The sequence below is a fragment of the Micromesistius poutassou genome (genome assembly GCF_964030765.1).
Source record: "Micromesistius poutassou genome assembly, chromosome: 9".
Classification (NCBI taxonomy): domain Eukaryota; kingdom Metazoa; phylum Chordata; class Actinopteri; order Gadiformes; family Gadidae; genus Micromesistius; species Micromesistius poutassou.
In genome coordinates, this window is record NC_140279.1 from 14,637,454 (window position 1) to 14,709,542 (window position 72,089).

The 72,089-nt window shown below is 43.0% G+C and overlaps 2 protein-coding genes across 3 annotated transcripts; both read right to left on the reverse strand.

Moving 5' to 3' along the window:
* Positions 1-9,088: 9,088 nt before the first annotated feature.
* vtg3 (vitellogenin 3, phosvitinless) lies at positions 9,089-23,622 on the reverse strand. The gene is made up of 27 exons (XM_084472718.1): positions 23,576-23,622; positions 23,230-23,250; positions 22,986-23,137; positions 21,904-22,155; positions 21,577-21,735; positions 20,898-21,046; positions 20,645-20,795; positions 20,204-20,361; positions 19,501-19,666; positions 19,020-19,145; positions 18,251-18,469; positions 16,600-16,817; positions 16,240-16,337; positions 15,723-15,847; positions 15,480-15,581; positions 15,205-15,324; positions 14,923-15,112; positions 14,443-14,530; positions 14,039-14,224; positions 13,284-13,419; positions 12,479-12,647; positions 12,054-12,163; positions 11,854-11,937; positions 11,264-11,470; positions 10,836-10,981; positions 9,606-9,744; positions 9,089-9,477 (listed from the first exon to the last, which is right to left on the reverse strand). Exons 1-27 carry the CDS (start codon positions 23,613-23,615, stop codon positions 9,379-9,381), a joined length of 3,810 nt encoding a protein of 1,269 aa, XP_084328844.1. The 5' UTR covers positions 23,616-23,622; the 3' UTR covers positions 9,089-9,378.
* Positions 23,623-24,489: 867 nt separating this feature from the next.
* On the reverse strand, positions 24,490-38,663 carry adgrl4 (adhesion G protein-coupled receptor L4). Of its 2 annotated transcripts, none has more exons than XM_084473405.1 (16): positions 38,604-38,663; positions 37,863-38,009; positions 34,283-34,432; positions 33,616-33,765; positions 32,819-32,889; positions 32,099-32,272; positions 31,356-31,539; positions 30,836-30,949; positions 30,301-30,500; positions 29,196-29,375; positions 27,567-27,770; positions 26,717-26,937; positions 26,315-26,381; positions 26,110-26,201; positions 25,417-25,585; positions 24,490-24,841 (listed from the first exon to the last, which is right to left on the reverse strand). In XM_084473405.1, exons 1-16 carry the CDS (start codon positions 38,647-38,649, stop codon positions 24,779-24,781), a joined length of 2,232 nt encoding a protein of 743 aa, XP_084329531.1. In that variant the 5' UTR covers positions 38,650-38,663; the 3' UTR covers positions 24,490-24,778. The 2 variants fall into 2 exon arrangements, with proteins under 2 accessions (XP_084329531.1, XP_084329530.1); XM_084473404.1 differs by lacking the exon at positions 38,604-38,663 and adding an exon at positions 38,099-38,515.
* Positions 38,664-72,089: the final 33,426 nt, after the last annotated feature.

Below are 72,089 nucleotides of genomic sequence, written 5' to 3' on the forward strand. Positions count from 1 at the left end.
GGGGGCCGCTGACACATGAGCACCACTCACAAGGGACCCAGGGGACTCATAAAGGGGAGGAGCCCCTCTTGTCTGGATCATTTCTCAAGGTTTGCTCCTTCTCCCCACTGGGGGTTTGGTTGTGAGCGCTTCACACACTGTGGTCATAACTCTGGATCGATCCTCCACCTGCCTCTGCTCTGTTGTGTTATCTGGCTGCCGGGCCGGGGAGTTCGAAACTTCTCATCTCAATCAGATATGATGAGATTTGGAAATCCCTTTTTTTTATTATCCAGGATCAGATAGACCAGCCGTGGTGATCCAAATCAGCCTTTTCAAGAGGACCAGATCCTGATTATCAATGATTGAAGCCTACATAGCTCCGCCTGCTGGGTTTATAAAACAACAGACTGAGCTTATCTTACCTTTTATATCTCATTTATATACAGATTTATAAGAAATTGTATTTTGTTCCGGTAAATACTGAAATAAGGGTAATATAGATTTGGGCTCAAAATCAAAGATCCAAACCATCCCAATCCGATATTGGGAATGTTCTTACACGTTTGGATGATTTGATCCATATTAGCATTGGATTAGCTCATGGGATCTGATCCAAAGTGACCTCATGTGTAGCAGAATTGCTAGCAGACCACAGCCCCCCTCAGAATTAAGCACCTTAAGAGATGTGGCTTGTGTCCCTGGTAGATCATTGACAGAGTAAATCAACAGTGAATAAACAGTTAAATTAAACATTGGCTCATCTTGGTAGGGGCGTAGAGTTCCCAGAAAAGTCTGAGCGGTTGGCCAACAGCAAGTGACCGGGTGGGACAAAAGTCAGTGTCCTCAGGGAACTAGGACACTATTTGGAAAAACAAAATAAAATAACTATAGGGTCCCTTTAATGTCCATAAATCCAAGATAAAGAATATAATCCAAAGGGCCTTGCAACCAAAGAGTTCCCAGAATAATCCAATAAAATGTCCGATAGTAATTGGATTGTTGTTCTTATTTTATATTGCATTCTATGCAGTATAAAAGCAATTGCAAGAAAAGAAGCAAGAACATCGGCGAACTGTATAGCCTATTTTGGGCAGGAAGGTTCGCTCAGGAAGCTCTGAAACAACCGCTAACAACAGGCATGTAGCAAACATTTCTTAAACAACCATGAACCAGACTGATGGGAGGATTTTGCCTTATGAAGCCTGTCATGCTAGGAGTTCATCCCTGGAAGTACAGCCCATTCATGTGACAGACATGAGGGCTGAGGCTGTGTATTGTCACAAATGGTTTTGAGCTAACCATATGCAGTGCATAATCCAATCATTTGAACCCCCAGGCTCCTGGGCATTAGATTTAAGACTGTTGAGTTTAGGCTCCAATGTCTGGAAAGGATATGTTGATGTACGTACAGTTAAGGCCTCTCTAGTGACGTTGAAGAGTGAAAGTGCAGGACGGACAGCTGTACGGAACAATGGCTTGCTTGAATCCCAAATCCTCGCAAACAGAAGTTGGGAAGCTAAACCGGTGCAAGCAACTTATTGGGTCAGAGTGGGCTGAGGGTAACACTGTGTGTATAAGCAATGCATTGTGGGAATACACAACAGATTATTCTTTATTGTTCAGCTGAAGTCTGTCTAGCTTTATTGGGAACCTTGTTAGTTGAGGTTCTAGGATGTTGCTGTCTTTCTTCAACACCCTGCAGTAGTATCCATGTGACTCTAGAAGTCCCCCGGCAGCTCACATAAGTCGTTACTTAAGTCGTTAATGTGACTGGGCAGATTGGTACTTTCGCTTTCCATCTGCACCTCTGCTCTCCCATTGATCATCGCCAGGTGATCCGTCTATCGGTCGTTTAACAGGCATGGTTTATATATTGTGGTCTGATTTGTGAATAATGAATGAAGGATACATTCATTTCCTGAAGCAGAGGATGCACCATGGTTACTAAAAACGCAAAAGGTAAAAATCTAAAAAGGGAAAGAAATTCTAACAGTACGCATAATAGTTATTTCATATTCATATGTTAATTCATATCCCATTAATATTTGTACTATCTTACATAAACATTGCTGCCTTACAAGTTGTTAAAAATAAATCCTTTCATATTTTACCATTCCATTGTCTGGAAGTGTGAGGCCTACATAAACTTCATTATCATAACCTTTTTCTCAAATGAATGCACTGCTCACAGCGGTGGCTTCATTAAGGCTAGAAAGAGAAGAAAAATCCTCCCTGTGCCCAAATACCAGGCAATTTTTGAGACATCCTAGTCTCCCCGATAGTGGCGGAGAAATGCTGTCTTATCATTTCACCTCACCTTGAAACAGGAAAAGGAAACGCAGTATGCCACACGGCAGCTCTTCTATAACGCTGAACCTTGGCTTTTCAGTACGACAACGAATAAAGAAAGGACATCGCGGTAGGCAAAATAAACAAGAGCTTGCTTTGTGCATTAGTGTGATTAATTTTTTTCGGCGCATGAAATTAGTAGCCTGGCTAACGTCAGACCAAATCTCAAGAAGATTTAGTCTGGGAACCACACATTCATGTTCTCGTATTTGAGGCGTGGTTTACAAATGCCCATCGCCGTTTATTGGGCGCTACGATTGTCTATCAAATATGTCTGTACGTAGCTCATAGCCAATAAAAATAAAATTCAAAATAAACTTGCGTTCTAAACTACTTAGAACACTATCTAAGGCATCAAAAGGTTACTTCTCATCTGCTGCCATGTTGGATCCATAGATATAAACAAATGACAATCTTTGGTGTGTTGCATAGACGTCGTCATCATCTTGCTGTCCCCCCCCCCCCCCCCCGTTCAGTGATTGGTTCCCTCGCTGAGGAACAATCGGATCCATGGAATCCAGGCTGCCTAGCAGAGTGAAATGAATTTGCGCGCAAGGCAGCATGGGTAAACCCAGACTATGAAATTTGTACAATTTTCTTCCTATTTTTCTTTAAGTGAGTGAAAATGCTTGTCAAAGCAACCATGGCAGCTTATATTTATGGCTTGTGGTGGGCTGTGCATTTCTGCCAGTATGTCAGTCTATGTAGTCTGGGGCCCAAGTCTGGGATATTTATCACTGATCCTACCCTTGAGGGCCTTTTGCAAAGTTGTCAAGGAGCGATCATATGCAAAGGCTCAACCCGCTTGGATTCGGCAGTCACTGTCGCCTTTTTCCCCAGTTAACAGTTCCAACAGTTAATTTTTTTCTCACAGATTTTACATGGTGACATTGTATTCTTTCCATTCATTCTTGTTCATTAGAAGTGTGCCAAAGAAGCAGTAGGCGCATCTCTTGCGTCAAGCGGGAAATATTTACAAAATATCTCTACCATACAAATGTTCACATCAACCTTTGTGACTCAGTCAGTCAAAATTCATGTTTTCCCCATTGGATTTACATGGTGATGCTTTCTATTCAGGATGTGTATCAGAAAATATAGTGAATATAAAGTAGCTGAAGAAGGCTGGAACAAATAAGCACATTTTGATACCACACCAGAAATACATCTCCATATTACTTCCATATATCCTTCTCTTCTTTCCTACTCCCAAGTGAGTTGTATCGTGGATGTTCTACCAGGCAACATCGTTCCTGTTTGTAGGGATAGCCTAAGTAAGCTAATGTGCTAGCTGTAGCTGCTTAAAAAGTCACTAATAGAGAAACATGGGCCATTAGACAAGTAGGGAGTGTACAACTTCCACCGAGGCCTTCATCTTACAAACCAAATAGCCGCCATAATAGGACAACAACAATAGCAGGAAGCCAATGGCCGCTGTTGAGAAAACAGAACATAGCGTGTTCCAATCATTTCGGTCCTCTGTAATGGGATAGAAAAACACTGCAATTTCTGGCCATTTTCTGAAATGGTAAGCAAGAGTGCACTGCGCACCGCTAATAACAGCTCCTCTTCTTTACTAGGCTTTTAGAGGGGATTCTTTTTGGAAGTCCGACAATTCCAGAGTTAGAAGTTCCATTTGGTCAAAAAAAGCCTTTTAGGAATCATTAGAGAACTTCTCCATGGATATATTTTGAGTGGGTGTGAGGTATTTTCTTTCTGCTAAAATAGATTTTCTCATTTACTGAAAAATAAACACAGGGAGTTCGCACAAAGTGCCAGAGTACTGTGTGTGTGTGTGTGTGTGTTTGGGTGCGTGTCTTTGTACGAGTGTGTGTTTGTTAGAGGTGTGGGTGTATGTATGTGTTTATTAGAGATGTTTGTGTGTATATGTGTGTGTGTGTGTGTGTGTATGTATGCATATGCATAAATGTGTGTGTACTTACGTGACATGTGTATCTGTTAGAGGTGTGCATATGTGTGTGTATTTGTGTGCTTTAGATGTGTGTGTGTGTGTGTGTGTGTCTTTTAGGTGCATATGTATGTGTGTGAGATGTTTATGCGTGTTTGAATGTGTGTCTGTTTCAGGTGTGTGTGTGTATGTGTGTCTATAAGAGGTGTGTATGTGTGTCTTTAAGAGGTGTGCTTGTGTTTATATGTAAGTGTGTGTGTGTGTGTGTGTGTGTGTGTGTGCGTGTGTGTGTGTATGAGAGATGCATACTCAATGCAATAGCAGCTCTTGGCATACTCCTTTTGGCAAATTTGACAAGTGAGGATACTGAGACTGGAAGACAGGTGCATGGAAGCTTACTGGGGCTTTCACAGATATATACTGAATGTGTTTGGGTGAGAGCATAAAGCCAGTACACAGACAGCTTACGTTTAGGTTTCCCTTATTGCCGGCATTCCCCTGTTAAATATGAGTAGGCTGATTACACCCATCTCTCATCCCTTTATTTATTTCTGTCCAAAAAACTACATTTAAACGCAATAAAAATAGTAAATGACTTTGGTAATTAGACAAATTATATTTTGATCAGGTGCCACTATACAGTGATGGGGTCCACATCATCAGCTTTTAAACAACCCCTGCAATCGCTTCTTATTCAAACATGGGAAATGTGTTCTGCTAAGAACACAATGCCACATTACATTACAAAAAGCTCAAACAAGCAAATCAGCCACAGAAGCCTGCAACACACATGCTCACTGCTTCATTTTCCAGTTTCTCCTAAACTTCTTGAACCCCGGGCGTTGTTGGCAGATGCACTGTGCACCAGGCCAGAATAGCCCAGCTCTGACCAGAAGGGGTTCCTTCAAAAAAATTGAATTTCAAGTGCTTTACTGGATGGATTCATTAGGCTTTTTGTAGGGAGACAATTTAACAGACTATATATAATCCGAAAGCTACCACCTGGATTAGGACGCTAAATCCTACACGTGTACCTGTTTCATTTTGTAGACCTATGGGCTCGACTGTAATTTGTGCATTGTGGCTATTTTGTAAATCTTTTGTCTATCCCTGTGTTTGTGTGTGTTTAGGTGTATGTGTGTGCGTGCGTATGTGGAAACGATTGCGACATTATAGAGCACCCCCCCCCCCCCCGTTTCCGTTTAATGCTCAGAACCTTGATGAACTATGCGGTTGCCATGGTAACGACTTTTCACAAGCGGGCGGATCACCGGGGACCCCGGATCGCAGCCGGAGCCCCGGACTCCACACGGAGACTTAGCCCCCAGGACCGATCGTAGTGCACCGGGGGAGGGCTCCAGGCTCACAGCATGTGTCCCTCCCACTCTCTCACATTGTATAGGCCCCACATCATGCCAATATCACGGTGTGACTGTAAGAAAGCACGAGGCTCATATTCGCCATCATCTTCAAATGATCATGATTGGAAGTGTGTTTGAGTGTGTCAGTGTTTTGAGAACCCTGCGACCGCGATGTGATGTATTTATTATTCGCATCTCAGAAACAACTCGAAACTCACAGAAATCAGTTGACTAGGCCCATGCGAGGAGATCACAGCAGACGTTAACAAATGCTAATGTAGGCTTTTTGATATCGCTCCATTACATGCCACTCGCGTCGTGTCATGAAAACGAGGTGGCAGGAGATAAATCCATGTTCGCGGAATGACATTAAATTTTCATAAGAATTAGCCTAAAAATAGATTAACAACGCTCCAGTCGAAAAGTTTACTTTGAGGCTGGTACGCTCAACAATGCCCCCTGCTGGAGGCCAGACACATGGACGAATAAATATATATTTGTGTTTAATGATGAAAAGAAAAAAACATGTCTAGCAGATGGGATGGGGAACTGTTTAGCAACAGTGAATAGTAAACAAATAGTTGGCCTACAACATAATAATTGGTTTTCGCAAGTCTGTTGTTTAAAGCCATGTTACAGGGTAAAACACAAACCAAAATGACCATGTTTGCAGTCTCCAATGTCAATATTTATCCCTTTAGTTGTGAAAGGAGAACAACATATATCATAATTTATTTCAATGGTTTTGGAAAGGCTCCAATTGCAATGTTTGTACTGCTGAGAGCGCAATGACTTGCAATGATCAAATAACATAAGAACCATGAAATAACTCATCAACTTATTCTGTCAGCACCGTGGCTGGGGTTGTTGTGAGGTGCTTTAAACCCTTCCCCCCTCTCTCCCCTGCATCTCCATACTTACTTTCATTTATTTGTAGGCATGAAGCCATAATCATGTAAACACTATGACTCATTCAGGGAACTGCCATGCTTTGATATTAAACTTGGTACTTATTATCTTTAAAGAACACCACACACACACACACACACACACACACACACACACACACACACGTACACGGCCAGGAAGTGTTTTTTTGTGCTCATGTGTGCACACATGCGCACACAGACAGACACACACACACACACACACGGCCAGGAAGTGTTTTTTTGTGCTCATGTGTGCACACATGCGCACACAGACACACACACACACACACACACACACACACACACACACACACACACACACACACACACACACACACACACACACACACACACACACACAGTGACACATACAAGCACACGCACACACAACACTACACTACACTAACGGACATTGGCAGGCTCTGTTGCATGCTGCAATAATTTTAAGTGGGTCTGACCTTTTCCATGCTTGGTTTTGGATTACGTTCATGTTCACTTCATCATGTTAGTAAATAATGAGAATATCGCTTCCTACGTGTCTGGGATTTGTTTTAAATGCCCTTCTCATTTGTTTTAATGTAATGTGTGTCCTTAAACTCACGCTCTCTATGATATGATCACGCCAGCTTGTCTTGCAGAATCCATTTCAACATTGGATTAACACTGCCATCTAGTGCATAATACTTTAATAGCTGTATGGAGCACAGGCTTTCATCTAGTGAATTTGGATGTGTTAAAGGCATCTTGCCTAAGGCTGTCTACAGGTGAGGATGCATAGTATGGGATCAAACTCAGTGCCTTCCCTTGCCGTGTTACTTGCCCCTGAATCCCTGCCCACTTAAAATAAGAAATGAAATTCAGGACGATAATCAGGCTAGTACATTTGGCCTGGAAGTCAAAAACCTTATCCAACACTACACTATGCTGAAATGTAATTCATTTCTGTTGAATGGAAGTTACCGGGCACGCTGTGTCACTATCAGATAGTTATTTAAAATACTGATTAAAAAAAGAGGGTGATGCCCTTGTCAAACTGTCCCGATTGGTTCATTTTAATAATGCTTTGGTGAGTTTGCCTTCTGTGACGATGTGATGGGCTGAAGGTCGGCATGACCCACGGTCACTCCGCAAAGTGATGTCACTCTTGACACATAGGTCCTGTAACAAACACACATAGTGCTAATTATCTTGTCCAAAAGGCACTTAGGCAGCCCACAGGCTATTAGAGATGTAAAATGGCCCACCATGGTGTGATCGGGCCCTCATTCCAGTTCTTTTGGTTTTAAATGACTGAAATCTCTCTCTCTCTCTCTCTCTCTTTCTCTCTCTCTCTCTCGCTCTCGCTCTCGCTCTCTCTGCTGAACACCATCTGGCGAGATCAGTGCGGGTGACAGAAACAGAGACGGAGGTAGTTAGCACACCACTCGTTAGTTACCGCGCGGTCATTATATCCACTTTGAGACAAAAGATTTTAAATGAACATTTAGCACCGGCGTCGGAAATGGCGTTTGTGTTCAACACATAACACTCAAAATCATCATACACATAAGCTATATTGCTTATGTTCACAAACCACGAGGCGGTTTAGAGTCCGTCGACACGAGCTGCCTCGGGTGTAAAACGGTTTTGAGTGTACGGTTATGGTGACATTGAACACCGGCGAAGGTGGTTCGATCGTACTGGTCAGGGGTCAGTTTCACTGACACACAAACAAAACTAAACATACAAGGGCAGGTGACCCCGACCGTGTAAATACAACTCTCGGTCCCGCAAAGACCGTTCAAACAATACACAACGTCCCCCTTTTCTTTGTCTTCAAAATCCATAAACACACATGGCCCCAGCCGCATGATTACCGTGCCTATTTACCATGCCGTGGAAACCAAACATAAAGAGGGAGAGGAGGCCTTGGCTATGGATTATGCTCATTACCTGCTTAAATGGTGGCAAACAGGAAACAGATGTTAGTGCGCATTGCCATTCCAAAATCATGGCGTCCCGCACTCACTCGCAATCCACTGCGAGGTACTACGTGCTTTAGAGGATGTGATAATAATCCATGCATTACATCAAATTTCATTAAAGGCCTTGCAGGTATTTACTTTTTGCGATTGAATCGGGATGTCAGAAACTGATCCTAGTAGTAGTTTAATTTTCAAGGCAACTGCTCTTTATCAATATATCCTTTTTTTTCAATTGGAAAGAACAGTGTTATCTATGGCTTGCAGAAAAATCGGCATCAATGACTCAAGCTGAAAAGGAGCTCACTACTGTGGCACTGAGAAGATGGAGGCGGTACGGTAGTGTCCCACAATATCAGTTTCAAAAAATGGTTTGTAGAATCAAGAAGCAATACAAAGCAAACAATTGCTGCATCGCTGCATTTTAATAATTCAGCCAAATTATATGTTTACGGGAAAAAATCTGAACGGTATGACAGGCCACGCTGTGTTGCCAGCCTTCTGGAAAAAGAGGGTGTTGGGGAAAGCACATTGAGATAATTGTTGTTTGCTTGCAACTATTTACAAAATCGATTGATTGTTGATACATTTGGGTCTTCCGACTTTCATTGGATTCTTCTCATTCTGCAATATCAAATATTCAAGTAGTCACAAACATACAAGGCACTCTGCTTAGACACGCATGCATCTGGAGGCAAATTAACACACATTACATACAACGCTTGGAACACACACACACACAATCTGAACCATTTTAATTGTAACATACACACAAACATGTATTTGAGCTTGCATACACACACAAACACACAGACACACACAAACACATTTGCAGTGTGTACCATTTTAATTAAGATTATAATGGCAGGTTATGAAGCGGACGTTTCTTATGCGTGGTTCAGTGTTGTGTTCCCGGCGTTCAGCTCAGTTGCCTGGAAGTCTGCCACCGCGAACGGAATGGAAATCGCCTGGCGGTACACTGTGTACTATTTCCAGAAGAGAAAACGTGGACAAAAAAAACATGAAGACCAACAACATACAGTAGGCTTATTTACCAGTGCATTCAAGTTGCTCGTCATACTTGTTTCGGGAAGTGTGTTCTCTTCAACCGTACCTTGGGCAACTTCACACTGACGTCGAAGCTGTCGGCGGAGGCGATGACCACCGACGTGGCCATCTCCTGTTTGCGGTTGCCGTGGTGCTCCTCCTTGAAGGCCAGCAGCAGGGCCACGCCCGGGATGTACCGATCAATACTAGGGGGCGGGTGGACGGATAGGAGGGGGAAGAATGTTAGCCACTTATGAGCACATTGTGCTGAGCATCGTGCCAAGACCTTAAAGGGAACATATTATATATTATACCACCAGGTGTGGGTGTGATTAGCCGTTACAAGCCGTTTTGAAAATCTGCCGCTTCTGACATCACAAGTGGGCGTGTCCACCTAGATGTGTGCTGGATAGATGAGCAACGTTTGCTCTAGTCCACTGGTTAGGCTGATCTATCCAGCACACATCTAGGTGGACACGCCCACTTGTGAAGTCAGAAGAGGCAGATTTTCAAAACGGCTTGTAATGGCTAATCACATTCACACCTGGTGGTATAGTATGTCACCTTGAAGACTCGTGCAAATTACTAGTGATGGGCCTATTTGTGTGTGTGATATTGGGTCGTAAAGCAGATGCTTCTCTTTTTTAAGTGGCATAAAACAACCGTTTGGTGAGGGGATGACCCAATGAGGAGACTGTTTTGTTGTAGCAGTATTTCTAGCTAGATAGCATGAATTACACTTTATTTTAATGATACTTTCATTGCCATGTTTATGTCAATGAGTGTAAATGATGATGAAACATACCCCACATTTTTGTAGACATACATTTGTGGTTGCTCCAGTCCACAAGGTTAAGTGAGTAATAAGCAACATTGCACAACAGGGTGTGCTTTAACGTCATTATCAGCACAACGGTGACAAGGTTATGAATAAGGAGCTTGAGCAGATTTACGCAAGCAAGCATCCCTGAACTGCCGATAATGACAGCAAAGCAAAGAGTGTAATATTCAATATTGATATTATACCAGTTACCGACTACTAGAATCACGTTCTGGTCTGGTGGACCAATCAGGACGCTTGGTTCTGAACTACCTGTGCTATAATTAGACCTTTAATCAGTGTTGCCAGATTGGGCCAGAATTTGGGCCCGATCTTGGGTTGCCAGATTGGGTGGGAAATCTGGCCCAATCTGGCAACACTGGAATTTAATCCCAAGACCTTGGTTTCCACCAATAATATTGCACGATGCACTCCTTGTTCCCCATGGCCCAGGCTCCATGTCACGATGCTCCTCACCTCTTGCCCATGGCCGCCATGTACTCAGGAACCCTGGCCCAGTGAAGCGTTGTCTTCAGGGAGGGCCTGGTGCCGTGCTGGTGGGCCGTGCTCACCTGCATGGACATCGAGTAGGACTGGCATTCAGCCCCCCACCTCACGTGGGCCTGCTCCCCACACACGCACACACACACACACACACACGCACACAAACACAAACGGAGACATTCATCAAGTAACAAGCGACCGAAAAATGACTGATAGTAAGACACCAACTATCCAACACTAGCTTTCTTCTACTCACCCTACTCGCACTAGGGTAAGATGTATCTTTATTCATGCTTATTGTACACATACACACACACACACACACACACACACACACACACACACACACACCAAGCAGACCATGTTCCAGTCACCTCATGGCGGGTTCGGGGGGTCCTTACTTTGGCCAGGGAGTTTGCCTTCTGCATCACGGCATCAGTGCACAGCTTCCAGTTGGCCGCCTCGCCGGTCTGGGACACGATGAGCTGCACGTCCTCCAGGTCTGCCTTGGGGGTGTAGTAAAAGGACGCGTCGTAGCCCTCCGGCTTGACGCCGCCCATGGCCAGCGCACGCACGTTGAACACCGCTTCCGGTGACGCCTCCAAGATCTGGACGCCATCGGAAAGGAGGCCCTGAGTCACTGGTGTGTGGGTGTGCGTGCATACGTATGTGCATGCGTGCCTGCCTGCCTGCATGTGTGTGTGCGTGTGTGTGTGTGTGTTGGGTAATTCAGCTTGAAGGTCAACCTCCCTTGGTGTGGATTTCATTGGGGCTCAAAGATTCTATCAAGCTGATATTTAGATTTATAATTATAGAGCTTGCTGGCTTAAAGGTCTCAAGGCAGCTGGTTGTTTTAAACTTATATGGAAATATATGAAATATGGAAATGCACAAAAACCCTTGATTATTTCTTATTTAGTCTTATTTATCAAACCACTTTCACTATCCACTTTTGCTTTCGTTTCGTTTGATATCATGAAAACAGGGCTACCTCTGTGACCATATCACGCGGAGTCTGCTTGAGCTCCTCTGCGCTGCTAGACGCCGAGTCGGACCCCAGATGATCCATGGCCTCCTGGGGAACACGGGACACGCCACGCACATTAGTCATAAGAGTCCCCATCCGCAGAAGGGGTGGTGGAGGCGTGTATGGGAGCCGACGAAGAGGACGTGACGATGGAAGACCGATACCTTGGAGAGCCTTCTGAGGGTCTCGAGGAGCTGCCTGGCGTTGATGGGGTGTCTGCCGGGCCCAGCGTTCACCTCTAGGTGGATCTTCTCCACGGGCTTGATGGGCTGGACTGAGGAGGAGAGGGAAGAGAGGCGGGTGGGAAAACAATGAGGAACGTGATGTTTTCCCATGTTGATCACGCACACGCAAGAGATCCATCTTACACTGGATGAGAAATGTGGTGCTTGACATGGGTAGGTTAAAAAGGTAAGGTAATCCCTTGAGGAAAAGTGTCTCTGCCATTTCCTATCAGGGTTTCGTTTTCACTGTATACAATATATAACAGTATATACAATTGTGATAAGTTCTTCTAAAACACTGCATTTTAACCGTAACATACTACATGTGGATTCTTTATTTCGATGTGAAACAGACATGGCAATACCTGGGACGATGTTTATGGCGAGGTGTGTGTACCCCAGGAAGTAATAGAGGGGGTACTCTTCCTGGAAATAGGCTCTCTGGATCTTGGACTCCATGCACACGGCCAGTCCATACACTGTACTCTCAGCACACATCTTGGGTGCTGGAGTCCACAGGTTTGGGAAGACTACCTTTTAGATGAGAACACATTGTCTTAGACCTTTTAAAAAGACACTATAGGTCAGATTTAAGAGACACCAAGACAGACGGCAGAAAAGAGAGGAAGAGAGCATAATCTAAAGAAAATAAATAATAATAATATTAATAAAAAAATAAAAACCGTCCCCTCCCTCCTCTCCAGTATCTCACTTCCTGCTCTCTGTGTTGCATTCACACACCTGTGAATGACAGGTGAAATGGAGTCCACTAACCAGAGGCTTGAGATCAGGAAATTGAGGCCCTGATTGGGCATTTCACTCCCTAAGAGCTGGGGACGGATTGCAAAGTACACTGAAATGATAGCTCTTCAATCTCACCTACAGCACTTTTCTAACAAATTACACTGAGATTATAGCTGTTATATCTTACTCACAGCGCCTTTAATTCTGGATTCTCCCCAAAGATTGCTTATATTAACGGTCACAAAAAGCCCATTTAAAATTGAAAGTATTTTCCTCTGATATATTTGTACGGGCTGTAGTGCCTTTCATGGACCAGCCAGCGAAGATGGACTGAAAGTAGGGTTGAAAGAGGGGGATGAAATATAGCATAGAGAGCCATCGAGCCACCAGTCAGTTCATAAAATGGCTTCTGAACAGTCGCCATACCTGCGGCTCGCTCTTTACAATGGAGGAGCCGCTGAGAACAATCTCGTCGTTGGAGTCCTTGGCGTTGGGCATCATCGGGGTCATCTTGGCCAGAGCGGGCATCTCAATGTTCCTCGATACCGCGTACGTGTCGGATCTGCGAAACAGCGATGCAGTGGTGAGGGTGTTTGACCACCCAGGAGGTAGAGCGGGTTGGCTGGTAAACGCAAGGTTTCTAGTTCGATCCCCGGCTCCTCCTAGCTGAGTGTCGAGGTGTCCCTGAGTAAGGCACCTAACCCTAACTGCTCCTGACGAGCTGGCTGTCGCCTTGCATGGCTGACGCCGCCGTCGGTGTGTGAATGTGTGCCTGAATGGGTGAATGTTAGGCAATATTCTAAAGCACGTTGGGTGGCCACTGGTTACAAAAAAAGCGCTATATAAATGCAGTCCATTTCCCAGTCCATTTATGTTATGTGTGTGGTATAGCCACATAATGAAGGCACTACTTTTTGTCGTATGCGTTACCTGAGTGCTATGTGTGCGGAGTTTTTTTAAAAATGTTTTTATGTTTTTTTTATGTTTTATGTTTTATGTTTTCAGTAAAGCTATGTTGACTGCAGCTCCTGGTCTAGACATCATTATTACGGTTATTAATGAAGTTAATATATAACAATTTACCATTGAACATGATGTGTATGTTAAAATAGGTATATTCCAGAACAAAAGCTTCAATAGAGGGCAGGGAAAGGACAAAATGCATGGATGCCTGCACTCACTTTAATGAGAGGAGTTCTACCGGTGCTTTGCAAGGGGGGAAGTCCAGTTCAAACTTCTTCTCCGCGATGTTTAATTTGGCAGAGAACTTCCACGGGATGGAGACGGGGGCTTTGGACTTGAGCTCCGTACCGCACTGGAACAGCTCAGTGTTGATCCCGTGGAACAGCCATATGTCTTTGGTGGAACTGAATGTTTTGGTCATTATAAAGGAACACACGCACACACATACACATACACATACACACAGACACAGGTCGATCAGTTATAATTCATGTTTAGTTACAGTAGAACATGTATCAGTTTATTTTTGTTTGTAATGTTTAATGTCCACATGTTCTTCAGTGGAAACGTATCACATGCCATAAAGCCGTGTAACGTTGAAACATTTGGGGAATAAATATACCCGATGAAACCGTCCGTCTCCAGAGAAATCTCAGACGTGAGGAGTTGTGCGAGATGCTCCGTCACCGGTGGGCTTACTGCCGCCTTGACTGCAAAACAGACCACGCTTATTATGGCAGGGTTAGGGTTAAGGTTAGGGTTAAGATTAGGGTTATATGTTAGGTTTAGGGCTAGGGATAGGGCTAGGGTTAAGGTTAGGGTTAGGCTTAAGATTAGGGTTGTATGTTAGGGATAGGACTAGGATTAAAGTTAGGGTCAAGTTTAGGATTATATGTAAAGGTTATATGTTAGGTTTAGGCATAGGGATAGGGCTAGAGTTAAGGTTAGGTCCAGTACTAGGGTTAGGACTAGGGGTCAGGTCAGGGATAGCTGTTAGTTGTTAGGGTTAAGACTTGACTAAGTGTTAGTGCTAGCTGTTCTGTGTCAGGGCTAGGGATTGCTATAAATCAATTTAGTCTCTAAAAACAGACAGGTTCCTTACCGTTAGCTGTGATGCCGTTGACTGATTGGTAGTATTTGCTGATCTCTAGGGGGAGACCCAGGGTGGTGGCTTGGAAGTAGCGGGTCTCGAAGATCAGGAAAGCCTTGGTCCAGTGCCCCGAGAAACCTTTCTTGAGGTCGTCAATGATTCCTGAGATAGGACTGTCTTTAACAGCAGCGGGACTGAATGCCTGTGTACAAAAATAGCAAAACAAGTGGGTCATTTTCTGCAGCTCAATTTGATCATAATTATAAATGAGACATTTTATATTTATTTTCTTACCTTGATCAAACTCTGGACAACTTCTTTTTTTAAATCGGCAAAGAACCATTCTTGACCAGAGGCACGTGTGAAAAATGTCAGAAGAGGCTTATCACTTGGTACCTTCTCCCAGCCTTGGATCTGAAAAACACAGTCGGTCTGGGCTGATACATCGTCCATCTTGCACATCGCACCATGGTGCTCACAAACTGGACAATTACACATTTTTCTATTGATGTCATGAAACACATTTTGTAAGAATCACATTCTTTGTTGAACATCAGTGAGTATCTCACCACTTTAAGAACCGCCTGTAGGTCATTGAAACCCAAGTCTCCTGTGAAGCCAGGAATGTCAGTGCCAAACAGCTCCTTTATCCCTTCAGGTCGGATGCCAACCTTTGGTGTGAATGAAAAGAAGAAAGAAAATCACAATTGATCATGAAACGCTGAGCTATAGAGGGTGAAGTCTCTTTCAGCCTTGAACAGGATTCATTCAATGAGAGAAAATAAAATACATGAAACCTATCCTACACATACTTCCAAGAGCTGCAGAATCCTGCCGATAAAGTAGTATTTCCCTTTCAGCGTCATTTCTGCAGGGAAGATGTCTGCTTTGTCCTTGAACATGAGGAACTCGGTGGCTGTGCCCATCAGTAAGTCATCTGAAGGGATGTTAAAGGTGACATATTATACCACCAGGTTAAAGTGCGTTACAAGCCGTTTTGAAAATGTGCCGGCTAATCACACTCACACCTGGTGGTATAATATGTCACCTAACCTTTAACAAACAGGGAGGGAATCCTGGTGACCGTCGTATCTCACACACTGCGTTTCACTTTACCAGTAACAATATTTGTCATTTAGCGTCCCTTTAATCCAAAACAATTTACAGTTTTCTACATTAAAAAGTGAGTAGGCGTCTTTCTCAAGGATGACTACAGACAGACTGAGGACATTTGAGTTTTAAACCCAGAACCATCCGGCGGGAAGACACACTGCCCTAACTGCTCGACTATCCTGCGTCCCAAATGTATTTGTTGTTAGAACTCCGTACCGCTGAACCAGTCCATGCTGATGGCCTTGCTGTAACGGAAGCTCAGGCGACCGAATTTGGGGGCCAGGATTTTCACAGCTATGTTGCAGGTGGTTGAACTAGAAGAACAAAGGCAATAAAGACAGAAGAGAGAGAGAGAGAGAGAGAGAGAGAGAGAGAGAGAGAGAGAGAGAGAGAGAGAGAGAGAGAGAGAGAGAGAGAGAGAGATTTTACACTATAAATACACATTACTGGCTGGAGTCTGGAGGAGTTATTCATAAAATCAATATTTTGAGGCAATATTAAAATAGTATAATAATAAAACACAGACAATGGCTACACACTACACACAGCTATACGTCGCTCAGACGCCTCACTCACAAGTAGTGGTTGTCCGGTGAGGTGGAGCGGGCAAAGCTCTTCATGTAGGTGTAGGCGAAGCTGGCCACCTGCAGGTCTGTCTCCTCCAGGAGGTGGGAGGTCAGCATGGAGACCAACGCCAACGAGGGCTTGGTCTGGAATAGGATCACTAACATCTGCATGCGCAGCTCGGTCGGGACGTCCCGCTGCAGGAACAGGCTCAGGCCAATCTCCTGGACCTGGGGGGCAAGATTGGCGACATGTTGTCAGGGCAAGTCCATTTCCAGTTGGATGGACCGATGTTTGCCATGGCGGTTGTCTTGGTTCCAAATGGGCTGAATGTGGAATTCTGCATGAGGCCCGTATCCCTTAATCACAGTCACAGTCTCCAAGGGCTTCACAGGCCCTACATTATACAGCATCAACTACTGACCCTAAGCCATCTAAAGGAAAACCTCCCAATACCCAGAGGGAAGGAACCCAGAAGATGAATCATTGTCAAAAAATAATGGTTAAGTAGGAATATGTTAAAAAACACGGAGAAGAATCCAAACAGGAATGTGTTGAATGGTTTGAATTGGTCGACTTATCATTCGTATCAGCATTATTTGATCACAGCATAGCACACACCAATGAGAACACATGGGCGTTCTCATGGTTGGATTAATTCATCTAGAGTGAATAGGACTTTTGTCAACCAGCCCACGGTGCGAAAGTTAATCTTTTCCTTGTGCTATATAACGACCTACAGTTTATAACGACCTTCACTATATAACGACCTACAGTCTATAAAGACCTACTGTTTATAACGACATACATTCATAACGACCTCCAGTTTGCGTTGCCAGAAGAGGTTGTCTGTGTTGTGCAGGGTGCTCAGCTCTCCACGAGATGCTAAATATCTACTGAGGTGATTATTCTATTATGTTGTAAATTATGGTTAAATGCATTCAGTAATTGAGTTTAATTAGCATTTATTTTGCTAATGGATTATTTGATTTATTGACATTGATTATTTGAAGTACCGGTATTTGATTTTGAATATGCTTGATTTATTATAGAGAATATTTGATTATTGATTATTTGAATATTTGAATTGATTGAATTATTTGATTTTGGAATTGGTTTTGAATATGTTTTTATTTTACTATTTTCAGATGTCTGGGTTTTGGCCTCCGCTGTATGTTTTGCACTTATCTGACACTTTGGGGGAATAAATGTTGTTAAAAACCGATTTGCAACTGTGTGCCTTGCCATCCTTTGGGTTTGAAAGTCTGGTTTATTAAGGTTACATTACCTTCACCCGAGGCGGGGTGTGACAGACCTCCAGTTTATAACGACCTCCAGTTCATAACGACCTCCAGTTCATAACGACCTCCAGTTCATAACGACCCACAGTTCATAACGACCTCCAGTTTATAACGACCTCCAGTTCATAACGACCCACAGTTCATAACGACCCACAGTTCATAACGACCCACAGTTCATAACGACCTACAGTTCATAACGACCCACAGTTTATACCGCCCGTTGACTCCAGATGTCACTTGGAGAACTCACTTGGAGAACTCCCATTGATTTCTCAAATTTGATAATCATATCAATAATCAAATCAATTATCATATCAACGATACGGCGTGGTCAGGGCGGGGGGGGGGGGGGTCTGCCTTACCGCGTGGGGGTCCCGGGTGGCGACGAGCCTCAGGGCCTGCACGGCGGCGCTCTGCACGCGTGGGGGGAGTGCCACGGGGTTGGCCGCCACGGCGGGCAGGAAGCGCAGGACGGTCTTGATGCTGGCCGGGTGGCCGGCGTTGCCCAGGGCCTTCAGAGCCAGCACCATGTCCTCCTCGCTGGCCCTCGCCAGGCCGTCCAGGGCCATGTCCACCAGAGGCTGAGGGCCCCCGGGATCCCGGCCAATGGGAAGAGGGTTACTAATGTTTTTTTTGTTTTTTTTAACATTGCCTTTATTTTCTTTTACGTATCTATTTTATGTTATTACTTCATTTTATTGTATGCCTGTGTTTCAATGTGAAGCACTTTTGAGTCTGCCTCGTGTATGAAAAGTGCTATATAAATAAAGTTGCCTTGCCATATATATATATATATATATATATATCTATCTCTCTCTCTCTCAATGATGTGTATATATTGATATGATAACTAATGAGTGTGACGTCACAATAGTAATGTATGAATACATCATAATATGTATGTGTTGTAGAATAGACATAGAACAAAAATTTAATATTTTCTTATAAAATATCAATAATATAAATTAATTAATATCATAAATGTATCCATTATAAATCATGTTGTATTATATGATACGATAATCATGTATGTATTTTCGTGCCAGGAATCAATGACAGAAAGCTACCAAAGCTGAACGATTTCAAGAATGAAAAATGGATGGGTTTGATTTCCCCAATGTGTGGGTTTACCTGAACAGCGGTGACGGGGCACGGTGTGTAGTAGGCACAGTGTTTGTACACCAGAGATCCATACGAAAGCACCACGGTGTGCCACAAAAACTGGTCCGACTTACTGAAGGGAATCGCCAGGAAGCCCTGGGTGAATCAACAGAAAAAAACACACCACGCATAAAGGCTCAGTTTTAGTTCCACGTCGACGCAACGCAATGACCACACAGACGCTTCGATGCAGTCGTGAACCTGCTTTCGTTCTGCGTCTGGTTTTAGTGAGCGGACCAATCACAGCCCTTCCAATCACAGCTGATGCGTTACCTCGACGCAAGGTTAAGATTTTTGGGAGGCGCACGTCAGGCCCTTGCGGTGGACGCAAGGAGGGTCTGCAAGGACGTAATAGGTCCGTAAGCCTTGCGTTGCGTCGACGTACAACCATAACTAAGCCTCGAGTCATGTTCCTGTGTTCCAACACTGTCGCGACTTGGTGAGCGCTTACCTTGGCCATCTCGATCAGCTCAGGCAGGGCCTGCAGGTGGTTGAAGGCCAGCAGGAGGGTCTGCCAGGCCTCCACGGGGCCCACGTCTCCGGCCTTGAAGCGCATCTCCAGGAACCTCAGGACGCGCGCGTCGTTGACCTCCACCACCAGGTTCAGGAACCAGCGTCTGATCCGTGGCGAGAGATCATGGGAATGGGTGGGTGTACAGTTTTTACAATTGTTTCTTCTAGGAACTGCAGGTTGCCGAAGGATTTGTGTTTCAGACTAGAAACACAAATCTAGTCTGAATGCTTGATGAGACATTGAAAATCATGGGAATGGTTGGAAGCACAGATATGGGAGTGAACTATTCGCTTAGGCACAGAGCGTCATTTTGGGTTTTCAATCGATACATTCTGAAGATTTTACAATTATTTTCAAGTGAGTTATTTTTCAATTATTTTTCCTCTTCTGACATCACAAGTGGGCGTGTCCGCCTAGATGTATGACGAACAGATGAGCAATGTTTGCTACAGTCCACTGGGTACACTGGTAGACTGATCTATCCAGCACACATCTAGGTGGACACGCCCACTTGTGATGTCAAAAGAGGCAGATTTCCAAAACGGCTTGTAAAGGCTAATCACACTCACACCCGCTGGTATAATATGTCACCTTTAAATTCAATGCATGATGTGACATTGAACGTGGGTTGAACGTCTACCTTTGTTCAGGATTTCCTGCAAACTGCTTCCACAGGGTGTCTAGTCCCTCAAAGGGGATGGAACGGAGGAGCTGATAGGCTCTTATCACGTCTTCGGTTGTCTCACTGTCCACCTGGTAGATGTTATTCTGAGCCAAACGCTTGACCAGCTCCACAATCTAGGGGACAGATCAAATGGAAGATATATGTTATGAATAAATAAACAAACATAACAACAAATTTGTATATTTTGATATACCGTATACCTGTATTATGAATTGAAAAGCTCTCACTAGAAATAATCACACTTTCCATTCCAATCCGCCCACCTCTATTCAACAAATATTAAGTAAAATGATTATGATCAAAATGTTTTATATGTTGTATTTGTTTTATTTGCAATTTCCTGAGGGAACCTTCCCGAGGGATTAATAAAGTTCCCGTCTATCTATCTATCATTACCTTTGGTACGGGGTTGTCCAGGTTCTGCATCATAATGGGAATGTTTGCTTGGTCGTTGACAAACTTGAACACAATGTTTCCCTTGGGCTCCATGGCGCCTGAGGTGAGGGCCTCCGTCGTGTTCGTCACGCTGATGAAGATCAGCTCCTTCCTGCCAGAAGAAGGACACTCAGACGCACAAACAGTATATATCTCGGAGCCCGTTCGAAAAGGAACCACCGCAGAGCGGTAGGAGATCTATCTCTTGTCTTACGTCGCCTGCATCTTGAAACTGCCGCCCTTTACGTTGAAGGGGGTGAAATGCTGTTGCTCAAGGGCTGTTGCCTTGGTGATCACGCCCCCGGCCGCGGTGGGTTTGACCGTGTGGACGTACTTCACCGTCGCCATGATGGATTCACCTTTCTGGATTCAGGAACACACGCAGGAACAGAGAAGATCAACCATGGTGGTCGACACATCGCCCTCCCTCACTACCGCTGAATGTACATGTATTTGGATGTGCGTGTATATATACAGCATCTTCAGTTTATATACAGTAGACACTGTTTGTATGTGTACAGTTGTGTCTATGGTTGTACTTATCTACAGGTATACTATAGCAGTATTAAAATATTTGATAGGGCTCTGGCAGGGCTCTGACCACCAATCGTGTCAGAAGATGAACTCCCTGTTTTAATTTCATGTTTCTTTTTTCGTTATTTTCTGTCTTTGTCCAACACTTTCTGTCTCTCTTCGTTCAACACGATAGCTACCGTCTGTAGCTGTTTCTACGTGTTATGTGTCGGCTGGTGAAGTGTGAAATGTAAACACCTCATCTAAGCACTGCAATATGGATATGTTGTTCAGACATACGGCCCATCAGGAGAATATTAGGAGAATATCAGGAGCTATAAGCTGCTTTCAGACATACGTAGCTGGGGGGGTTTGGATACCTCTGCTGCCACTTGGTCGGGGACAGCGGTGGCCATTCCGCGGTAGAGTACAGCTTTCTCCCTGCAGGCAGTGATGTCAACGACCTGCGTAATGATCATCTCCTTGGCGGCGTTCTCCTCCACCGCGTAGTTGCTCTGACACAGCCCGTGGAGCCCCAGCTGTAGGACCAAACAACATACAGCACTTTAACACACACACACACACAAGGAATACAAGCGTAGAAGAAAGCCGTCCGCCAAACAGCATATTACTATTACTACTATTATTATTATGATTATTATTATGATTCCTAAAAAACACAATTATGATATACTTTGATCCCCAACCTCCTCAACGGTGTACAGGTTCTGGGTGGTCTTCACGGTGAGCTGGAAGAAGCCCAGGATTCCTCTCACGATGTTAACCATGGTGTCGGAGGTGCCAGCCGGGGCCTGGATGTTGCTCACGTGGCCCCCGGCGTACTCAAACATGAAGGGCTTGGCCAGCTGGGCCGAGATGCGCGCGGCCAGCTTGGGGGCCTCAGCGAAGGCGCTCTTACCGGGGACGCCGTTGAACTCCTCGAAGGCCAGATCAGAGACCTGTGAAGTTGGAATAACATAACAGAGAGAGAGAGAGAGAGAGAGAGAGAGAGAGAGAGAGAGAGAGAGAGAGAGTGTAGGGGAGAGAGAGAGAGAGAGTGTAGGGGAGAGAGAGAGAGAGCGAGAGAGAGAGAGAGAGAGAGAGAGAGAGAGAGAGAGAGAGAGAGTGTAGGGGAGAGAGAGAGAGAGAGTGGGGGAGAGAGAGAGAGAGAGAGATAGAGGAGAGAGTAGGGGAGAGAGAGAGAGTGGGGGGGAGAGAGATAGAGGAGAGGGAAGAGATAGAGATAGAGGAAGAGAGGAGAGAGAGAGATAGAGGAGGGCGGAGAGAGAGAGAGAGAGAGGGGGGGGGGGGGGTGGAGGAGCGAGAGTGTGAGAAAGAGAGAGGGTAAAGTACACGTATCGTATCAGGTCTATGTTTTTGTTTCGTTTCATGTTCTGTGCTAGGGTTCCTTTGAGATACAAAAGGAATATATGAATACATAATTTATTTGGTGAATGTGGTGTATTCCTGATACATGTTCTTCATGGCCAGCTCATGTTCTCATCCTTCATCGCTGCTCAAAGCAACAAAGCATACAATTTGATGTTTTTGGATCAATCAACCCTACAGGTAAAACTGACTTCAAACAGTGCTAGAATCGACAACAATAAGAATTCCATTGAAGTTTGGCTACTACATTACTGTGTGAAGTGAATTTGTGATGTCTTCAACAAAAAAATTGATGATACAACTTTTGACATTAACATGATAAAAAGTTGGTGATAATATATTGTATGCATTACCAACCCTGATTGTAGTAGTGGGTAACGTGTAGTGGTGGGTGTATTACCTGGAGCATGAACGCTGGTGCAGATGCACTGAAGATTTTCACCTTGCACGTCAGTCTTATCCCGGACTCGGCGAGGTGTGGCAACCCTCGTCCAAAATTCACCAGGCCTACATATTTGTACTCGTATGTTTTCTTGGGTTCCAAGCTCAGATCTAAAATGCACATAAATAATATTATTGTGGCCTGCTGTTTACGTAATTCATGAGTTTGAATAATGTTCTGGATAAATCAACATGGGACTCACCATAACGAAGACTCTGACTTGCTAAAATGTGAGAAAAAATATTTTTTAAATATATTTAAAACAGAAGCAGATAAATAATGAACAATCCTGAATAACTGCCTTAAAATAAGGTTTTATATATATATATAAATATATATATTTATATATATATATATATATATATATATAAATAAATATATATATATATAAAAAAATATATATATATAAAAAAAAAAAAAATATATATATATATATATATATATATAAAAAAAATATATATATATATATATATATATATATAAAAATGTATAGGCTTCCAACTTTAAACAGAAAATAAATGAATATCAAACGACAAATGAAAACCTACCAGCCAAAGCCACAAGACAACAGAATATCCAGCCCTGCATGGTGAAGATCAGGACCTGGCCCTAGCCTTCCTCATGGCCCCTCTATATATATACACTCTCATGAGTCTCAAGTGAAAGCTCAGTGCATGGTCCCATTCAGTTTGCCGCTTTGCATCAAATACCCAAACTAAACACATTGGGTTATCGGAGAGGTTTGATATTTTGGACGAGACAGGATGACCGGTGAGAGTGACACAAACGACCTGGTAAATAAACAACACTCCTGTTAAGCAGTGGCAGACAGCCGCATGACAACATCAGACACTTTGAACAAATAGACTTGCAGATGTTTTTAGTGGACGCTAATCATTTTACAGAAGCCCACTGATAAACGAAATAAAAATTGGTTAGATAAAATGAATATCAATATACGTTAATATATAGCTGGATACACAAAACCTATATTCATGCAACTCTGAAAATGGCTTTCATAATATAGTCATGGCCATTATGGAAAATATATTGATCATTGCTTTGGTGTAATTAACAGTAGCCATACAAATGAAAAAAATACTAAACAAAACAAAAATTTTGATTATAAGTGACACAAGTAGTTACAGAATACTCATTTTAGAAGTGATCCTCATTTGTTCCACTAGATGGAGCCATTACCTTAACAGTGTAGTTGCAGATTCTCTTGTTTGGAAACATCCTCGATGCTAGATCGTTACTTTGTTTTAACATAAAATAACAAATAGATGGGCCTTGGTGACACAAAAACGTTGGTCAGGTTTTTTAATGAAGTGAATATGGATAACAATAAAGGATCTAATGTATATGCATAATTGAAGAAAGCAATAAATAAAATGCACTAATTTACTACTTTTATTTAAATAATTTACCATAAAAGAAATGAAGATTTCAAATGTGACACAAATATAATTTATTAACCGGAACACCATAACAACAATTACAGATGCATTGCATAACATTGTATAGAAAATACATGAAAAGGAGAAAGGAAGATAAAAATGTAAGCCTTCTTTGGAAAATGATTCAAATAAAAAGGTTATTGTACAACATAAAACAATAAAAACACTTCATAGAATTCTGTATGGAATAGTTTTCTTTCATTATATAACCGGTGCTATCCATTTATGCAACTAGACTGTGGTTTTGGTAAAGGTTCAGTTAAATGCAGTGTTGACCTTGATCACAATGGCTCATCTCAGGCATTCAAAGCAGCACGGAACATTTTTGAAAAGCCTGTAATACTCTTCTTGAACCTGGACAGTCAGAGAAAAGAAAAACTTAATGAACATAATATGAAAATGTTGTAGTATGTAGTGAAATGTTGTAGTTTGTTCAACTGTTCAATGCAAGCGTTTGTAAGTGTTGTGCGATGTGATCCACTTTCAAATTAAATCTGTGAAGGGCAAGGGCTGTTTGTCAGATCTTCACGGTCGAGCTGTTTAATTGCAGCCTCTCGGCGACCACATTAATATAAATAGTCGGAGAAAACAAGAAAACAACGTTTTCTTTCAAGACTCAATAAAGCAGGTAAGAAATGGCATAATGAGAGTACAACTACAGGTTTTGAAGATCTAGAAAGGTATTTAATATCTGCCCAAGATATGTTTACTGCCGGTGGACCAGCGGTTAAACTGACACTCGCGGTTAAAAATGTAAATTCTACTGAGCAACAGTATGAAAGTGTCAATGTATGATGAATGGATTCTAAAAAGTGAACATACCAATATGTGAACGTGTCAAATGTGAATGTACAGACACAGCATGGAAACGTAACGCTGGATGAAATTCTGAAATATTTCCAACGATACATAATATTAATTTCTCGTACCTTTCTGGACAAGACGCAGAGGAAGATGAAGATGAACATGCCCTGGAAGGTGTTGGCGATGGTGAACAGGTAGGCGGTGAGGGTGGTCTCGTGGAGGATGTGGAGCAGACCAAATGTCCAGGTGGCCCCCAGCACGAAGAGGAGGGCCAGGGCCCCACGGGCGCAGGACCTGGGGGCGCACCAGCGCACTACATCACCATAATAACCATAATATCACCTCATGCATCGCATCTGTATTACATCACCTAATACATTACATCTGTATTACATCACCTAATACATTACATCTGTATTACATCACCTAATGCATCACATCTGTATAACATCACCTAATGCATTACATTACATCTGTATAACGATAGCTAATGTATTACATCACATAATGCAATACATTACATCTGTATACCATCACCTAATGTATTACATCACATCTGTATTACATCACCTAATGAATGACACCACCTAATGCATGACATCACATACGTATTACATCACATAAAGCTTTACATCCCATCTGCATTACATCACATAACATTTTACATCTGTAATACACCACATCTGCATCACATGAATAATGCATGACATCATATGATACTTTAGATAAAATCTGAAATATATCACATCTTCGTTACCCACTAGTATAGCTCATCTTTGATACTTTTACGCTTCCGTCATTGTTAAGGCTGATTTTACCTGATGTTTTCATAATGGCTGATCTCTGGCTTTTTCACAGCAGTGTGTCGGAAAACTTTATAGATGATGACTCCGAAAGCGAGAAGATTGACCTGATTGACGGAAGAAAAACACATTTTAATTAGTAGTCTTTAATAAACATACAGTAATACAAATCAGAAGGAAAATGGATGGATCAAAATAAACGTTGAATTCATAGTCTTACCAAAATGATCAGACACGCGGGCCCAATGAAACTCCATATGAAGTTGTTCTCTGTACTAAGCCAGCACCTATAAAAACAACACAACAAAATGCGTTACGCAACACAGTTACACTAACAAGGGTGTCCATTACACAGCACTCAAGCTTGAGGTGGATTGCCCCACATAAAGTGAAAACGTTGTGCGGAGGCGGTCCCTGATGCCTTTCATCTCCAGCCTTCCCTCAACGAGGAGGACACAGCAGAACCGCAATCGCCCTAACACCTGTTGACAGGCTGAGCAGCAGAGCCTTGAAAACGAGTCCTCAGGGTCCTCGGGGAACTCCCAAAGAGCGCACCGCTGTCCCCCGTCATCAGCGTCATAAAATAAACAACAACAACCGGTCGTTTTTTTTTCCCACGTACACTTTATCGGTGCCGTAATACTTGGAGCCGAGCGCGGCCGAGATGGCCACCACCACGGCCGGGCTGCCGTAGCCGAAGATGTAGAAGTTGCGGTGCAAGAAGCCCTTGTTGTAGATGACCCCCACCACGATGAGGTACAGGTGGATGCCCTCGATGCACATCCAGGCGAACGCCGACAGGAAGAAGTAGTGGAGCAGCCCGGCGATCACCGAGCAGAAGAGCTGGAGAGGCAGAGAGCAGAGATGGGAGTGGGAGGAGCGAGAGGGGGACAAAGGTGGGGGAGAGTGGGAGGAGACAGAGGAGAGAGAGGGGGAAGCAGATGGAGGTGGGGGGGGGGGGGGGCGGTGGAGAGGGAGAGTTAGAGAGCAAAAAAGTTAAACCGGGGAAAGGCATAAACACTGGAACAAACCGCTTTTATGATATCACTGTTTAAATTAATTGCCGTTTGCATTTAATGAGCATGTATTTCTTTGATCATCTTTGTGGATATAAAACGAGGCCTTGGAAATAGAGACGCTTGATCGAAACAATAAAGCCTGTTTACTTTGAACTGGGATGTGCCGACAAATTAAATTAGTGAATTAAATTACATTGCAGTGAGAGAGGAAAAATGAGAAACATACTAATCCTGGCTAATAATGTTATTATCAACATGCATCCAACAAGACAAACATTGTATGTGTGTGTGTGTGTGTGTGTGTGTGTGTGTGTGTGTGTCTACTTGACTGTGTGTGCGCACACACACACACACACACACACACACACACACACACACACACACACACACACACACACACACACACACACACACACACACTTTCTCCGGCCTCCTCCTACTACGCGTGGGTACCTTGTGCGTGTTCATGTTGATGCCGACCAGGAAGATGAACTCGGCCATGAAGAGGCTGCAGCAGAGGTTGTTATGGATGGTAGTCCGCGTGCTCTGGATCCCGCTGAAGAACCAGAAGGTGAAGATGCACATGGAGAGGCAGATGAGGGAGATGATCATGCCCAGCTGGGTGATGCGCATCAGGACGTTGGAGTGGGCCACCAGCTGGAGAAATATATAAAAACACGTTTGGGTCGTTCATCATGGAGACATGGATTCATACAGCTTCGGTTGTGAAATTCTGTAAAGAAATGCATCACAACGTATCAAATAAGGACCCAAACACAACAGCGATCTAAAGCCGTTTGTTAACTCGAGGCGGAGATAAACTAAAACGTTTGCAGGCGGTAAAACAGGAGGCACACTGCACTGCCTTTCTGTTGAAGCCTGGGGAAAAAAGCTGAGCAATGCTGCAACCATGGAACATCTACAGCACGTCTGAATGTACAGCGACGATGGTGTTTTTTTTTTTCTTGAGTTGACATTTTATTCAACTCGGGCGTCTGGGGCGCTCTGCCAAAAACGCAAGGCGCTCACTGCCAAAAAAAACGAGGCGCTGAGCTACGCAAAAGCAGCAAGTAAAACGCTGATGACAGTTACAAGGTAGCGGGCCGGCGCAGCTGCACGCTGTTGGCTGGGATTGGGGCCTGCACTGTGTACGTTTTCACATCAGCACCCTCTGGTGGCTGAGTTATGGGCTACAGCTATTTAAACATTTTCAGAGATGATGCGCAGAGGTTTTCCTACCGTAGTTGAACGGGCCAAAAGTGCCCAGAATAAAATGATTTTTCATAGAAATTCCCTGGATGGATTGAAACGTGGGCGAGTGTGTTTGATTTTTTTTTCCTCCATTTCTAGTTCAGATGTTAAGGGAATGAATATAAGAAAATCGAATTTCTACAATGTTGTAGGCAACTATTTATGGCAATCAATTATTTGAAGGCTAACCACCCTTAAGGTCTGTGCAAAATAAGTAAGAAAATAAAAAAAGAAAGAAAGACTGAGGGCTTACTCTGTTGTACAACAATGATAGTCCAATTATGTTTTTAAATGTGTTCCTCTAAAAAACTTTTACTTCGTTTTTTCAAGTGCCCTGAATCTATTTAGTATTTTAGTATTTACTAATCTAGCTCTCATTGAAAGGTACAGAGTGAAAGGTTGAAAGGTTTCAGAGTGCTCAAAAACACAGTGACCATATAAGGTGCAATACATATCGTACGGTCATGTGACACCGTGAGTAGGGCTGAACAATTAATCGTATTCAAACCGACATCGCAATATAATAGAACAAGTTTTGCAAATCGCAAAGGCTGCGATTCAATAGTTGTTCATGCAATTCATGCATCGATTCATCTCCACACATAGGCCTGAAAGAGCAGTTTATATGTTGACTGCTTCCAATGTTGTGTTGGTCATACTATAGAATGATGTATTGCTTGTTTAGTGAATAATACAGAACATTAAGGACTTTAAAAAGAAAAAATTCACAATTTGGGTCAAAATAATCACAATCCAATTATTTCCCCGAATTGTTCAGCCCTAGTATGAACCGCCGACCGCCGTCCTGCGTCTTGGCGTCTCCGTACTTACGTTGGCGCGCCCGGAGGACATGAGGATGGCGAAGTGGGTGAGGTGGTCGCAGGAGCAGGTGGTGGCGGTGCTGTTGACCAGCAGCCTCTCACAGCCGTGGGTGGCCCAGTGGCCCTGCAGGGCGTCCAGGTCATACTCCCAGAAGGCACACTTGGTCACGTCGGCGTCCACGTCAATAGGCTGAATGGAGAGAGGAAAGGGATGGGTGGGTGTGCTACCTCAAGAGCAACCTTAAGGGATTATGTTGTACCACAAACACATTTTCAGTCATTGCACTTTCATCTTTTTGCGTTGCCTTTATTTTATTTTACGCATCTATTTTATATTATTACTTGAACTTATTGCATGTTTGCTTTAGCTTTCTGCTAAATCTTAAACTTATGTATCTTATTTGATTATTTCATTGTATTGTATGACATGTTTTTATGTGTAGTACTTTGAGTCTGCCTCGTGTATGAAAAGTGCTATATAAATAAAGCTGCCTTGCCTTGCCTAATATATTAACCTGATGTTTAATATCAATCAATCTATCTATCAATTATGTTGCAGCTCTACGTTATCAGCACAAACATTGACCATTGGAAACAATTGTGGAAGAAGAAGTTGTCAGTTCAACTGTCAACATCCACTGCAGCCAAACCATTGCTGTGCAAAAGTTCACAATTGGCTTTGTACATTTTTGTGTATAATTCCTTATAATATATTCCTCATGCATCCTTGAAAGGTTCAACGTTGCGTGAAGATGGTTCATATTTCAATGGTAAAACACCATTATGTTATGAGAGCAAGGCAGGCTGGTTGGTTTGTAAGAGACTGTTGACGGTGATTTAGAAAGCATGCAAGAGTAAATTAGTTATTTATGTGAGCAATATTACAGGTATTAACAGTCTTCTATAATCAGTAATCATTATGCTGTGCATCTTCACGTGACAAAGCACATAAACACATGGATGGAACAAATATTGTCAATGATGTACTGTAATTGACAAAAAAAAACTCTTCCCCAATAGTTCCAGTGGAACAAATATCCCAGAGTTATTAAGAATAAGAAAAAAACAAGCACTGCATAGCTCTACACCCAGCGACGACCGAAGCCCCCCTCTACCTCGTTGTGCCTCAGAGTGAGCGTGATGCGTTCCAGTTGGTAGACGTCAGCGGGTTTGATGGCGGCGGCGACCACCTGAGAGTGGACTGTGATTTCCCCCGATCTGGCGTAGCGCGAGTAGTCGGTGACCCCGGGGTCCGAGGTGGGCTTCAGGATGTCACCGAGGCTGTCATATCGCACAAACACCACCGACACGCTCCCTGGCGGGCCGGCAGGCGATGAGCGAAGGGAGGAGGAAGGAAGGACGTGACTTTATTAGCTGACCTGAACCGATGACGGGGGCGCTTTTTACTGTAACTCAGGTGACACGGGAGGTTACTGGCTGTGACCCACGAGTAATAAAAATCTATATATAAAATAGAACGGTTCTGTATCTTCAAAACTCACCCTCACACATACTCTCTCGCACGCACGCACGCACGCACACACACACACACTATACATACACATATATATATATATATGTATACATTTGTACAAAAACAATATAATAAAATATACTTTGTGTACATAAATATATGACTAAACGTCTCACCGTTACTGCGGTCCTTCAGACCATCTTTGGGTTTAATCTTAACCTGATCTCCACTCAGGGACACAGACAGCTGCTCCTGGGACTGATCCGTGTCGAATGTCACCACCTTCAGCTCTGTGTGTCAGAAAGGGAATGTATAGAACATACTCATAAGAATCTCGAAAATACTACTAAATAATAATCGTATATATATATATATATATATATACACACTATCCAACATTGGTGATTCTCAGGCGCTGGATGGTGTAGTATTAATGGCTAGGATGTGAGACACCTAACCCTGGGTTCTATCCCACATTACTGCGGAGTACCATGAGGCATCCACCGAGAAAGGCTCTTCACCCCTATCTGCCCATGACGAATGACCAGCATTTGAACTCACTCTTAGACCCCTTACGACCCAAACCTCACCTAACCTAACCTAAACCGAAATAACTAGGCACCATTAATTAGGATCATAGTAAAATACTGTCAACATCTGAACCGCAGTGTGAAGTATAACTCGATGGCCTCTCACCCATTTCACTGGCTCTTATGTCCAGCTGGCTGGGGGTGCCGCTGCCCCGGGCCAGAGCCAGGGCACTCTGCTCCATCGTGTGCAGCAGCTTGGTCACGGTGTTCTCCCTCAGGTCCTCTGCCATCCGGCTCCACGCCACCAGCTCCTCCCTCTCCACCAGGTTGTTCACCGCCGCCACCAGTTTCTGTCCAACGCCAGAGGATGTATGAATTACCTGTTGTATTGTCGCCTTTGGTTGTCTATGGGTGGGACATCTTTGTGTTTTTATACATGGTAATATCATTTGTGTGAATTATGATCTTATGAATTAGAATTTCGATGAAAGGCACATTCAATGTATGATATACAGGTGTGTAGAATGTAGGTGTGTATGTTTGCTTGTATGTATGTATGTATTTACATATGTATATACATATGTACATATGTATGTATGTACATATGTATAGACATATATATGACTGTCTGTCTGTATGTATGTATGTATATACGTATATATGTATGTATGTATGTACATATGTATATATTTCTTTATGTATGGTATTGTATTGTAGTGAGTTCTGTTATTTCCGTTGCTGTGAGCTATGAGTAGTATAAATAGCACGATGCAACATAGGAGTGTGCTTGAAAAACGTTTTCTTTAAATTATTTTGATAATTAAATAAATAATCATTGGAATAAACCATTTTAATCTCAGACCGTTTTTCAAGCCCATCCACCAAAAAACGGTGGAAAACTGAACTCACAGTAAGAGTGGCGTTGACGGCGCCGGGCTCGGTGGCGGCGTGGTTCCCCTCAAAGCGCCAGGCCGAGCGGGACAAGGCCTCCACGTACGAGATGACCTCCACCGAGGTCAGGTCTCCGGACGTCTTGACAGCGATCTCTCCCAGCATGCTCCTGGGCTCCGTCAGGTTGGCAATCTTCAAAAAGGAATAACACCAATCGAAAGAGACATTGGGCTTTGAGGTTTTATTTTCTGGAATCCCAAAGCTATCATAGACAAGAAGTTGATGGTCGTTATGATAGAGGAAGAAGATATCTTACGTATTTATGATAAATATATAACATTTTATTTTGGGGAAAAACATATTTTTATGAATTGTTTTTGGATGGTATGCTGATGAAAACACAATTTCCCTATTTATATGGATATTAATGTATCAATGTATTTGCAACATATAAATCTGGAAATGGTGAGAAATGCAGTGAGGTGAGTAGAATGGCTGCGAGCAATAACATTGCAATACAAAGCAAATCAAAATAACATTCCCTTTTGCTGCGAAAAAAATTATACTGCACGTAAAATTCACATGCTTTGAATTCTTTGATTCAGATATCTTGTAAAAACGACCACTCTGGTCAGGCAAAGACGCTGTCTTAATTCATGTCTTGTCACATTCTCACCAACAGAGGGCAGTGTCCAACTATGTTTTAAAGCGTCATCCATTGAGAATAGCAGCACTCACGTATTCAAGAGTTCTGTTGACAGTCTGTGTGAGGCACCCGGCGCTGTCATGGCAGTCTTTCTGAGGGTGCTCTGAAAGCAACAATTAGTAAAAGTGTTAGGTTGATAAGTGGGTTTTGTCAGGCAAAATAATTTCACACATTGTTTTTAAATTGCACTGGAAATTGTATGGTGCTTAATATATCAGTTTTCTTTATCATCCCAATAGCCTTAAACTTTGGGAAATGAATATTGCATGATGGTTTCCAATGAGGCTCCCACTTGTGTAGTTCTTAATATGCTGTGGTGTGTGTGTGTGTGTGTGTGTGTGTGTGTGTGTGTGTGTGTGTGTGTGTGTGTGTGAATGCATTTGGGCCTAAATGTCTTTGTTTGTGTGTGTGTGTGTGTGTGTGTGTGTGTGTGTGTGTGTGTGTGTGTGTGTGTGTGTGTGTGTGTGCGCGTGCGTGCGTGCGTGCGTGTGCGTGTGTGTGTATGTGCCTGCGGTGTATTCATGTGAGTCTGTATGTGTGCCTACATTTGAGTAAGCCTAGGTGTGTACCTGGCTTGCGTGCATGTGGGTCTATGTTTGCCTAAAAATGTGTGTGCGCGCGTGTGTGCGCGCGCGCGCGCGCGCGCGCGTGTGTGTGTGTGTGTGTGTGTGTGTGTGTGTGTGTGTGTGTGTGTGTGTGTGTGTGTGTGTGTGTGTGTGTGTGTGTGTGTGTGTGTGTGTGTGTGCGCGCCTTTGTGTGCCTGTGTGCGCACATGTGTGGAAGCACAGCATTTATAGAGCTAAAGTATATACATCATTGTCCCGCGTACCTCTGCAGTGTGTGCCGTTGTCGGGCTGGAAGTGTGCGGGCCCAGCAGAGGGGCTGAAGTCCCGCTGGCAGGTGCAGTAAAAAGATCCGTTTGTGTTGTGGCAGTTGGAGAACGGGCCACACAGCTGTCCCGCCTTGCACTCATCAACGTCTTTACCATCGCGGCCAAGTTGTAAATTGTCACAAAAAAAAGAAAAACATATCACATTTTTTAAAATAATTTTTTCAATGTATTTTTGCCGTCATTTGATCAAGCAAGCGTTTGTAAATCTGTTGTGATGTTAAATTCTCAGTCGGCAAAAGAGATGTGTTTATGGCACAACTTTATTGCTATGTCGTTCTGATTAAAAGCCACAAAGTCGATATAAATGAGATGCAAATATGGTATCGTAATGGAATTTTAAGTGTGTGTGTGTGTGTGTGTGTGTGTGTCTGTGTGTACGTGTCCATATTGTAATGTGTTGCATTCCATTGCACCGCATTGTGCTGCACTGTTTTGAAACGCTAGGAAGAGAATGACGCCACACTGGCGCGTGCATGAAAGCAAAACAGTGAGCTGTTAAACGATCCATTGTCATTTCAGACCAATCAGTCTGGGATTGTCCTTATGCGTCCTCCCCTCATGTACCGGGGGGGGGGGGGGGGGGGGGTTGGGGGAGGGACGTTACCGGTGCACTCTGTGCCGTCGTTGGTCTGGAATTGGCCGGGTCCGGTGGACATGTATCCGGGAATGCACGTGCAGTAGTAGCTGCCGTTGGTGTTGGTGCATTCCGCCCTCTCTCCGCAGATATTGGTCACGTTTTGGCACTCGTTGTCGTCTGTGGCGAACAGGAGGAGGAGGAAGAGTATACGTGGAAATAAAATGGAAAAAACTGGGTTAGTTGCAAAGGAAAGCATAAAGAAGAGGAGGAGGAGGAAGAAAAAAGAAAGGATTCGAAAGCTGCTGGCCTACTTGGGAAGGGGGAGGGGGGAAAGGGTGTTGGGTGTAAGGGTTGTGGTATCTAAATGTTCTCGGGCCGGCGTCTATTCCTAACGTCATGTCTCCGAAAATAGTTCTGGTGGTTTTTGCAATTATCTTTGTGCTACATCAGATAGCTCCGACGCGGAGTCCCTCCGTATCGCAGATAGCCGACAACATTAAACCTTGCAGATTTATTTAAAAGGGCGTCTTCTTTGTCCCTTCCGCGCTAAAGGGACACAGCTTGCTAAAGAGCCACAGACCAGAACCACAGACGCAGAAGTACAACTTTGAGATGGGAACAGACAATGGGCAGGCTTTTTGTGTTGCTCAGTTGCTTCAGTTTTTTGCCTGCTGACAATATGAAACCTTTTGTTTTATACAGAGAGTCATTTCTGAATCAAACAAACATGAGTTAAGTGGTGGGCCTCCTCTGGGTATAATCTCGGGGTAGTGTTTTTGATATGATTTACTAATTAAATCATTAATCTGTGGAACAACTTCATTAAACCTGCCGCCATCACAGGGCTGACTCGTATTCCTTTGCTCCTCTGGTGGCTGCATTATTAGTAAGTCCTAGAGAATATTATTCCTCATCTTATCGCTCTTGGAGGGAGATGCATACCACACTGTACAAATCGTCTTCATTATTTTGTGCAAAAAAGGTCTTTAATAACCTTTCAAATCGGTTCTGGTCGTCAGGGAAAAAAGAAAAGAAAAATAAGTCACTTGAGTGAATAAGAAAGCATCTATTTCTTTCTTTTCTGTGGCGCTGCAAAGGCGTCCATTTTAAACGACCTTCCCCCAGTCCCACTTTGTTGGACTTGACCCTCCCAGACTTTCTGCTGTTGTCTCCTTTTCAGTTGAGCCATAATGGCCACATCAGTCTTCCTCCCCCATGTACTTTGTGCATAAAAACCTGTCCAGTAAGGGATATCCTGAGCTCCCAGAATGGGTGGAGACGTGGGATTCAGGGGAAATATCTTCACCACATTCCAGAACCTTTTGAACCGTTATTGTCGCACACACACAAACAGCACCCACAGGAACCCTCAAATAAACCCCCTTTGGTGTCTTCTCCTCCTTCAACTAATGTACAAGAATGTGCTCTCTACTCCGTAAGATTCAACAACCGCTAAGTGAGGATAAAAAAAAAAAAAAAAACTAAAACAAATGGAATAAAGGGGTTTACTTTTTTGAGGAGACGATCGCTAATTGCTGTGATTTGGATTGATCCAAGCCCCCTTCCGTTGATTGCGTTTCTCCGAGGTCGAGAGATTTCCGTGAATCAACTCGTCGCTTTATACGAGTAAGCCTGAAGTAGCAAAGTCTACAGGTGCACACACACCACAAACTGCGCCATGGCATAGCATTCACCAAGGAAAGGAAGAAAGAAAGAGAAAAAGAGGGAACGGCCGCGACATCACTTCATTCAGGTGTTATGGGTCTGGTCGGCCCGCCGCTAATCATACACAGAAGCCCTCCAGACCCCGCCCCTCGGTCGGTCTGTGCTTTCGTTTGGAGGTCAGCGGCTGTGCCGTGCTCAGATTGCTCACCGTTCTGTTTGGCCCTTGAGATGTCTAAACCTGGCCGTGATTAAAATCAAAGATGGAAGGAAACTAGAAAGCTACCAAGAACGCGATTTAAGTGGCGACGCAGACTACATAGAAAAAAGAAAGAACGGGGGACGGAAAGTTCATGTTCAGTAACGGAAGAATATATTTTTATTTTGTTTGCTTTTCCAGTTTTTTTCCAGATGACCTCATTGATGTTTGGACGCCAGCTGGTAGTCGCTGTGTAACAAGTTACTTCATACTGTTGTTAACAAAATAACCGCAGCGCAGCTGTTACGGTGTGCACGGATAAATACGGTGTGCACGGATCAAACCTCATGCCCCAAAGTTTATGCAATGCAATCGTTTGAACAATATTATTCATCATTATAATTATAATAATATTTATGAAGCGCTTATTTTTTTAGCAAAGCCTGAGGTGCTGTAAAGTGGTAAAATGTTACAAAACGCTAACGATAAACAAACTAAAGGCATTCCTATATAAAAAGCTCCGTCTTAAAACGGTCCAGGGTCAGGGTGCCCTCGCCCCTCGGACGGCCAGGGAGGGCCTTCTAAAGACGGGGGCATCAGAGCAAAACCTCCAGTCCCCCACGGAGCTTTGTCCTGGGGGTGAGGACGTGCAGGCCACAGACTGCGGGTGGGATTTGGGGAGTTGCGAGTTTCTTTTAGTTAGGGTGGTGCTGTGCCGGGGATGGATTTGAATGTCAGGAGGAGGGTTTTGAGTTCAAATTCAGGAAAGAGATGAGTGAAAGAGAGTTAAATAAGCAGTGATGCTAGGATAGGGGCTGATGGGGGAATGTTTCCACACTCTTCATCTGGATTTATGTGGTACAATCCACCGTATTCCTACTACTTCTAGCAGTAATACTGTTATGTGATACTGAGTATGTAATGTCTGGAAAAGGCAGTGCTACAGTCATAATTTAAGCAGTGTTTAGCAGTGAAGAAAAAAAATAAAAAAGATTAATCATGTTTTCTGCAAAAAAAAAGCTGTGTTTACTCTGGTAGAATCACAAGTCCTCTCTCTCACTTAGCAACGTGTCCAATCCACTTCTAATTCTCTACACTTGTAAACCCAACAGGTGTGGTTATCTTTTTACATGTCATGTTTAGCAAACAAGTAGTTTAGGAAAAGCCAATATTTCAAAATGGTGGAAGAGATAAACACCTGCAGACAGCCACAGATCCATTGATGTGAGAAGTGGAGAAAATTGTGATATAAGGCATCTATTTCCAATAGCTCTTGTTGTTGTTGTTGTTGCAATTTCAAATCATCCAATGGCTAAGCTATTTCTTTTTCCATCCAGGCCTAAAAGTAATTACTTTTCCACTGATACATGTATCAACCTTGTGAGTCAAGCATTTTGCTAAAACATGTCATTCCTTTGCCATCCCGCGCAGTTATATGCGCACAAACGCACACACGCACACAAAACCCAATTACACCTCTCGCCTAATGTTTCAGAAATAAAGTTCTCCACGCGTAATGACAATCGCTCTTTCTTACATCAAATCCTCACATAAAACACCAATGTAGTGTAAAGCCGCACACACACACACACACACACACACACACACACAAAGACACACAGAGACTATAGGGAGTCGTGGCGGTGGATGAACCAGCCCCCCCCACCCCCACGGGCCCCAGACGTTTGTTTGTGTTAAAGCGGTTGTTTTGCAGTCACGGCTGGGCGAGGGGCTGCTTCTATTTACCGTAACAAAAGGTGGTGCCGTCGCCGGTGAATCCGCGGCTACAGTAGCAGCCCTTCGGTCCGCCGCGGGAGTCGCACGCCGCCAGCCGGTGACATGAGGCGCAGATGTCATAGCAGCGGCACAGTTTCATCGCACCACAGAGCCATGCTGCGCAGCCAAACAGAGGGAACACACCGTCTCAATTTTGGGAGGGCGAACGCATTTGGGCTCACGGCTAAGGTAGAAATCAGGCTTACCGGTCCGCCGCTTAGTTTCACTTAGCAGTTTGCTTAGAAGGGGGCTCACAGTGAGTTGGGGATACAGGTCATTAAGAAGCATTAAGGGGGTAGTCCCACTCTAGGACCCCCCCTGTACAGGTCAGGCCGCTTCGGACATCAGGGATCGAATCCGGTAACTCTCGACCCCCATGGAGTCAAAGACATTAGCCGCTACTCTCCTAGTCACCGCTATCCTAGCCGCTCTCCAAAGGTTACATGGGGAAGCCAGCCAAGGATCGGCTCCTATTCCTCTTCCACGGTCACACTGTGAGTGTGTCGTCGTAGTTTTATCATGGGAGCTGGGCCCTTAGTGGGGAAACCATTCCTTCACGCCACCTGGAGTGTTTTGATGTATGTTACATCTGGTTACAAAAACGTTAAACTACCCCAAACCCCAGCTGGTTGCATCAGTCTGTACCGAAAGCCCACCGTGTTATGTGGATAATGTATCATTTGGTGGTATGAAATAAGAAAAAGCCCTTACCTGTTAAAAGTACAAGTTTCATCTGGGACTTGAGCAAAGAGTCCATACTCTTGCGCTGGCTCAGGATTTCACTTTTAGTGGAGGCAACCGGGGGTGGGAGGGTGGGTGTGCGGCTGGTGACGTGGGCCGTTTCCTCGCATCAGGCTTCCTGTTTCCCTAAACCTGGCCCTTCCTGTCCTGATCTTTAATCAGCTTTCAGAAACACACACGAAGGAGGAGAAGCAGAGGCAGAATGAGGAGGCCTTGCTTGTGTCTAAGCACGACAGTCTCTTTTTGAAACACACTTTTTTTTCGTTTTTTTTCCTCCCATTCATCTCTCGCTGTTGTTCCTGAGCCCACTCCTGGCCTCTGTAGATCACTTTTATTTCATTGTGGGGTTTTTTTTCAGTTTTTTCTTTTACAGCCAAAAAAGGCAAAAAAATAACAGTTTTTAACGGCAATCTGACTCTGGTCTCCGCCACGGTCAGGCTGACCTTGTTCCATTGTTCGTGGGAGCCATCGGCAGTACAGTAGGCTATGTAAACACTGGGCCAAAACAACACTGACTGACTGACTGACTTAACCGAAGGACAGCCCCTTGTCCCCCTCCCACACACAAACTCCCTTTCCTCAGTATGGCCTACCATAAGGCACGTGCGCACACACACACACACACACACACACACACACACACACACACACACACACACACACACTACTCTGTGGTTTGTGTCCTTCACTGTCCAATGTCGATGTTCCAGAGGGGTAAAATATACCGTGGCTTAAGGAGATTTGTAAACATAATGTGCCTTCGTTCCTTTAATTGAAGGGGAGAAAAAAAGGGGAAGGGTTTGACATTGACTGTGATGTTTAATAAGTGCAGACTTCCAGAGTTATGGTCGTGAATTTGTCTCTCTCTGGACACTTATTTGAATGATGTGCTGGTGGCATTCTTGTCAGTTGGATGCAAATGCAATTGCAGCTTCACACATTCAGTGTGCGTGAGGGAGTATGTGTGTGTGTGTGTGTGTGTGTGTGACTGTGTGTGTGAGAGACAGAGACACCATTAGGGGAGAGACACAATAGCAATGTATTCTCTGTCTGATATAATATGGCGTCGCACCTATAACCATCACTTCAATGAGTGAAAAATTACATAGTTCAACCATTTTGTTTTGCTTTTATGTTTTGCATTGGGGAATATAAAAGTCACTTTGATAGCACTTATTCAATATTTTCCCCTTTTTTATTTTATACTTTATAGTCTGGCGAACATTGCTTTCTCGGTCTGAAAGTGCATTCAAAAGACCCACGCTGTGTAAATACTTTGGGAGAAATATCGTTCAACTCGCTATTGTTTACATTTTTGTGTGAGTATATTCATGTGTGTGTGTGTGTAACACGTTAAAAGAAACGTTTCGATCGTGTCTCGATGCTGTGATGTTTCACAAAAACGGAGGCACCAGAGCAAGGGAGAGATAAGGGTCTTTGTGTTGGGAGTATACACTGCGCACTGTGTCTTTGATGATAAGCAATAAAACAACACGGCCAGCACTTTTTATTTCGGGTAGTTCAACACCAGCCATGCGGTAATGACCCTATTCTTCGGCTGGGAAATGAGAATGGGTGGATGTCGGTCGTTGCTCCAACAAACGTCACGGTGCAAAAGCATAACTCATAAACCAACAAAGAGATGTTGATTGTACATTGCTGGTACATCTTTCCACTCTCTCTGTTCTGAATCAAGTTTTTTTTGTTGCGGCCCACAATAATACTGCCAGTGTAATTAAATCACATAACACGTTCTCATATTTTTTTTAAGAGGTTGTGATATTCACAACACCCCTTCCCCCCCCCCCAAAAAAAAAAATAAAACAAACAAGCATAAATATTAATTTGTGTACAATTGTGCTAAATGCTGAGCTGGGTTCTGTGTGGATTAGCCATGGTGGTCAAGAGGGGGCTATAGGACCAGCCCAGGAGAGCTGTTGTGACTGCCTGACACAACAGGACACAACTGGGCATCTGGCTGGCACATTCAGGTGTGAGGGAGGCTCACCACAAGGTATTCAGGTGTGATGGAGATTCATTCATGTTGTCCCACACAACAAACACTTGAATAGTTCCCACTGGGATGGGGGGGTGGGGGTGGTGGAAAGAGTTCTTTGTGGCCTGCATTGAACCATGGAACGTGACTGCCTTTGGGGGCTCTGGGTTGAATTGCTCAGGCAGCGCAGGCATTGAGCAGCTCATGCCTTGCTGTTAGGGAGAAAAAGGCAGCTGCTCCCAACGCCAGCCATTAGAATTACTCTGCATTTCTGTACTGGGAAAGCGATTGGTGGAGAGAAATAAAACCCGGGGACATCTGAATGTCTCTCTCTCTCTCTCTCTCTCTGACACCATCCCCCCCCCCCCCCCCCCTCCCCCCACCCCATCCCACCGACCCCATCCCGATGACGAGGAAGGAAGGAGATGTTATCTGGAACAAACCTGGGCTGATTGCTCCCTTCCTTCTCCATCCTTTTTTTGTTTTGACTCAGGAAATCTCTCCTATATTGAAGGCATTTCTTTTACTAAGCTTATAACGGGAGCTTGCTTGCGGCATAACGACGTCGGGGCGTAAGAAGAAAATAAAAGTAAAAAATACCGAAAATCAAAACACCTTGGAGAGATGGTTTCTTTAAGACGGTGGGAAAGCAGTGTCGTGTGTAAATGTTTTTCCTTTTCGTTTTCTTTTTTTTTTTTTTTCCCCTGCACTCCTCTCCTCCCTTATGAATATGGAGATGTGGTCGTCTCTACGCCATGGCAGACACTTTTGCGGTGGTGGAGAGAGTCTGTGGGTGCGCTCAAAACAAAAAAAAAACACACCCCGAAAAACCCAAAGCATTGTTTACGCTATCGGGGAGCTATTTCGGAAGGAGAACACTGAATACAGTCAAACCAGAGACGTATGTTGTATTTGACGGTTTGCACACATGTGTTCAGAGGTTGGGCCCTGATGGGGAGACTGGATGGGAGGGCTGGATGCTTGGGGCACAGATGGCAGCCATCGTCTCATGAACTTAGGGGCTCCTGAATATTTCAGTGGGCAGGGGTTGAGCAGACAAAGCCAGCGTGCTGCTCAGGTTTCACAGGGCCCAGCTGGTGTGTGTATGAGACGCGGAGAAGTGGTTTCACCAGGCGCACGCATGCTCTCGCGATCTCGGAGCAGTTTTGTGATTTGGTTGTATTTTTTATTTTTTTTATGAAGGTCTGAGCAATCCTTCGGTTTTTGCATTACAAACGAAAACAGAAGGTAAAAAAAACATGATTTATTCAATGTTCACGTGAAGCTTGAAACCCTGTTGAAATATAAAAAAAAATAATGGTCAAACTAATAAATAAATAAATATATATATATTTATTTTTTAGATTACAAGGCATATATTATTGTTAATAGGACAAAGTGGGTTACTGCCTGAATAATTGATAGCACTGCTTGGTACCAATTAACATCATGGTGTTAATTGCCCCAAACTGTATACCAACATAGCATAGTATATTAATATTGCATTCCAGATAAGGCAACTGAGTGGACGATGTACCTATTGGGGATTATCTGGTGTAGTACACAATTAGAGTCAATACCACAGTAACACCATACCATAGTAAAACAACCATAAAGCAAAGCAACTTATATTACTTGCTGTGATTGCACAGGTTTCAAATTAGGATATTATTACAAGTTATTATTGTATAGATTGTATAGTTTATATATAATGTATCACACTAATACTACTTCTATAATTTAACTACTTCTAGTCTCATATAACTACTCATATTTACTTATGATAATAATAATCCTTGTGATAGTCTCTGATAATGGAGGGTAATATGGTCAGCAGAGTCTTCTTTTATCAAACAACAAAAATGCATTGCATTTTGCACATTAGTTACAACCAACTAAGGATACTACAGTACTGTAGTGTACTGGATACTATCAAGTACAACTTCTTTAGAAACTAATTACGAGACAGTGGTAGCCCAAACAAGCAAAACAATTGAATAAATTGAAATAAAAATTTAAAATGACAACATTAGCAGAGAATATATAAATATGTATTTTGTGCAGTGATGGCCAAATGATTCATTCAACATACAAAAGTTTGACGTTGTAAAACCCTGAACCAATGAGCTGAACTGCCTGTTGAACGACACACAACATGTAGGACAGACTAGCCAGCAAATGATTCATAGAGTTCACACCAAGACAGCTATAGCTACAGCTATTCTTCCACACTTACTAACAGCATTGTTCCCTTCGCCTTCAGGAAAGCTGTGCAAAAAAAACAATAACATACGAAAACTGGTTTTGGCTTTGGCTTCAGTGAAGGCCTCAAGGGGTTATAAGTGGTCTGGAGTCAGGACAGAATCCACTTCCTGTCACAGCTGCACAACAAGGAAGTGATGCGCCACATTCCCCTTTGAAGACGAGAGTGTCACACATGGTTCACCTTATTTTATGCTGTATGAAGTATACAAAATGACTGTGTGGCTGTGCATGATTAAAATTGATATGTGACAAGAAATATTTTAGGGTAAGGAAGGCAAGGAGCATGTGCAAACCGCTTGTTTACTTCCTGTTCTTAACATGGATGTTTATTTAGGAAGAATAATGTTCAAATTAACTGTACAGATTGATTCTGTTCGGCAAAGCTACAGGACAGCTCAGCTCACAACTATTTCCTTGTGTTTTATAAGACAACAATGGCAAGGCACCAAATCCAAGCAAGTAGCGGATGTTCAGGAAAGCAAAACCAAAACCGTGCCTCCCTTTGGTTTGGGATCTGGACAAAAACATAATGCATAAAACAAAGCTTTGATAGAACATTCCATTTCAACTATTATAATGTGTAATTAATTTATATCTAAATCCCAGCAGGACTGATTTTTAAGTATTTAAGAGCCAGGATAAAAATCGAAATGAAAGCAAACTATGTTTATTAGAGTTGAATAAAAATATTGTGGGTCACACTCACACATAAAGATTTCATGAAGCCATACTTATGATATATTATTCTAGGTTTTGGGGAAACGTTCATGTGTGTGATTATAATGAATGAAATGCCTTATAAGTTACTTAAAAAGAGAATGTTATTTCATCCACAACAGCAACATGAAGGTAAAATATGTAACATTCACACAGAGCTTTCAAAACGGGTATTGAAATCCAAATTCACAATATTTGAGTGAGTTGCCAGGTTTAGGCCACTGAACAAACACAAGCAAGATAAGCCGAGCGCAACATTGTCTTTTGAGATGACAGCAATAATTCTATTTGGACTAAGCTATGACGAGTCCTACACTGTAGTCCACTAATTTATACATTTGCAATTTATTTATTGTTTGAAATTATAAACCAGCTGTGGCATGTGGCATCCATCTTGAAATCCTTCTGGGCTCTAAGCTGTCACCATCTTTGAAATGCAACTCCAAGATCTACCTTGTCTTTCAGCACCGCTCTGAACATGGAGCATTTCCAAAAGAAGATGAGGCTTTCCAGGTCAGGTAGAATCTAATGCAATCTCAATTGATCCAGTTTGTTTGCTTACATCCATGGCAGCAGCACGCTGTGCTTGAGTGCCAATTTGTCTCATATCTGGCAATCCAAGGTACTTCAAAAAACAGCGAATCATACACAAAAAAAAGAAATGTTCTAACCGAAAACTGGCTGTGGGATGCTAGATTTAGTTCCTTAAAAATTCAACATTTATTCATTGTTGCAAAAGTTAAATATATTTTTAGATCTGTGTATGTTGTGATAACTGAAGTACACAGCCATGTGGGATTGTGCAATTGATAAAATAACCATAGGTCAAGAACCACACTAATGTGTCCATTTTTATTTGACATTTGAAATGTTCACAATAGTATCACAAAGCTACTATTAAAATGCAGCTTTTACATTTCCAATGAGAAGCATTTTCAAAAGACTTCACATCCTGAAATATATATATTTCCACTTAGTAATGCACTCCCAGCCCCAAACAAAACAGTGAAATGAAATAGACGTTGCCCTGTGACAAGTTGCCACTGGAGTTTTAGTAGCTTTTCTCCGGAAAGACCTGTGTGCAATTTACAAATGAATCTCCCATCCGCGCTTGGCCGCCTCATAAATGCATTTGTCCTGAAGCAGATTGAACACAGCTGAGTGATCTTATCCATATTCCCTGAAATCTTTTTTACAAGACAATGTTTTCCATTTTTGTCAAACACAGAACTCTGACATTTCCATGTAGCGCAGGTGCAACAAGTGTTACTGATTGGCCTGCTTCTCTTTTTTTCCCTCCTTCCCCCCCCCTTCTGACACCAGCCTCTTGTTAGGTTAGCGACTGGAACCGACTGGCAGCAGTCAGAGAGTTGCGGGCTGCTCGAGGGGAAAATTAGCTCCCATTGAGTAAGCGGAGGGCCTCTACTGTCAATCTTCAAAATGTCATGTTAGAAAATAATCAATAAATCCCTCTTTTTGAGTGTGAGTAACGTCAACATTGAAATCTTTCAGAATGCTAGAACGGCGTACAAAAGTCCAACTTCACGCGTTAAATACAGATTAAACACGTGGAGTAAAATGTATTAATCAGTGAGTGATTGGTATTCAAATACAGAAATATTGAATTTGGTATAATTTATCATATTTTATAATATATTTGTGCACATATGCTAAGTTACTTTCAGGCACACAATCGCGTACACACGTGGCAAACACACACACACACACACACACACACGTCGCCACAATTACGGATACAAACAATTGTCTGCAGAGTTAGTGCTGGTGCTTGTGCGCTTCCCACACACACTTGGTTAACATTGCAAACCCTTTACGATGTCTAAAACAGCACGAACAAGCCGTGCCAAGTCTTTGGTGTAACCTTTGGTGCGATTGATTTATGCAAAGTTAAAGGTGAGACCATTAGTTTCTTGTATGGGACCCCCGGCCTGTGAGGCCAATTCTGTATCTATAAAATTTCAAGTAGCTCTGATAATTACATTTAGCATGCCCTTTCATAGGTTGGGTCACCTGCAGAGAGGAAGCCTGGCAAATTGAATTGAGGGAGAGGCAACAGAGAGCCGGATGTCAGGTGAGGCCGTCTGCTTATAAAATCATTAGCATCGCTGTGTCTTCTCTCATAAAGCAGAGCATTTGTTTGGTGATTGAAATGTTATGAAGGTGTAGGGAGGAACTTAATTTATTTTTCATTATAGATTAACTAAAAGCTGGAGATTCTCTGGGCGGGGTAATGGGTACGCGTGTGCTGTAATGCGGTTAAGTAAATGAGAGACGCGTAGCCTTTTCGCAACTTTAATCCTACATTTGGGGTCTACTTTTTGTTCTGCTTCTTTCCGTTCGTAGAACTCGCTGTTCTCAATGTGCAGCCGTATAATATGGGCTGGTTCAGGCCGTGAAAGTCCAACAGAATTTGGCTAAAAAGTTTAGGTTTCAGAACCCCAAATGTCTGTAATCTGCATCCTTAAAACAAGAAAGATAACCCCTAACTACTCCTCCGTGACGTGGCTCAAAAGTAGCACAAAACTAACTCCCATTCGCCAAAACTCTCCATAAATACTTCATCAATATTCAATGCAAAACATATAGGTTTAACTCCAACTAAAACACCAACCACAGCCTAACAGGAGAAAATCCCAGAGTAGATGCGTACGTGGGGACGGGGGGGGGACGGGGGGGTTGAGAGGGGACTCTTGCGTGTACCCCCTGCATGGATCTCATGCTGATGGCTGGGGTTTAGGGGTCATATCAACATAATACAGAAGCCCCACCAAATCCTCCTCATCCACCATGGCCTGACACGGCCCGGGCCCCTGGTGCTCCGCGTGTGTGTGCTCACAGCATGACACGAGCCACGCGGCCCCGGGAGGCGGCCAAACCCTGCCTAATCCCCTCAGTGCTCTCACAAATATCTATATTTCCTCACTGGGTAGATCCAAAGATTACCTCCACGGCCCGCGTTGCTCTGGACAATGAGTTATTATGGTCCCCGCATGGTGGGTCTTTTTTTGTGTGCGGCTGTTTGTGTCTGTGTCCCGTGTGTGTGTGTCCGCGCGTGTGTGTCTGTGTGTGTATGGCCGTGAGTGTGTCTGTATAAGTCTGTGTATGTGTGTATTTGTGTATGTGTGTGTGTGTGTGTGTGTGTGATTGTGTGTATGTGTGTGATTGTGTGCATGTGTGTGTGTGTGTATGAGCATGTGTGTGTGTGATTGTGTGTATGTGTGTGTGTGTGTATGTGTGTGTGTATGTGTGTGTGTGTGTGTGTGTGTGTGTGTGTATGAGCATGTGTGTGTGTGTGTTAGGGAGGCCAGCAATATATTTTATGGCTCAAGCAGATTTTCCCTCTTCCCTGGAACAGGGGAATACACAGGGTACAGTACGGGAGCCTGCAGCTGCAAGGGAGAGGCCTTTGAGCTTCTCCTTTTTCTCCAGGTTTGAGTATATTGTTGTCTGGTGGTGTTTGTTCAGGGGCTGATCTGGAGGGGGGCTGGGGGTGGTGCAAGCTCTCCTTAAAAGTGTGCCGTTCCTACTGTTCTCCTTATGGTGTACGGGAGCACTGCTGTTGCATGTGCAGCGATGCTACATTTGATGACGGGAGTTGTCTTTTTTAGAAATGAAGTGTGTTTTGTGTTTTCTTTTATATTTCATAGGAGTTTTGCATCAGCACACTCCCTACTGTGCTCAGTAAGTCAACCGTGCTTAAAAACAATTCAGGATCACAGATTGGGTACTACACAGGGAGAAAGAAAGAAAGAAAGACAACACTTTTGTGTGATTGGGAGCAGCACAATTTTACACCTCTGGAAAAAACCCTTTCAGTGTGGGTTATTATGAATTGATTGCCACGTAATGCTATCTTTTAACTTTTCAAAGCTTGCTCACCATGACCGAGTACTACACATTGATAAACACGCCTTATAGGTAGGCTGTGTTGCATGGTGTCCTCTTCTGTCGAAACCAATATGGTGATGCAGTCCCATCTGTATTGCTTTATTTACTCAATTAGCACTTCCAAAATGAGCAGCTCATACATAATGCCAGGCTTTATTTCCCCCGCCTATGCAAACACGGCGCTCGTTTGAAAAAGAAAATCCGGCAAACATTACACAGATGTGTCTCGGACAATCATCTGCATACAATACAAACTTAATCTATATTCCCGTTCGCTTCAAAAAAGAAAATCTCCTTCTTCAAACCGGCGGTGGGGTTTTCCTTCCTCGGTTTTGATCGCCCAGAATGCATTATGGGATGATTATACAGCATCGAACATTGAGAGTATACATATACGGGTAATTAATGCGGGTTGTGTATTAATTAGCACCAGCGCCTCGACGGCTGTGTTTGAATATAAGCCTGTTTGCAGTGCCTCCCTGTCCGGCAGAGGAGGCCAGCAGCGCTACACCCAGCTTCTGACAGGCGAAGGCCCCCCTCTCGTCTCCCTCCCTGGCAGGGGGCAGCCACCGGGGACAGCCTGCTAATAGGTTCCCCGGGCTGCACCTGACGCGACTCTCTGGAAACAAACCACGGCGTGCTCGGGTCACGCGTCTGTATTTACTGCAGTCTATGTTGTTGTTGTTTTTTGTACCAGGGATCATAAACATACATTGTAATATGCTAACCTGGAATTTGTTTTTTGGGGGGTGTTGGGGGGAGGGGAGGGGAGGGGAGACTGAGAAATGAAATATTGTGTTGAAAAAAAGACATTTAATCAATGCGATATTCTCTTGCACTGGGTATTCATTCCCTTCGTCTGCCCTCAATGGGGGATAAGAAGGGAATGAATTGGCCTTCCCAGGGATTGGCCTTTTACGGCATTTCACACAGCTTCAAATCTGAAATGGAAATGAGTGGGCATATTATTTTTATATACATATTGGCAATATTGTAGGCCCACAGGGAAGCTTGAGTTCATCCGGTCCCACTTTTGGCTCACAGAGGTTGTGTTGAAAGTCACAATGAGTCATAGTTTAGTTTCTGTATGAAAGAAGGAATTGTCTTGTGCCTCGACCTTTCAATGGATTCTTTGTGTACTTAGTTCTCTCTCTTCTTGCTCAGCTGTGCCAGGGTCTCTCCTGTCCACTCAGCATCCACTCCGTCAACTGACTGAGGCATTAGATGACAGCTGTAATTTTTTTTCGGTATTTACTTTGAGATAAATTGAGTTGTTTCATTCAAATGTAATTATATTGGAATTAGGATTAGGATCTGGCATGCTTGCCATTGGTTTTATATATTTTTTATACACCATCTCGATTTAATCATGCTTTTGGTCTCAAATAAGTGATCTTTTTGATGTGGAGAGTCAGACATTACAAAGGAATAAAAACAATGAAGAGGTAGGCCTACAATTGATTTATCAATCAGTGTTAGTTTTCAGTATTCAGGTGATTCTTCCAACGTATAAGCAACAATTATTTATGCTAGCTTCCACACTACTCACTGAAGAATGATTTCTCCTCATTGCATTCCCCTTGATGGCAAATCTATTTTTTTTTCCCAGCATGTATTTGAACCAGGCAGCACCTTCCTCCCACCGTGGTTGCTGGAAGGCCTGTTTCTGCACGGGCAGTAATCACCTCTTACGGATCAAACGCAGTGACCACATTAGCCATTCATTGTGAAGAGATGAGCCACTCAGAGCGGATAAAACCACACTGCTCTTAAATAATGACTTTCCCTTGAACATGTGAAAATGATCACTCTATATTATGTGTCCTTTGCTGGACCCATGTCAGCTAGAAGACAAATGTTGCTGAATGTGGGCATGTTTAATCATTTGATACAGATTTGCTGACAAGACAACACACTATTTGCTTTAACATGTTTTATGGATGAGATGTAGGTTGCATTCGGTATCATTTGAAACTATTACTGCAATCTCTGCTTCTTCTACAATTGTAAGGAAACAACGTAGGCCTTCGTATCATTCTGACGTCTAAAGCATGTCTCTACATATACATTGATATACTGTATATATATAGTTGATTCGTCCTGTTATGTTCACCTGTCGCCTTGAGACTGCAAGTTCAGGCTCAGTATAATATCCAGCAGTAGCTCTATGTAACCCTAATGGGATCTGTGAGTGGAAGCAATTAAACAGCCTCTTCTCAGTTGTTTTTCGGAGGGGGGTTTCTGTTTGTACCAACTGGTTCTACAAACTCATCCACAATTAAATCTTATCCTTTTTATTTATTTTTCGGCTTTTTGCTATCTTAAGACAAGCCTTTTTACTTAAAGGTCACACAGCTAGGATGCAATCATCAAGCGGTTTTATTTATTTATTTATTATTTATTATTTCCCCTCCCCTCACAGCTAAGTGTTCTGCACTCAAATACACCGGAGGGAGACTCAAATGACTCCAGAGTCTATACCGGCCAGCACTTGTGGTGGGCCTTACTTATTTATTAATTTGAGGCCTGTCTACTGACACATCTGAGTGGTCTAATTGCTGTGAATTGACACCGGTTACTGTCCATAATGGGAGCCGGGGAGTCTTTTCTGACCGCAGTTCATTCGCCAGCCCCTCGCTGCAGCTTAACTGCCCTTAAAATGTCTGATTGCAACACGGGAGCTGTGGGCCAAGACAGGATTATCAGTCTTTGTTGTGTGAGTGTGTCTATTATCCTGACCCACCCCTCCGACCCCCCTCTCAGCCCACCGCATACCCCCCCACCCTCTATTCACAGAGGGCCCTTAAGAGTGTCGCTCCTAACCATGCAGCAAAACTACCCGGCCCCTACAAACAACATGTGAGAAGCTCTCTCTCTCTCTCTCTGTCTCTCGGCCTCTCTTTCTCTTGCTCTCTCTCGCTCTGTCTTTCTGTGTTTGTCCCCCAATGCACCAGACCACTACCGGCTCCAACACACTGAGTCCCAGAGTCCACTCCAGGTAAGGCTATCGAATCCCTATTGATTTTAATAAAGATGAATGGCAGGCCGGTTCCTTCTGATGTTATTGTCGTCACTGCGATGGATAGTTTGTTGTTGGGGTCGACCGGCCCCGATATTGCCACAGGAAAAACAATTGAGTGACTGCCCCTTAAGTTTTGTGACTTGGGTTGGGACTGAACTGAGTTTAAAAACAAAAGTTTTGTTGTTTGGCTATTTTGTAGAGAAATGGGCTGCCGTCAAGGAGTTCAGGATGGCTCCTGCTTCACCGGGGTTGAAAGTTGAGTCATTTGTGCGTATGCTGCAGTTGTTGAGCCTGCTCCTACCCTTTCTCTGTACATGTCGCTGTGTACGTGTGTGTGTGTGTGTGTGTGTGTGTGTGTGTGTGTGTGTGTGTGTGTGTGAATGTGCCTGTTTGTGTGTGTATATGTTTGCGTGTATGAGTGTATGTGTGTATTTGCTATGTGTGTATGCGTATGTGTGTACGTGTGTGTACATGTGGGTATGTGTTTATGTGTGTGTGGTGCTGTTGCAAATGGATTACCAGTCCCACATCGGCCCAAGGGAAAGCAAGCACGAGGATTTCATAGAATAACATAAACATTACTTAAATGGGAGGCAGTTTCCTTGTAAAAGGGTAGTTGTTTTTCCTTGGTCGTTTCCTCTAGGTGTTTTAACCAGGGAGTGTATCAGATAAACCATGCTTAATGAAGCATAGAATAAAAACAGATGCAGATTTTATTCATTTCTCTTTCAGGAAATGGCCCTGGAACATGTCTAGGTCAGGCTTTACTACAGTACATTTACATGTGTACTGCCTGAGTATCTATTTGAATCAATGCTTATTTGAAAATAAGCATGTTGGGGGGGGGGGGTACTACTGAAGTATCTTGCAATGCCATGGAAGATAAATTATAATTGTGAAACATGAAATGCAATTAATTTAACACATGATTTGTCGCAGTGCTTTATATGGCTGTGTATTTTACAAAAGTGAAAAAGGAGTGTAGTATAATATTTTAGTGGAGTTAACCCCTTCCTAAAACCTGAAACATGATGCCCCTATTAATTAACTATATTGATCTATCTATGCCTAGGAAATGATGGCTACTTCTATTATTTGAAGATACTGCTTTCAGCGTATTTATTTATAAATCTATTCATTTATTATTTTTCCATTCTTTTTTTATTTTGTATTTATTTATTTATTATTGGTCTCACTTCATCCTTCAAATAGCTTCTACCAGATAAGTCAATTCTGGTTGACCTTTAGTCCAAATTATTGGACAATTATGTCCGATTAACTCCAGATCTGTGTGGGTTTGTGTTGCTAACCAACGGCGCTAGAAGCTTCTTCACAGACCCTGCTCCCTGAGGTTTTAGAAGTGAGGCTTGGCACAATTCAACACATGCTTAGTTAGTGAGCTCTGGAATCCTTCACGCTTCCATAAATACATGCACGTTCAAGCACAACTGATTAATTCATCATATTTCTTCCATTTCATTGTTCATGGTGTCACGTTAGCACACATATAAATAATATAGAAGTAATCATAGACAAGTTCAGGCTCAGAACCTTTTAAATACACATTGATGTTGTTGTATGTTTAATATAAAATAGCATGTACTTAAGATGAATCCAAATGGAAAAGTTTAGATTTAGATCTCCCTCTATTCCAAGAGTCATGCAGGAAATGTTTATGATGTCACAGCAGGTCAAGAAAAACAATGGCCAAATTAAGCATCTATCATCACTCATTGCGCTTGCATAAAACTAAATAAAAAAAAGCTTGTTTTGATAATAATTTAGCTATTCTTTCAGAATACCAGCGGCGACATATGGATTGTGATGGATGGATTGTGTTGCCCTCCATGACTTTTGTTTAGTAGTATTATAACTTAGCTCATACATCTAGAGAGTTTAAGAAAAGTTGAATGATTGAACAGACTGTGGCAATCAAAGATCATTTTTCAGGCGATACAATGGGATCAATGTGTATAGGAAAAAATGTTCCTAAAAAAATACAGCGCAACACCACTTTTTCAGTGGAAACGCAAAGTGAATAAACATCAGCCACATTAAGGAACTATCTCCAAAAGACACCACTGTCATCGGCTGCCATCTTTATATCAGTTAAGGTCACATAGTGAACATCCATCTTTGTTACGTGTCACAAACAAAACAATGATCCGCAATACTAAAGCTCCAGCCAACCGGCGACGCTAGCGAGACAGATAGAGATTGTCAGTATTTTGTTCTCCCTGTACGTCCATTAGGGTGGAGGGCTTGTGAAGTTATCTCTCTATAGCTCGCCCTGATGTCAACTGGAGCCTGCCAGCCACTGAACGGCACAGGTTCCTTATCGTCTCCTCAGCCCGCTACATCAGATGGAGCCTGATTGCAGTGTTGAAATCAATGAAACCACAAACCTCGCAGATAATATTCCCACTTGGGTGGGTGTGTGGGTTGGGGTGGGAGGTGGAGGGAATGTAGAGAAGGATACAGTCACTAGGCCCTTCTCCATTCAACCGTCTATTTGACTCCTATTTGGCAGGGCTTTGATGGCTCAATCTAAGGTGAACGTTAGAAACAAACTAGTAATGTATGAGTGAGGACAATAAATAAACTGCAGAAATCTCGCTCGGTGACTGTTGCACCTGTTTATTTCCACAATATTCTGTGGGGCTTTGAGTTAGTGATGAGCGACCAAAAAAAATCTGCTGGATTCTTTCCATTAATAAAATTACCCTATTTGCCACTTGATATCTCCACAGCAGCACAACAAATTAAGAATACATTTCAACACATAAAAAGAGAAATATTTATGTGTATGTACTTGTGGCCTCCGGCGCAGGGGGGACATGCTCGGGACCCCGTAGCACTTTTGTTTTGTTGATTTGTGAGATCATGTCCCCGGGAGGGACATCCGCAACACTCTAAATGGACCCGGTGAACAATATGAAAGTCTCCCAAGCCCTCCGATCAATCACACCTCTCCACGGCATTATTCCCCATACAATAACACAAAGACAATCTCAGATTAATATATAGTGGAAGCGGAGAGTTATCCTTGAGGGGGCGGGAGATGTCTCCTTGTCTGGAGTCACCAGCCAGTGAGAAGGATTTGGTTGACGGAGCACGGCGCGGCTTGTTCTCGTTGAGCACACTGAAGGTCACTGGTGAATAGCCCAGCTATCTAAAGCTCTCCTCCTCTCCGCCCCCCCAACCCGGGCCCCTGGTTTGCGTCGATTTCCACCCAATCACCGGGGTGTAGTGTCAGGAGATGAGTGGTGCATGCATCTCTCATGACCTCCGGGAGCTAAGGAGATACTGATGCTTTTTCTCTTTTCCCCTCTCTGGTCGCGGCGTGACGTGTCAGACAATACGAGGGCGACCCATGTCGTTGCGATGCTATGCTGTGTCGCCGGACGGGCCCTTTGTTGGCAGGCTTTGTGTCGGGCCTCCCATTGGAGGGTTGGAGCTGTAGAGTCGCCCATTTACGCATTCTTTGAGAAAACGTATTCCTCCATCTTTATTTCTATGTTTTTGTAGTCATAATAGTAGAAGTATTTGCATTATCACACAATAATGATGAAAATAATATATTATTATATATATCTCAGTTATAATTGAATATATAATACACATTCAATAAATATATATATATATAATAAACATTAATACTATCTTTTATTACTTACATATTTTTAAGTTAATATTTATTTCAAGATAATCAAGATAACAGGTTTAAAATATGGGCAGTCATACATAACATACATACATACATAGCAAATATTATTATCCTATCTAAGTCACAATGTTCTATAATATACAACTATGTCAAGTCATAAAAAACAAAGATTCATAGAGTATTCGCTGCTGGTCAAAATTTCACTTTGAGTAATCACTCAAACTTCCCAGATGATTAATTAATACACATATTACAACTAATCTGCAATCACAATTGCCCACTCATTTTGACTGACAACTCTGAGTGGTGAGGACAGACCAAACTAATAGAATTGGTGTCAAAATGTCAAACGGACTGTGTCTCAAGACCGATGGAGCATCAGCAAGACGTCTGTATTTGGTCTCTCTGAGGACTGGCTATTCCCCAAACAAAACCAGGATACTGGCAGAACCAGAGTCAGAGAACTGCCTTTCCGATTCCTCCAAAGCTGTCAGGTTGTCTTCTGGTTCTGCCAGTTGTGGATACTGAGACAGCTCCCCCCTAAGGAAGTAGGGCTATCCAAACACTATAGAAATCATCCAGTGGTAGTGCTGGTCATTTCAGGGAGGGATTGTACTAGTGTAGTGGCATGTCATGTTAGAACCAAACAACTATGTGACGTCTTTCCATTTAAATATCAAATCTTCTTGGAGGTCTTTTTGGAGGTAATATAGGTAAAGTAGGTTAAGTAACTGTTTTTTGGTATTTATTGGCTTCAACCATGTGTTTCATTGAAGTTCAAATAACAAGTGAATAATTTATGTGAAGAGCTGTGAAAACATTGACATAATTTGAATTTAAGGCAATGCATTATGGAATTTGATAAATCCGATAATTGCTCTCATGTTTAGTCGCAAAATGAAATATTTAGTTGCTTGAGAATAAATAATAATATAATGAAGTGTGCTAAAAAGTGTGCTAAAATAAGTAATAAAATAATAAATATGTTAACACTACGATACAGAAATAAATACAAAATAATACTGAATCGATATGAGTTCCAAGCTCTTTATAATTTTTTATAAACAATTGAACGTTTAAGGCAGAAAGGCATAAAGTAAGCAAAATGTTGATTTAAGGGAAACTTCTTTCGATATTGTGATAATTCTTTCGAAATTATCGTAGGTCATAATGGTCCTTTTTTGCATAAACTAATAATATTCCAATAAGAAATTTCTTATGACTACAATTAAGAATAACATTCCTATCATTTTTTCATTGCATATTGACTGGTTCTCAGAATAGAGAATTATTGTATTATAAAGCTATGTTTAGCCATGATATATTTTTTAAGCAAATAAGGTATTTTTCATTCTACCTTTCTTTAAGGTCTCTATAGGGCTGGGAAGGAAACATAAAAATATTCATTCTGAATGACTACATATTGTATCTAACACACATTTCTTGAAACAGTAGATTTAATATTATATATATATATTTCAGTGGCAATTGTTTGCCTGCTAAACGCAATAGTAGATTGCAGATTTATTTCACATTAATCTTGACATTTAACACAATCTTAGAGCCTTTGTTCACTGTGATTGTGTGGATATAAGAATACGTCTGATCACAATACAATATCTGAAGATTTTTGGTTAAATAATTCACATTGAACTAAAGCTGTAGTGTAGTTGAAGTCCTCCGCTTGAATTTGTTACCTGGCCCAAACAAATCATTGCTATTCAAAGCCCTTTCTGAATCTTTATTTTCTTATTGACGATGAGATGTTGTCTGAAGTACCATCTTTAAAACCAGGCTACGCTGAATAAATTCAGCTCTCTGTTAACGAACTGCTGAACTCAACAAGTTAAAAGAATGGCATAGCAAACACTAACCACAGGAGGGTTAGATGGGGCTATCCATGGGAGGAGCTACTAACTCTAAAAAATGTGGTCAGAAGCAAAGCACAGGTTTCCCTATAGAGTGACTTTAAACTATTGTTCATGACTAGAATAAGTGGAATGAAATTAAATAACCAGAGCTTTTCATCATAGCTTGAACTTCTGGGTGCCAAAACAATACAAAACTGTGTCTGTGTTGTGTGATGTGTGAAGGTTTTAGCTGTTTTAAACTTTGTTACCATATACTTTCAATGATCAGCTACAACCCATGCCCAACATAGAGATGGCCTTTAAATAGGAAAGGTAGGACTCCATTGAAGCTATTAGCTTGAGCACCTCATTCGAGGTTGCATGCATTAGGGTTTTCATTACATTGCTACTTATTAAAAAAAAAATACCCACACTCGAACACTCAAAAATAGGTTTCTTTTAATAAAGAAAAAAGAAAGGAGTTTAAAAGGAGGCAGTTTGCAGTGCCCCTTAACTGTGTGGACCAGACAGCAAGAACCTGAATCACACTTACACCAATATTCTGGCACTGCCTCAATTACAGCTGTAATGATATGCCTAGCAGTGACCAGCTAATGATCAGTATTGGAAAGGCGTGTGTTATCTGGGCTGCGTTCTCTTCTCAAGATCACCGCCACATAATATACTACCTGGGCCCAAGGCAGGATCTCTGTTTGTGTCTAGATAGTACCCCCTGCTGTGTGTTCAACTGAGATAGCAAACCACAAAAGTAGCCATGACCAAAGTGCCCGATAATGGAATCAGTGACATTTGATGTGTTAGTCTAATCCCCCGCTTCCCACCTACACCCCCCCCCCATCCTCCTTACCACTTTGAGACTTTCCTCACTATATTTATCAAATCATTTTGTGGATTTAAGTTGGCATTGGCTGAGAGCGGTTTAAATTTCTGGCTCGGGGTGGATAATTCAGCTCAGCTAAGTATGTAATTCATAAAGAGGAGTTATGATTCAATGTATACAAGGGTGTAGTAGTACAGCCGGACCCTGAAAGATGTAGTTGACATTTTTGGCCTTATATTTCAGTTTTCTTCTAAGGCAGTCATTACTAGAAAAGAAGATTTGACAGCATGACATTTCAGTAAACTAATAAATACTCATTAATGGAGCTTTGATCAAATATTAAGCTTCTAGTCATAAAGTAGCTCATTAGCTAGCAAGTAACCACTGACATTTAGTGCCCACATGAACAAAAGTGCCAGAGCCCTTGTGATTGTAAATATCTGATAAGGCAGAAATTGCAATGGATTGCGCAATGCATGCTCAATTCACAAGGGTAGCATCCCTATTCTATAATAATATGAAAAGTGAGCGGGCTGTACTGTAGCAAAAGGCAGTTAGCAAAATTGACTCCAAGCTGCAACAACAGCTTTGAATGAAACTGGATTGCAATTCTACACAGCACTTGGCTCCATTCAACAATTAGCACAAAGATGTTGATTGTGTCTATACCATGCAATACATTCAGAATGATCTAAAATAATCTGGATGAGCCCAGATGCTAGGAGATGCCACTGAACTGTGCTAAGCTTTAGCTTGATGTTTGAGCAGCTTGAGATGACTATGCACAGTACAGCAAGCTTTCCTTCCTGGAAACCTCTTCAGATCACCCTCATTTCAGATGCTTTTTCAAATTCTACTACACGCGTCAGTTAATTCAACCATAATATATGTTAATGTGTGTTAATCTCGGTCACTGATATGCTAATGAAGACATAAACTCCCACAATCCAACACGGGAAGGTGAAGCTACGCTTACTCATTGAAGAAGTTGCTGAATTTATATGAATAGGGAAAACACTAGATTTAAAATAATTTTACAGAGTACGATACAGTGTAATTACGTTTGGTCTTGGGAAAATCATGTTTTCTTTCTTTCATAAATTTCAGTAGATTGGCATAATAAATATTGCAATGCCCAAATTGGTTTAGGAATGTTGTTAAATCCAAAGCCCAAATCGTCTGTCTGTCTATCTGCCTATCAGGGTTGGTTAGCATGTTCAACCACATTGGATGGCACTAAATCATTGTGAGTATAGAAAAGGATTTATTTCAGATTAATCATTATATGTGCTGTATCCAACAATCCAAGTCATTTATTTATTTCAATTATAGGTATTTATTTGTATATTTATTTGTTTATGTATTCACTTTTCATGGATCCAGTAGATGGCATTAAATTAACCTGCAACCATAAAATAAATGTGTTGTTTTGAATTCCTGCCTTGCAGAAACTACATGTGCAGAATGCAAGATTAATTTGTTTACACCCTGCAAAGAGCATTCTTTTTCTAAAACCTCAATCTTCAAAATGATTTATTTTTTTCCTCAATTTTAAAAATCACTACATGCACCCAGAGCTTAAATTGTGCAAGTTGATTTCACTATAATTAGATGCTTTAGCCCATATTTCTCAGTGCTTGCCACAGATTTGTTACTTTGCTGCAGCTAGTTACTAGTGAACCCTCCAAAATATTAGTTTATTTAAGATGTGTTCAATGTGTAATGTTTAACAAGATTCTTTAACCAATAATAAACTGTCATGATGTACAACATAAACACATATAGACGTTATATCAACGCTGTCCAAGCATCGGTGGCGATGGCAACTTTCTCCTCTAAGGACAGGATCTCACGGAGCGAGGCTGCTGCTTTGCTGTACATTTTCTCCAGCCGCACCGTCATAGTTTGGCGACATCATAGACATTATAAAGAGTAGACGCCGCATTGGCTGCTTGGACGCAAGAAATGTGGCCGCCATCTTGGACAGGTCATACTCCGAGTTGCGTAGATGCCAGAGCACTGTGCAGCATATTACTGCTCAAATCGGTGGACCATTGCAAACAGGGCCTGGGGGATTACTTTTCAGGAGGAGACATGGTTTGGCATCGACAACCAGACTTGTTGTCATTGGTTGTGTCTGTGTTTCACAAGTTAAGGCTGCACCACATTGGCAAACTCGCCTCTCTTGAACTGCTGAAAGGGAGCACGAGAAAGAAGCTCTGCAAAACAGTCTCATTTATATTATGTATTATATTTATTTATGTAGGCTATGTATATATATAGTTTATGTAAGCTATGTATATATTTATATATAGCCTAATCATATATAAATTGTTTCTTCAACGTATTAAAATAGCTGAATTTACTGCCCCTGTTTCTGCTTCTCTGTCATATTTATAGTGTGTGATTTGCAAAATACCTATCATAGCCTACATCACATATCATAGGGTGACCAGACGTCCCAGTTTTTGGCTGCCTGTCCCTGGCTAAATAAGGAAAAACTAACTGTCCCCATTTAGCTTTTGAAGACACATTAGGTTTTTCAATCAGATTGCTAGTTGGACTGGAAATGTATTTTATATATCATATGACATTTCATATCAGAATATTCTATTACTGTTAAGCCAACAAAATATTAAAACACGCCAAACCATGTGTCCTGTATCATAGCTACATGTATGACCTTTTCAGCAAAACAACCCGCGTGAAAATCGGTTTGGTATTCAGTGAGGTATGATGAATTAAATGCGCTGACAGTTCATTGCACCAGCCAAACTGATTACACTGAGTGGAGCGGTCCACCGGTCCAAGATGGCGGCCCTACGGCTCGTCAGCGCCAGTTGACAGTAGTGGTCGATGCAGTGTCTACTCTTTATAATGTCTGTGGGCGACATGGCACTGTGTATTCTGGCTTGAGAAATGCGATCAGATCACAGAAGACTAACACGTCACGTCTACGGCATAGGCTGCCGTATTTAAAATAGCATGCATAAGCATTAGTTATATTCTCAATTTAATTTACAGAGCAATCCCTGCAAAGTTTTTAGGTTAACTATAGAAGAGACTAGGATTAGTGTGTCTGAAAGGGGGGGGCATGGCATCACGATGGTGGCTTTCCATCGTGATGTTGGTCAGCCATCACGATGGACGATATTATCGTTATTATCGCTAAACGCGATTTTAAGGAATAATATGTTATTTCTGCTGTTAGGGGTCTTTCAATTCGAAATTATAACAAAAGACGAAATTTGTTGATGTCATGAAGTAGCATGGGATCCTTGGAGTTTTTGTCTTCACCACCATTGCCGGTGAAAATCAAACTGATGTGACTACGGCAGAAATCATGTTGACGGACTCTGAATCCCAACAATGTGAGGTGGGGAACTAACAACTGAACCCCAGGATAAGTCCCATGTTTCTAGCGGTGTGTACCTGCCCAGAAAACGTCCAGGCAGCAGAACCCCTCTCTATAGAGCCGTTGTTTGGTCAACATCTCTAAACAATAAGCCAATTACAAAGTACCCTTCCATAAACAATAGCCTAACTAACATGCAATTAAACCCGAGACGTCTCACGTTTCAAAATGTTCCCAATGATTTTAAATCATTGCGCTGTTTAGAATTGTCTCCTGCTAGCTCTACAACAGCAATAAGCAGGTAAAAGACTATATGGCCAGTGGAGTCCCACTGAGGACTCCATAGACTGTATATAATACCAATTCAACTGACTTTCCATGTTTACATTGGTGGACTTTTTCCACACGAAAAAAAAAAAATAAAGTAAAAAAATAGTACAGATAGTACAAGCAACTAGTCGTAAGTATTTCTGGCATCCCTCATACTGAAAGGTGAACTCCGGATTGATTGTATTCATTCTCTGCGGGGAAAAGCCAACAACCATCTCCCTCCTCCAAGGAGAGGAGGGGCTATTCACAGATGGTCCGTTGTCGATCAGTGTGTGTGAGAGAGCGCCAGTGAATCAATGTGTTGCTAGTTATACGTGAAATAAGATTTAACCCATTTGAAATATCGCTGATGGCGTCGTTCTCTTGGATTGATAAAGAAATTAGAATACAAAATGAACCAGCCAAGTGAAGTCTATATGTGGGAAACACTGGATTAAGTTAAGTAAGTAAGTAAGTTAAGTAAGTTATTCATTCGTTATTCGAGCCAGTTTATGTCTCGAATGCATGCTTGTGGTAAGTTTTCATGACACATTCGTTTTGGTGATCTTATGTATCCAAACACCCATTATTTTACTATTGTTAGTATTATTATTAATATTATTATTATATGAATACAATATATTACATTGTTATAATCAGATAATGAATGTATCATATGTATGTCCATGTGATCTTTCATTTTATTCAAATATTTTTGAAAGCCATTAACAACCACAACAGCAATTCCTATAAACATTGAAGATCAACCTCTTGGCATTTGCTTAGTCAATGATGAAAAACATATTGACACAATTAAAATAAACACAATTATTCATAATCCGGCTCAATCTGCCATTGTCACCTTAACTGGGCCACACATTAATCAGACCTCAGTCCAGGGCATTATTAGATCTTTCTCAATGCCCCAGAATAGCTATGTTGCTATCCAGACATGTGTGATTTGAGCTGTGGTTTGAGAGTGCTAGCACAAAAGCAGCTAATTGCTAATAATGGGGTATAATCAGAGCACAATGTACCAGAAGTTCCACTGCACTGCTAACATAAATCAAATGTCAGAGCACTCTTTTTACTTACATTTTCCCTGATTTAATAGGACCCATTTCAATATAATGCAACAGCAATAATGTAAATAAAAGCAACATAAGGATTATATAGGTGCAGATGTAAGGAATTGTACTGACAGTCTTGTTAATTAAGGGAAACTTTCAAGAAGTGAATAAACTATTAAACAAAAAACCTGCCCTAGTAGCTGTAGTTAGAAGTATAACATACTAGCAGACAAGTAGTCTAGTAGGGGCAGGATAGCCCAGTCTAGTGTTAAGTGAAGTTATTTGACTCCCAGCCAAAAGGTCCTGGGTTCAAGCCCCAATCTCCAAGTCTACCTATCTTGTACTAGAAGCCCCGCCCCCTTTACCTGCTCCTCAGACACCAAAAAAAACAACAACCTGTAAGTCACTTTGGATAAAAGGGCATCTGCTAAATGACTCCATGTTAAATGATAACACAATCACAGAGCACGTGCCTGATCTCATTACACATAAAAGTGTGTTATAGTTTACCGCCCCCAACCCCCCCCCCCCACCCCACCAGCACACGCGGTACCCAAGAGAGCCGGCCCTCAGCAGCACATCACTGTAGTGGGGGCCTGCGTCTCTCAGCACTTCTGTTGCCAGCCTGCATCATCGCTAATGACACCTCAACCCATCATCAATTTCCATCTGACCATCTGCTCCGTGCCCTTTTTTTTTTGGCACCACTACAGGGTTCACATCATGGTCATTAACTCTGCTTAGTTTCCTTAAAGGGTGAACCGGTGGAGTGGCACAACTTGTGCACGTGCATGTGGCACGGACACACATGTCGTGTTTTACACACACACACACACGCACGCGCTCACGCATGCACACACATCAATGGATTCATGCACAGTCAGACACACACAAACACAAACTCAATCCCTCCTAGTTACAGTCCAAACCATTTGCGTGTGTAAAATATGAATGGACTGACACTCCTGATACGTGCTGAGCTCTGGCAATAATCGCAGACGACAACTCGACGTGCGGGAGGTGAAAGCGCTTTGCTCCGAGCGATTATGGGTCGCCTCCGCTCTCCCGGCATTGATTCCTTTTGGTGTGGTTACACACTGTTTGTGGACCTCAGCCATTCTGATACGGCGGACCCAGAACCATTTCCTGCTGCATGCAGATGAATTCCAGCTCATTTAAAAAAAGTAGGGCAGCTCGACACTGGATGACACTCCACTCTTGTGGACTTAACTGAACAGTACAGAAACCTGTGGCGTGACAAGAAAAGCAATCTGTTACAAGGAGGCAGCTTGCCCACGTTGATTGGCGGTTGAATGTGATCAGGTAAAGATGTCCCATTGATGATTTCGGTGGCTGAGAATTTCTTTTCAATATTTGAGGGGCAAATTTCTTCCATGTTTGAGATGCCCCCCCCCACACACTTTTGAACTTACTTCGTAAGACCAACGCACAATGCTATTTAGAACTGGTACAGGTACTGAACATTAGCAGCACAATATCAGCGATTGCAGAGTGAAGCCAGCACATTGACTGGTGTAGCACTGTAATGAGAGCTCTTTCAGGGCTTAATTTACTTGCCTGTTAGTCATGAAATGTTCCCCTTATACCTCAGGAACGGGATTGAATCTAGGGAGGGAACTGTGTCAGGCAGACAGAGCAACATGATAGCTTTGGGTTCTTTTCAAAACGGCACAAAAAAGAACGCCAAAAAGATTTTTGTTCAGATTCTTCCGAACACAGATTGGACAATTTAATCCTTGAATCACACTTGAATCACAAATCTCAAGAGTGGTGGCGCCTTCTTTACATACCAGATCAATTCTAAAGCCTTTCTGGTTTGAATTGGCATCGACTGGTGACCGGATCTCATTATTGGGTGAATTGACCTGGAGCAGAATATATATATATATATATATATATATATATATATACATATATACATATAGATAGCGAGAGAGATATATACACTCCCTGTGTAGGTAGCCGGCGTGTCCCACCGGGGGACACCAGTGCTGCATTTCCCTTCTCCACGGTGCAAGACGTGGGATGAGCTGAATCAATTTAGATTGCACTGACCTATTTATTGTACTCAAATGACTTGGGAGTAGGGCTCATTTAAATACTGGAGACATTATAATTGATTCACCGCTGGCTCCTGGCTGGAGCTCGGCCTCTGTAGAGCGTCAGTAGGTTCACGTGAACTCATTGATGGAGACGGGTTGAAGGACGCACAGTCCTACATCACCTTCTGGCTCCGGGATGACGTGGGGTCTCTAAGCAACCAGCATCTGTCAGACGTCCTCATCAAACGGTTTCTCCTGGTCCGGTTTTCTATTTTTCCCATGTCCAGGAAACTATTTTTTTTCAACTCCCAAACTTTTTTCTTGTGTATAATTCATAATTTGAAACATGTTTGGGAAAAGGATATGAAACAGAGAAGATAAATGTATCCCCGTGTTGTATGATCCCTGGACACAAAACCTCGGTGAAACGAAACAGGGGGGGGGTATCTCCAGGGGGGGGTTTGGGGGGTGAGGGGCATGGCCAGTCGCTGAACGTGATAGGTGAAACCACCTGTACTGGCAACCCCCGGGGCACATGCAACACCCTCCATCCAGCTACATGAACCTCCACCTTCATATAAGGCAAAAAAAACAAAACAGCCCAGCCAAGAACATGTACAGGGGCTGCTTGGAGCAGCTAAAACTGGCGGCTTAAGATGGCAGTTGGCTGGGATTACCCAGAGACCATTGCAGTGACCACCCTATGGCCAGGTGTTGTTCTACATTCTGGACGAGGGAAAGAAAAACCTCGGCAAGCCACAGCTTACCGTCTCCTGGAAAGACCAGAGGAGAGACTTTTTTTTTTTTTTAAAGCACCCCGGGCAGGGCTTGGGCATAGGCTGTTTATTAATTGAGGGAAAGCTGGAGAGAGAGAGAGAGAGAGAGAGGAGGTGGGCAGCAGCTCTGCAGAAATCAGAAGCTAGTGGGCTTAGTGGTGCGCAACTCAGTCACCACTGGTGTTAGGTAAAATAGGATGGGTTCTCTTCCGCTGTTGGGCCATGGATCAATAGGAAGGAACCTGATCAATTCACGTGGTCACGTGGGACACCGTGTTGGGCTAAACCTACATAAAGAACCTATGAACCCGGGTGACATCACTGACAGTGTGAATTAACTGTTGTCTCCCGGTACACATGGAATCATTTTTTTATTTGTTATTGGTTCTTGGAAGAATCCTCCACCTGGAAGAGGCAAACTAGTTAAGATGAAAACAACTGCAAAGCAAATATTGGAGATGCTGTATCTGATCACATTCACATTCATTCATCATCCTGCTTTCTTTTTTTCGTTGGGGGGGGGGGTATTTGCTTCTGTGCAAGATTAAAAGGAGTTTCATCAGCTCACGTTGCGATTTTCCCAGCTTTCATCATGATGGTGTTTGCAAGGCAAGTCAATTTTATGTCAAGTTTGCAGTGGCTATAGTTTGATTGAATCCCTGTCATGGCACTCATGTATGAGAATCCAATACCTAGATTTCCTGTACACTTCCTCATCCCTGACATTCTAATTATCACCACATCAATCATTAAAATCTATTAAGAGTCCATTGGTGCTTTACAGATTATTTCATAATAAATGTTTTCATTTTTTTTTAAAAGCATAATATTTTTAGGTCATTAAAGACTTGACTTCATTTTCCACTGTACCAAGCAGGGTTGAAAGGGAAATTAATTTACTTTGACTCAAGGTCTCATTAAGGGCATTGACTCTTTCAGAATTTGAATTAAAAGTTGAATATGTCCTCTTGTGTATAATACCTACAGTGCAGTGCGTAATGAGAGGAAAGCTTCCAATATAGCGAAAATAAAAACATGCCAATTACGTTATAACCACTCGATTGTATACAAGTAAATGTTTGCCGTGTTGGAGCCAATTAGTTTGGAACCATTCAAAACGTGTCCAATTGCATTGCCAGATACAAATAAACAAGAATGATGGTGCGAGACAACCCACCTATTAGGCTCATTCATTGATTTACTTCAGTTTGTTAACAAATCCAAATACACACACAAAAAACAGTAAGTTGCTTAGTTGTGTTGTTTTGAAAGAAATGCACATGAACAAACTCTTTTTCTCTCTACCTGATTCAGATGCGAGTTGTTAAAGCCCATACACAAAGATTCATTACAGAAAGGACGTTTAGCAGCAGTTTGACTTGCGGTGGGGCTCTGAAAGACGCATGACCTCTGCAACAACAGGAACCTGAAATTCTATATGGTATCCATTAACTGCACAAGTAACATGGACAAAGCCCAGAAAGAAGGTGAAAGTGCTCCATTTGACAGCGAGAGATCGATGTCTTTGTGTTAGCCTTTGATCCACTTTCCAATAATTTGTGATACTGCATTTGGTTAACAGTTAAACCCAGTCGATCACTAAGTGTATGAATGGGCCAGTAAGAAATGCCTTGGTTTCTTAGGCCTATAAATGTCCACTAACTCTGTCGATTCTTTGTTTCCTGACTCGATTCTTTGGTCAGTTCTAATCAAGTCAAATTGTAGCTGATCTTTAATGTTGGGCTGCATACACACGGCCAAAGATTTAGTCACAGCTTAATTAAAGCGAGATGTTGAATTTGAAAATGATAATCAGTAATCAGTCGGTATTCATACAAAATACATACAAGTGCTTCCTTGATGAAGCAGAGAATATACCTCTTCAGAAATGTATATATATGTAATATGTAGGTGGCAAAAAGAAAAAGGCTTAAATCACATGTGAATCAGGCTATTCATATATTACCTCGCTAATTATGCTTGCATTGTCAAAAACAGTTTTAAAACAATTTGACTATGTAAAGATAAAAGTGATAAAACAACCGGGGACATATTGGTACTTTTATGCAAAGGAACCGTGCGTGTTATTCCGCCAGGAAAGAGGTGCGTGTCGATCCCAGTGATGGATGTCCATGTACACCAGGGTCAGTGGTGTGAACCCCAATGAAAAGTGGCTTTGATCAGTCTCCTGCCTCCACACCCCTAGCGCGATGCCTTGTCCCCCCCCCCCCCAACCCCCCACTACACCATCACCACGTCTTCACAGAATTAAAACACACTTCGCAACACACAAAGACAAAACAGCGCGAGAGCCGGGCCCACCGGAGACACCCGGGTAAAAAACCCATTCCTCCGCCTCACCTCCACTTCCTCTCTTTAGACGTGCTCGCTCCCCAGACCCTTTGGTTTATTAACGGTGGCATTCGCACACCAACGCGCGGCCCATTGTGCTGTGCGTGGGACTAAGGGAAAAGGGCAGAGAGTTACTCATCGCCGTGCCTCCACCGCCCCCTTTGTGTTGCATCAGAGACCTCTCTCTCTCTCTCTCTCTCTCTCTCTCTCTCTCTCTCTCTCTCTCTCTCTCTCTCTCTCTCTCTCAATGCGCCGGGTGAAGCCGGCCAATTAAAAACACAAAATACGACCGCAGGGCGGACCGTCAGGGCTCCCGGCGGTGACCGCCTGACAATATTGCTGGGGAGAAATGGCCCTATCGATGGAAATAAGTATCACTTGGTAGCGGCTGTTCACACAACATTAGTTTACCCCCACCCCCAAAAACAGCCCCCCCAGCCCACCTCGGCGAGGCTGATGACTGCTATTCTGCCCTTTTTTGTTTGTTGTTGTTGTTGTTGTTGTTCCCGTACATGGTCGCTGGTTAATGCGGTGGTGCTTTAACCAGCGGTGTGTTTGTATATTACATTAAGGTCACCATTACGGGGAGGTAGACTCAGCTCTTTAAGTGCGTTAGCCGCTGGGATAAGCAGCAATCAGGCGCCGGCGTGACGAGCGAACGGGGAGAGGCCCGGGACACAAGTGTGTGAGTGTGTGTGAGATCTGCATGTTAAAACTGGGCTGCTCGTATGGTGCACACGGAGGTGGGCGTGCAGTGCACTGGTCCGTGGGGTTTGTGGTCAGCCAGCTATGCGTTTGTACCTACAGCATCTTGAAGAAAGATGAGTGTTTTTTTGGGGGGAGGTGGGCGTGCATGGCAGTGGTTCTGTGGATATGCTTGTCATCAGGGATGAGGTCATTGTCGGGATGGTTATTCTGCTAAATGAGCAAAGGTAAACTAAATGCCACTGAACTTTTAATTCAACAAATCACGTGTTAAAAAGTCTTCATTTCATGGTTAAATGCTTCAGGGATAAAAAAGGGAAAAAATACAATCTGTTGGAATGAACGCGCTCATTAGATAGACGAATGATATGCGAGGTTGCCTGAGGTTGATGGATCTCCATGGTGAGAGAACGGTGCTGGAAAGGTGGTTGAGATATGAACGTGTCGGTAACGCATACTGTACTTGTAACAAACGTGTAACGAACGTGTAACGAAATATACATCCGACCCCCAAACCGACCAAACCCAGATCTGATTCAACGGTTGCTTCCGACAGGTGCTCCGCCCACACCAAACGCACGGCACCTTGTCTGAATTAGTTCGGCTTTGTCCCCGTCCCGCACCAACCCCACGCCCACCCACCCACACACCCACCCACCCACCCAACGACTCACCCCACCGACTCCCTCACCCCGCCCGGCGCCTGTAATTACCAGAGCCAGCCGTGTCTGTATGGGTTCTGAGCAGGGCCAGTGTGAGGCTGCCCCGGTGATCTCAGCAGGGCTCCTTTCAGCCCCTCTATATCCCACTTCTGCCATTTGAAAGGAGGTGGGGGGGGGGGGGGGGGGGGGGCGGTGTTGGGGGGGAGAAAAATGTATTAGTGGTTTGGAGCTCTGGTAAATGTCATGCCATTCTCCCCCGCCTGGGAGGGGAGGGCGGCCACGGCGGTGGTCAAAGAGACCCCCAACCTCCGGGCCGACGGGTGGGCTGGGAAGGGGGGGGGGGGGGGGGGGGGGGGGCGCTCGGAGAAACGGCCACAGATGAGCAAACAATGGCGGCTTTTTTTTTCCTTTTATAGAAAATGAAATAGCAATAAAGAGAGCAAGAGACACAGAGAGAGAGGCAGAGAGAGAGAGAGAGAGAGGCAGAGAGAGAGGGAGCTCACAAGCACTGGGGTATTTCAGGAACAACATGTATATATATATATATATATATATCGGAGAGAAGAATAGAGTTGAAATTATAGCTATGGATTATAGCTATGGTATTGTTACGATAACAAGCGTACCATAACACAGTACCCACCCCAACAACCATAATTAGAGTCTGATTTAGCTGTGGTTGGTTCAATCCACTCCCTCTGTGAAGAGCCCCATGGCATTTATAATATCAAGCGAACACGCTGCAGGAATACATACCTCTATATATATATATATATATATATATATATATATATATATATATATATATAGTAGCATTGACAGGCACTTGGTCAACATGTAAATGAGTGCGAGCGTTTGAGGTTTCACAGGTAACCTTGTCAGCCGAATGAGTTCTCTCATTGGCTGAGCGTTGAGCATCGGTGCATACGACGTCGGGGGTGATTCGGTCGCGGGGGCCGGCGTTGTTTAGAGTGGCCGGCGCTCGCTGCATGATCTAAGTGTTTATGTCATGCCCCGGCGAGCCGGAGGAATGACTCGGAACCAGAATGAATGAACCATTGTGGCTCGTATGAAGGAGAAAAAGGAGAAAAAAGAATAAGGAGGGGGGAAGTAAAAACACAACACGTCGCCCCGAGGCATCTTCTGTGCCACGTTCCCAAGTTCCAGTTCCAATGAAAATAAACAAACATAGAGATGATGCTGTGGTATTCTCGTCATATTTCTTTAGAAAAAAAGAAAAAAAAAAAAGAACCCGTCTAATCGTACTGTTTAGCAGACTCTTTCGCCCGACCCCGCGACGAAAAGTGATTTGGGTTTTCAGCGAGGAGCAGGTAGTGGTAGTCTTGCTCAAGGATGCGTCTACAGGTAGACGGCAAACAAATGGGTTGAGAGTCGGCCCCATTACCTTTCGGCTGGGAGGCAAAGCGCCTAATGACTGAACTATCGTCCTGCCACATAATCCGCCCCTCAATCATCCGACAAAAATACTAACAACGCGTCAGCGTCGGGTTGGAATTAAAAATAAACCACAGGGTTTGTATCTATAATGCCTGTTTGTATTCCATTAGCGAAACATGATCTCAAAAATCAATCATCTTCTGTATGTACACAGCAGTCATTAGGCGGCGGGGCCCCTCGCCCACCTTCCATATGCCAAAGGCTTCAAAGTGTGTATTTATACTCGGAAGAAAGTGCATTCATCATCTCACAGCTTGATTTCCTGATCAGCTTAAAGCGTCCCAGAGGTGATTCCTCCTTAAAGACATTAATCATGGAGTACTTATTACAGATGACCCGCTCACATCAGGCTCACCCCATTTATCTTAGACACCCCCCCCCCCGCCCCCCCCTGCCAATTGACACGCACACACACACACACACGCACACACATGCACAACGGTCAAGTACCTTCACCTGAACCAACCCTTATTCTCCACCCTACAGAGAGAGAGTCTGCGTGTGTGAGAGTCGAGAGAGAGAGAGAGAGAGAGAGAGAGAGAGAGAGAGAGAGAGAGAGAGAGAGAGAGAGAGAGAGAGAGAGAGAGAGAGAGAGAGAGAGAGAGAGAGAGAGAGAGAGAGAGATGAGGGCAGGTCATGTGGAAGCTCGTGTCGCATTGCTTTACAATGCAGTTCACGAGGGGGGCGTTTGTAGGTTAATGATTTCACACACCCTGCTTAGTGTCTGATTTACTGTTTGTTTCCATCCTGTACACTGCATGTATTAATCAAGTCCTTTGGGGACCGATCCTCAACCATAAAACACTTCTTCTTTTTTAAGGTGATTAAACAAAAGACAGAAGGCAGTGAGTTATATGAACAATGTATGTCAATACAGAGCCATTAAACGTATCAGAAGAATAGTTATGATGAAGTAATCACTTGAATCTGTTTTGGATGCGCTGTTTCGACTCTTAGCATCTTCTAATAGTCGAACACAGAGTACAGAGAGAGAGAGAGAGAGAGAGAGAGAGAGAGAGAGAAGAGAGAGAGAGAGAGAGAGAGAGAGAGAGAGGGAGAGAGGGAGCGAGGGAGAGAAAGAGAGAAGATTGAGATAGAGAGAACCTACAGAGAGAGAGAGAGAGAGAGAGAATACAGAGGGAGAGACTCCAGAGAGACTAGAAAGAGAGAGAATGACAGCCAGGCAGCAGAGTGGGGGGAGAGGCATCAGCTGGGGCGTGTTGTGTTGTTGTAGTAGTAGTGTGCCCCTCTCAGCCCCTAAGAGCGGGGAGTCATGGAGCTGATGAGGTAGAAGTGCCTCGGCATCTGGGGAGGAGCAGGGTGAAATGGCGGTTATGGAGGTGCTTTAATATTGATGGGGGAACCCCCTCCCCCCCCCCCCTCCCATGCTGTAATTAGACATATTACCTGTTAGACACGCTGCTGTGTGCCCAGTTGTTTTTAACCCCTTCTCCGCCGCGGGGCAAATGGAAAGGAAAGTCAAAAAGAATTACACGCTGTCCGAGCAGCGGTGAGCATGCTATTAATGGCTATACCTCGGCTAAAGACGATGAAGAAAAAATAAAACAGAGAGAGAGAGAGAGAGAGAGAGAGAGAGAGAGAGATAGAGCGCACTTTTTTTTTTGTTGGTGGAGTAGTTATAAATATTTGATTGGTTTGGAGTACAAAAGGTTTGGTTAAAAATTTAAAGGCCTCGTGGCTCACAGAGGCCGTCGGAGATGTCGAGACGGTTCAATCTCTCCCACGCAGAATGTTTGGTCGGGCCGACGCGCAACTGCACACACACACACAAATGCACACACACACACACACACACACACACACACACACACACACACACACACGCATGCACACACAGAGACATAGACACAGACACAGGCTGTATCTGCGTATCTATTTTGACGTCTTAACGAACTGTAGGAACCAAGTTCATTGGTGTGGGTTTAAATTGACAGAGCTTCCTGCGTCATGTTTTACGTTCCAGACGAGGACCATTACGGTGGAGTCTTAACACACTTTTGTTGTTCTCCTCCATGTGGTGGTTTGCTAGCCATGGAGTGGCTAGCAAAAATGCAGTGCTAGCTTTAGCAGCTTAAAATAGCTCCATTTGAAAAATACTTGCACCCGTTTTGAAGATGCTAATCGATTGTAGGCATAGCCATGATCTATCTATATGTGTTAAAAGGCCTATTTAAATATTTGTATTATTTAAATCTTTAATCGATGGGTCAGTGTCTCTGATTTGGATATATCCTCATCTTGTTTCTTGGTGGTGTGGTCATTGTCTTAACACTATGGAGACCATTACCGTATGATGCAACTAAGTGGAAACAGTGAATTGCCCTTCACAAAGTACAATCCTCGATAGTGAAATTACAATTTGTGTGAAACAGAAATCACCTTTTTCTTTACAGAAATAGGTCAAGCATCATCAGTGCC

What these genes read in the sequence shown, in the direction of transcription:
- vtg3 (XM_084472718.1), bottom strand. Translation starts at nt 23,615, where the DNA reads ATGCAGGGCTGGATATTCTGTTGTCTTGTGGCTTTGGCTG. An exon ending in CCACCCGGGACCCCCACGCG is followed by an intron (nt 16,818 to 18,250) that starts GTAAGGCAGACC and finishes CTTGCCCCCCAG; the next exon opens with GTCCAGGAGATTGGCCTGAG. An exon ending in TTGTAAAGAGCGAGCCGCAG is followed by an intron (nt 12,648 to 13,283) that starts GTATGGCGACTG and finishes CTCATCTAAAAG; the next exon opens with GTAGTCTTCCCAAACCTGTG.
- adgrl4 (XM_084473404.1), bottom strand. Translation starts at nt 38,180, where the DNA reads ATGCTTCTTAATGACCTGTATCCCCAACTCACTGTGAGCCCCCTTCTA. An exon ending in CATAAGAGCCAGTGAAATGG is followed by an intron (nt 30,950 to 31,355) that starts GTGAGAGGCCAT and finishes TCTGACACACAG; the next exon opens with AGCTGAAGGTGGTGACATTC. An exon ending in AGCCATTATGAAAACATCAG is followed by an intron (nt 25,586 to 26,109) that starts GTAAAATCAGCC and finishes GTGCGCCCCCAG; the next exon opens with GTCCTGCGCCCGTGGGGCCC.